General features: G+C 43.2%; 1 protein-coding gene and 1 non-coding gene across 2 annotated transcripts; one reads left to right on the top strand and one right to left on the bottom strand.

Annotated features, from left to right (window-relative positions):
• Positions 1-29,114: 29,114 nt before the first annotated feature.
• Positions 29,115-30,458, top strand: LOC133030366 (uncharacterized). The gene is made up of 2 exons (XM_061103098.1): positions 29,115-29,949; positions 30,043-30,458. The coding sequence occupies exons 1-2, from the start codon at positions 29,115-29,117 to the stop codon at positions 30,456-30,458; spliced, it is 1,251 nt and encodes a 416-aa protein (XP_060959081.1).
• Positions 29,454-29,560, bottom strand: LOC133030694 (small nucleolar RNA R71). The gene has a single exon (XR_009684243.1). It is a non-coding gene; the product is annotated as a small nucleolar RNA R71 (small nucleolar RNA).
• Positions 30,459-72,089: the final 41,631 nt, after the last annotated feature.

The following is a 72,089-nucleotide window of genomic DNA, read 5'->3' as shown; positions in this document are numbered from 1 at the left end:
GGTCCGGGTCCAAGTTCAAGTCTAGGTCTTGGTTGGAGTCTGGGTCTTTGTTCGATTACGGTTCTAAGTCTACGTCCAAGTCTGATTACGATTCAAGGTCTAGGTACAAGTCCTGGTTCCGGTCCCGTTCCCAAGTTCCGATCTACTTCTGGTTTCAATTCTAATCTCGGGTCACAAGGTGCGGGTTTGGGTCCAAGTTTGGGTCTTGGACTAAGTTCGGGTCTGGGTCTGGGTTCGGGTCCTAGTCTGGGTTTGGGTCCGGGGCTTTGACTAAGGGTTTAGTCCAAGCCCCGGGTCTAGATCCGAATCCCAATCTCAAGTCTCTGTCTGGTTCCATTTCGGGTGTCGGGTCACGAGCTGGGTCCTAGGTTTAAGTTCAAGTCTAGGGTCGGGTCTTGGGTCCCGGTCCTAGTTTTGTTGCCCAAGTTCCTATCCCGATTCAAGGTCTAGGTCCCACATCGGTCTGGTTTGGGTCTCGGTTTAGGTTCGGGTTCGGGTCCTAGTCGAGCTTTGGGTTTGGGTCTCGTTCTTGGTCCTTGTCTTGGTCCTAGTCCTAGTCTGCTTCCAGTTCCAGTTGCAATTCCAAGTTCGAGTTTGGGTTCAAGTTTTGGTCGGGGTTTGAGTTTGGGTTGCTGTTGGAGTCCTGGTCCGAGTTTGGGTTTTGGTTCAGATCCTGGTCTTGGTCCGGATCAGGCTCCAAGTGTGCGTTAGGGTCCTGGGTCTGGATCCTGGTTTAGGTCTGAGTCCAAGGTTTCGATCTCGATCTCAGTCCGTGTTTAGTTTTGGGTCGAAGTCTTGGGTTCCGATCCTGATCTGGGTTCGATTTTGGGTTTGGGTGCAGGTCAATGTTTGGGTTTGATTCTGGGTCTGGGTCTGAGTTCGGGTTCGGGTTTCGGTTTGCTCTTGGGTATGGGTTCGTGTCCAGGTTCCTATCTTGGTTTTGGTCCAGGGAAGGTTTTGGGTCAGGGTCTGGGTCCGACTTTGGATTCCCGGGTCCAGGTAAGGTCCTGGTTCGGTTTCAAGTCTTAGAGTTAGATCTAGGTATGGGTTCCGGGGCCTAGGTCCCTGGTCTAGGTCTCCATCCATGTCCGGTTCCTAGGTCCTGATCTGGGTCCAGGTTGAAGTTCGGGTCCCCAGTCTTGGTTTTACTCTAGGTCTCAAATCGGGTTCAGGTCTATGTCTCGATCCCAGTCTTGGTCCGGGTTCGTGTTCGACTCCTTGTAAGGGTTTGGATCCTTGTCTGGGTTGCGGGTCTCAGGACCCAATGAGGGTTTAGGACCAGGTCAGCTCCAGGTCCTAGTCCGGGTCCTGGTCCAGGTCTAGGTCCCAGGTCTCAGGTCCCAGACCTAGTCAATGTCTTGGACTAGGTTCTGGTCTAAGTATGGGTTATGGTTTGGGTTCGGTTCTTGTCTAAGGTCCAGGTCCTAGTCACAGTTCTAGTCCAGGTCATTAGCAAGTAAAAAAAAAAAAATCAAATTTCATAAAAAATAAAGGAAACTAAAAGAAAGACAACTTTCCAAATAAAACAAAGACAAAATAAAGGAAACAAAATGAAAAAAGGAAAGCTGCCAATTGCCTTGGAAAACGTGATAAGCTCAACTTGGGTCTAAATTGAGTCCACTTTGATGAGAAACACAAATTTTTTCTCTCCTTCAGTGTTGACTGCGGTCTCCTCTCGTTTTAAAATTTGGTTGACTAAGTTGTTGAGTTCTTCTTTGAATCTCTTGGCTTGTGCCCTGGTCACCGTGCCAACTGGAACTTTACTTGTATCTTTAGCTTTAGTGTTCTCATCACCGGGTCTCGGTCTGGGTCTAGATTAGGGTCGGGGTCCGAGTCTGATTTCGAGCCCGGGTATGGGTTTTTCAGATCTCGATCTGGGTCTAGTTCTTTGTTAAGCTCCAGTTCGGGTCCTGGGTCTGGGTCTCAGGTTCAGGTCTGTGTCTGCATCTGGGTCTTGGTCCAGGTCCCGTGTTTGGATCCCGGTCTGGGTCAGGGTCGGTATTCGAGTCTGGGTCTGGGTTCGTGTCCATGTTTAGGTTTGAATTCCAATTTAGGTCAGGGGCTTGGTCTGGGTCTGGGATCGAGTCCTGAGTTCGGGTTTGAGTCTCAGTCCTAGTCTGGGTCTAGGACCAGGTTCGGGACTAGGTCCGAGCTCGAGTTCCTAGGCTGGGTTCTGTCTAGTTTTGGGTCCCAGTCCAGGTCCTGGTCACGGCCCCGGTTCTGTTCCAGGGTCCTGGTCATGTTCTTGTTCAAGTTTCAGTGTCGGGTCCAAAGTTTAGGTCTCGGTCTTGGTCCTGGTCCGGCTTTAGGTCCTTGTCCGAGTTCCACATCAAGACATCGACTATGGGTCTTGTCCAAGCCCCGGTTCTCTGACCCGAGGACAACATCTGGATCCCAATCATGCGTCCTAGTCTAGTTTCAGTTGATGTCCAAAGTCCAAGTCTGGGTCTGGGTCTAGGTCTAGGTTCGAGACTGCGGTCTAGTTCTAGGTCTCGATCCCAGTTCTAGGTCCCGTGTAATGTTTAATGTTCAGGTTTGAGTTTAGGTCTGGGTTCGGGTTTCGATTCAGGTTTTGGACCCAATCGCAGTGTGGGTTTTTGTCCGAGTCCGGGTCCTGGTCCGGTTACAGTTTTGGGTCTGGATCCATGTCCCTGTCCTGGTCCTGATCTTGGGTCCTGATTCGCTTCTAGTTTCGCTTCCAGTTTCAAGTCACGAACTACGGGTTCAAGTCCTGATTTGGGTCCAGGGAGATGTTCAGGTTAGGGTTTCGATCTCAAGTAGGGTTCGAGGCTGGGTCTTGTTCCGAGTTCGGGTCCGGGTCAAGGTCCCAGTCCCGTTCAAAGATCTCGGTCCGGTTTCAGTTCAAGTTTCAGTGTTAGTTCCTGAGTTTGGGAGTGGGTCTTAGTATATGTCCAAGTCCTGGTTTGAGTTTGAGTTTTGGTTCGCGTTCTGGTCTAAGTCCTAGATCTAGACACCGACTATGGGTCGGGTCCAAGCATCGAGTCCCAGAGCCCAGGTCACGAGGTGGGTCCTATGACAAGGTTTGGGTTTGGGGTCCGGTCCCCGATCCTGATCCAAGTTCTGAGCCCCAAGTTCTGGTCCAAGTTCGGGGGCCCAATTCCCAGGTCTTGGTCCTGCATCTATGTTCGGGTCCTAGGTGCCGGTCTGGGTCAATGTTCGTGTTCCGATTCGGGTTCAGGTTCGGGTTCGGTCCGAGTCTAGGTCCCAGTTTGGGTTCGAGTCAAAGATTTGCTCCCAGTCCCAGTGTGGGTCTTAGTTTCGGGTCCTAGGTGCGAGTCTGGTTCTTGGGTCCTGGGTTCGGCCCCAATTTTTTGGTCTGTGTCTAGGTCTTGGTCTCGGTCTGGGTCCAGGTCCCGGTCTTAGTTTAGGTCCCAGGTCATAAGTCCTGGTCTAGTTCTAAGTCTTGGTATGGGTTCTGGTCTGAGTTTTGGTTTAGGTTTGGGTCCTGTTACAGTCCCAGTCCTACTCTAATTCTGGTTCCGGGTCCGGTATCCGGTCGAATTTGAACCTGGGACCTATCCCAAACCCAAACTCGGACCTAGACATGGATCTAGATACAAACCTGGACGTGAACCGAGACGCAGACCCATATCCACACCAGGATCAAAACTTGGAACCTAGATCTGGATTGAGAGCCAGACCCAAACCTGGACCCGTACCCAAGACTTGGACTCAGACCTGGACAAAAACCCAGACCTAGACCCAACCGTGAACTCAAACCAGGACACAGACCCCGACCCCGACCCCGACCCGTACCCGAACTCGGACACGGAGTCAAAATCGAAACTGGGACTAGCACCCGAACCCAAAAATGGACCCGAACCTTGATGGGAGACCTGGACTTGGGCCTCGAAACCCAAACCCGGATCGGAACCCAAGACTCACACTCGGACCAGGATCTGGACTCAAACCCAAAACTCGAACCCAGATCTGGACCCAGACCTGGATTGGAAACCCGAAACGAAACTCGAGGTAGGACGTGAACCCTGACATGGCCTTAGACTCGGACCGAAACCTAGGACCCAGACCTGCACTCAGGACGCGGGCTTCATAATTGGCACTGAGACCCAGGACCTGAGCCCAGACCCAGACCCTAAACTAGGACCGCGACAAGGACTTGGGACCGAAAGTGCAACTAGACTAGGACCGGATACCAGGATCTTGATCGGGACTTGGGGCTTGGACCTAACCTATAGTCAATGTTTGGATCTAGGACCAATACCGGGACTCAAACCCAAACCCAAACTCGGACCCAAACATAGACCGAAACCCAGACCCATACCCCAAACCCAAACTCGGACCCAAACATAGACCGAAACCCAGACCCATACCCCATCACCCGAAACTGGAAGCAAAACCGGAAGCGGAGCGAGACCTGCGAACAAGACCAGGGGACTGTTGAAATTTATTTTACAAGGATCTTAGATCTACTCACAAGTATGTTGTTTAACACCCTAAATATGAACTTTCTAAAACGATAAATAAACACATACAAAGTTAAGAAAACCTTACAATGATGGCAGCGAAATAATGTCTCCTTCCACTCAGATCTCTAACCCTTGTATCCTTTCTGTCGCAGAGTATTATCAAGATCTGAGCCCCAATGTCCTTCTCTTTGTGTGTGATCCTTCACAGTCTTCCAATCTATGATTGAGGTACCACTAGCTGTGTGTGGGCACTTACTCTATCACTAAGGTTCGAAATTTATGAAGAAGAAAAGAGAGAGGGTAGGTTCGGCTATAGAAGAGAGAGGGAAGGCTCAGTTTTCTGAAGAAAGAATTTTCTGACAGAAAGCTTGTTCAAACTTATGAAAACTTGTTTATTTGACTGAGCCATCACTTTCTATTTATAGGCAACTACTAGGTTTAGGTTAGGAATTATTTGACATTAAAATAATGAAAATATCAATTTGAAAAACTACTTTAAGTGGCCGGCCATGGTGTGTGTAATGGGCCCCACTTGGTTTTGCAGTTTTCACAAATTTTATTTCTATTTTCTCAAAAACGCCAATTTTCCAATTATAACCATTTAAATTCCAAAACTAATTATTTAATAACTAAAATAGATTATTAAATAATATTGTCATTTAATTTAATTATTAATTAGACATATAAAGTCTATTAATAAATAAATAAACCTAGAATCTCTTTTCTTTACAATTTCACCCCTACTTAGTGAAAATTCTACAATTAGACATAGTCTAACTTTAGAATTATAATTGATTAATCACAAATCAATTATTGAGTCTTACAAGCAGTATAGTCTCAACTAGAATGGGGACCATGGATCTATATGCTGAGCTTCCAATAAGTGAACCGAATTTACTAAGTAAATTCCTACTTATTATTCTTCGTTGAATCCACTCTTAGAATTTAGAATTGCACTCTCAGAATTATATAGAGCATATTATATATTCCACGATATAGATATGCTATCTCATTTAACCATTGTTATAATTTTATTGTGATCAAAGATCCTCTATATAGATGATTTACATCGAGATGGGATAATTTTACCGTTCTCACCCCTCAACGTATTTTGCCCCTTAAAAGACTTAGCTACCTGTAAATGATGTTTACTGATCTAATAATTGGTCACTTAAACAAGACCTCATCCATTTACTTCTATTTAGCTAAGATCGAAGGGAATCATCACTTAACTTCTATACACGAGTAGAAGCTATAGACTCCGTATTTATGTTCAGCACTCCCACTCAATCATACTATCAGCACTCATTCCTCTTTAACCTTAAGCGTGAGATGTGGGTACTAACTCATCGGAGTTCCCAAAATATACGTATCACCCTGACCCAAAAGTAGGCTTAACTAATAAATCAAAGAACATGAATAGCACTCCTGAGTTGAGCCTAAGCATATTAGGATTTAGATTCTTTTAATCTTAAGATCAACTACTAATATTGACTTGGAAAGATATAACTGTAAGTTTATAATATCTTAACTAAGTTGCAATATCGGTCCAGTCCAATGTATACTCCATACATTCAAAACTAGTATACTTTACCAATCTCCTGGAAAGAACATAACACTTACTCCAAGTGTTAGTACACATCATCGCTGATTATCACATCAGTGTAAATCTAAAACACTGATGAAACAGGGACTTAGTCTTTTGATTCATATGATCACAATCACATTCCACTGTGTTGACGATACTGTAATTGTGAATAAACATATGATCTGGACTTAACTGATTTTGTCTATAAATGTAATAAACATATTAAACCAATAACATGTAAAATTCATGCAAACATAAATCACTTAAAATTTCTTATATTGATAACTAATCAGATTGTAAAGGGTTTTATTTAGGGCGCAAAACCCAACAAGGACTAGGACCCGATCTCGGTCCAAGAACTGGAATCTGAAAATGACCCAGAAGCAGACCTGAACTGGGATGCGGACTCAAATCAAAACTCGAATCCGGACTCGGGACACGAACCCGAACCCAAACTCGGACCCAAACATGGACCGAAACCCAGACCCATACCCCAAACCCAAACTCGGACCCAAATATAGACCGAAACCCAGACCCATACCCCATCACCCAAAACTGGAAGCAAAACCGGAAGCGGACCGAGACCTGCGAACAAGACCAGGGGACTGTTGAAATTTATTTTACAAGGATCTTAGATATACTCACAAGTATGTTGTTTAACACCCTAAATATGAACTTTCTAAAACGATAAATAAACACATACAAAGTTAAGAAAATATTACAATGATGGCAGCGAAATAATGTCTCCTTCCACTCAGATCTCTAACCCTTGTATCCTTTCTGTCGCAGAGTATTATCAAGATCTGAGCCCGAATGTCCTTCTCTTTGTGTGTGATCCTTCACAGTCTTCCAATCTATGATTGAGGTACCACTAGCTGTGTGTGGGCACTTACTCTATCACTAAGGTTCGAAATTTATGAAGAAGAAAAGAGAGAGGGTAGGTTCGGCTATAGAAGAGAGAGGGAAGGCTCAGTTTTCTGAAGAAAGAATTTTCTGACAGAAAGCTTGTTCAAACTTATGAAAACTTGTTTATTTGATTGAGCCATTACTTTCTATTTATAGGCAACTACTAGGTTTAGGTTAGGAATTATTTGACATTAAAATAATGAAAATATCAATTTGAAAAACTACTTTAAGTGGCCGGCCATGGTGTGTGTAATGGGCCCCACTTGGTTTTGCAGTTTTCACAAATTTTATTTCTATTTTCTCAAAAACGCCAATTTTCCAATTATAACCATTTAAATTCCAAAACTAATTATTTAATAACTAAAATAGATTATTAAATAATATTGTCATTTAATTTAATTATTAATTAGACATATAAAGTCTATTAATAAATAAATAAACCTAGAATCTCTTTTCTTTACAATTTCGCCCCTACTTAGTGAAAATTCTACAATTAGACATAGTCTAACTTTAGAATTATAATTGATTAATCACAAATCCATTATTGAGTCTTACAAGCAGTATAGTCTCAACTAGAATGGGGACCATGGATCTATATGCTGAGCTTCCAATAAGTGAACCGAATTTACTAAGTAAATTCCTACTTATTAATTCTTCGTTGAATCCACTCTTAGAATTTAGAATTGCACTCTCAGACTTATATAGAGCATATTATATATTCCACGATATAGATATGCTATCTCATTTAACCATTGTTATAATTTTATTGTGATCAAAGATCCTCTATATAGATGATTTACATCAAGATGGGATAATTTTACCGTTCTCACCCCTCAACGTATTTTGCCCCTTAAAAGACTTAGCTACCTGTAAATGATGTGTACTGATCTAATAATTTGTCACTTAAACAAGACCTCATCCATTTACTTCTATTTAGCTAAGATCGAAGGGAATCATCACTTAACTTCTATACACCAGTAGAAGCTATAGACTCCATATTTATGTTCAGCACTGAGTTCCCAAAATATACGTATCACCCTGACCCAAAAGTAGGCTTAACTAATAAATCAAAGAACATGAATAACACTCCTGAGTTGAGCCTAAGCATATCAGGATTTAGATTCTTTTAATCTTAAGATCAACTACTGATATTGACTTGGAAAGATATAACTGTAAGTTTATAATATCTTAACTAAGTTGCAATATCGGTCCAGTCCAATGTATACTCCATACATTCGAAACTAGTATACTTTACCAATGTCCTGGAAAGAACATAACACTTACTCCAAGTGTAAGTACACATCATCGCTGATTATCACATCAGTGTAAATCTAAAAAACTAATGAAACAGGGACTTAGTCTTTTGATTCATATGATAACAATCACATTCCACTGTGTTGACGATACTGTAATTGTGAATAAACATATGATCTGGACTTAACAGATTTTGTCTATAAATGTAATAAACATATTAAACCAGTAGCATGTAAAATTCATGCAAACATAAATCACTTCAATTTTCTTATATTGATAACTAATCAGATTGTAAAGGGTTTTATTTAGGGCACAAAACCTAACAAGGACTAGGACCCGATCTCGGTCCAAGAACTGGAATCTGAAAATGACCCAGAACCAGACCTGAAGTGGGATGCGGACTCAAATCAAAACTCGAATTCGGACTCGGGACACGAACCCGAACCCAGACACAGACTTGGATCTAGACCCAGATGGAGGACCCGGATCGGGATTGGAGACTCAGACCTAGACCCAGATCCCAGACATAGATTGGGGACCCAAACCCCAAATTAGAACCAGAATCGGGGCCTAGGACTAGGAATGGGACCCAAGACCCAACCCTGGTCTCGATCCCCAACCCGGACCCGGACAAAAACACGGACCGGGACCCAGGATCCGAATCGGAACGAGACTAGGAACCAAGATTGGGATCCACATCTTCACCCATGACCCAGGGCTTGGACCCAACCCGTAGTCTGTGTTTGGATCTTGGAATCGTACCAGCACCCAAACCTGGAACCATTTCCAGACTAGGGCTCAAACCCCGACTCGAAACAGAAACCCGAAATCGAAATAAGAACCTTAATAAGGACCTTTGAACAGGAATTGGACCTAGACCAAGAACTGGATCTAGACGGGGAACCGAACACGGACCCACACCTAGACTAGGATCGATACCTGGACCCAGACCCAGACTTACGACAAGACCTGCGACAAAGAACCTGGAACGCAGCACCCATGACTCGAGACTTGGACCAAAACCAAAACCCGTACAAAAACCCGAACCTAGACCAAGACCCAGACCCAGACCAAGTCCCGAACCCAGAACCAAACCGAAACCCAAACCAAGACCTAGACCTATACCCAGACCCCGACTAAGGGCCAGACTCGTACCAGAACTCGTACTCGAACCCGAGACTCAGACTCAAACCCAGACCGAGATCAAGACTAGGACCCAGACCTGGACTAGGACTGAGCCCTAAAGCTGGACTGGGACTAGAACCCTGATTTGGACCGTTACTTGGGACCTGAGAATCGAACTGTGACCTAGATGGGGGACCTGGGCCCCAAACCCGAACCTAGACCCAGACCTGGACCAAGGATCCAAACCTAGATGGGGGACATGGTCCAAAACTGGGCTGAAACTGCGACCGAGACCCAAAACTAGACCCCAAACTCGAGACACTAGACACAACTAAGAACCCAGACCAAAACCAAAACATAGGGTGCATACTCGGACTTGTGCCCGAACTGGAACAAGGCCAGGATCCAAGACCGAGACCCGAATCTCGACCTAAGGCTTCATCCTGACCCGTAGTCACTGTTTGAATCTAGGACCCAGACCAAGATCCGTACCAAGACCTAGACTCGAACCGGGATCCAAACCCGATCTCAGACCCAAAATCAGAATCGAACACGGACTGGGATGAGACCCAGACCTTGGACTGTAACAGGACCCATACCTAAACCTAAACATAGACAAAAACCCATATCGAGACTTGGACCCGGACCGAGATCTGTGACTTGGGACCTAAATCGAGACCGAGACCTTGACCTAGACCGGGACACAACCCAGACCCAGACCTAAATACCAGGGTCAGACCAGGGACCCAAGAACCAAACTCAGACTTGGAACCCAAAACTCTGACTTAGACTGGGACTGGGACCTGAACTCGGACCCAAACCCAAACTAGGACTGGACTCGGATCGGGACCTGAGACCCGAACCCAAACCCCAACACGAACTTGGACCCAGACCAGGACCTTGGACGTGATCATAGATGGGGGACCCAGACCCAGACCCAGGAATTACACCACCAAACTGAGACCAGAACTTGGGCCTCAGAACATGAATCGGGATTCGGGACCCCACCCCAGACCCATACCTGTACCTAGAACCCACCTCCGGACTTGGGATCTGGGACTCAACCCGTACCCCGTGACTTGTAATTAGAACCGAAACTAGAAGCGGATTGGGACCCATAAACAGGACTAGGACTTGGACCCAGATCCAAAATTCAAATCGGAACAGGACCCAGACTCGGACATAGACCCACACTCGGATTTTGTGTCGGGGTTCGAGTTCAGGTTTGGGTCTGGCTCGGGGTCTGAGTCCTGGTCCGAGTCTATGTCTGGGTGCAGGTCTGGATCCCGATCTTGGTCTATGTTTGGGTCCAGGTCCGAGTTAGGGTCACTGGTGCGGGTCTAGGTTTTAGTGTAGGTCAGGATCTCAGTCCAGATCTACATCTCAGGTTTCCATCCCAGTCTGGGTCTGGGTCTGAGTCAGAGTTCGTATCCAGATCCCAATCTCGCTCCGAGTTTGCATTAGATTGGGTCCTAGATTTAGGTATGGTCTGGGCCGGAGTTCTGGTCTCAATTTGGGTTTGGGGCTAGGTTCGAGTTCGATTCTAGGTCTGGGTTCGGGTCCTTGTCACGGTCCTAGTCTTGTTCTAAGGTCCTAGTCCAACGGTTCTTGTTCAGGTTCTAGTTTCAAGTCCTAGGTCTAGGTCTGGGTCCGGGTTTGAGTCTTGGTCTGACTTTGGATCCTAGTCTGAGTCCCAAATCTAGACACGGACTACGGGTCTGTTCCAAGCTCCGTTTCACGGATCTCGAGTCAAGAACTAGATCCTTATCACGGGTCCCGGTCTAGTTCATGTTCAGGTGCAGGGTCCCAGGTCTGAGTTTAGATTCGAGATCGAGACAGTGGTACGGTTCTAGGTCCCAGCCCCGGGTCAGTGTCCTGAGTATGGTTCCATGTTTGGGTCTGAGTTCGGGTTTGAGTTCGGGTTCTGAGTCCAAGTCTCGGTGGGGATTCAGGTCTGGGTCCGGGTCCCGATTCGAGTCAAGGTCTGAGTTGGTGTCCAGGTCCTAGTCTAGTTACGGTTCTGGGTCAATGTCCAGGTACAGTTACGGTTCCAAGTCTAAGTCCTTGTTCTGGTCCCGTTCTTGGGTTCAGGTCTACTTCCAGTTTCTGTTCTAATTTTAGGTCATAGGGTACGGGTTCAGGTCTAGGTTTGGGTCTGGGACTGGGTTCAGGTCCTTGTCTTTGTTTGGGTCTGAGGCTGGGCCCCAGATCCAGATATTGACTACAGGTTCGGTCTAAGCGCCGAGTCAAGATCTAGATCCCAATCTCGAGTCATGGTTTGGTTCCATTTTGGGTGTTGGGTCACGAGCTAGGTCTTACGTTCAAGTCTAGGTCTTGCGTCGGATACTAGGTCCCAATCCTAGTTCTGTTGCCCAGGTCCCTATCTCGATTCTAGGTCTAGGTCCTGATTGTGGTCTATGTTTGGGTCACGGTCTAGGTTCAGGTTTGAGTCCTAGTTTTAGTTCAGATTTGGGTCTCGGTCTGGATTTTTATCTAGGTTCAGTTTTGAGTTTTGGTCGTTGTCCTTGTCATAGTCCTAGTCTGGTTCAAGTTCCAGTTGCGATTCTGAGTTTGAGTTAGGTTTTGAGTTCAGGTAGTGATTCGAGTCCTTGTTTAAGTTTGGGTTCTGCTCTAGATTTCAGTCTAGTTTTGGATCATGCTCCGATTGTGGGTTCGGGTCCTGGGTCTGGTCTAGGTCAAGGCCCGAGTCCCAAGTTCCGATCTCGATATGAGTCTAGGTTTAGATCCGGTTCTAAGTCCTGGGTTTCGATCCGAGTTTAGGTTCGATTTTGGGTTTTATTATAGGTTTGGTTCTGTGTCTGGGTCCGAGTCCAGGTCTTGTGTTTTGATCCCGGTCTGGGTCTAGGTCGGTATTCAGTTTTGGGTCTGGGTTCGTGTCCATGTCCAAGTGCGAATCCCTGTCTCAGTCAGGGGCTTGGTTTGGGCCTGAAATCGAGTCCCGAGTTCGGGTTTGGGTTTGGGTTCGAGTCTTAGTCCTAGTCTGGGTCCGGGACCAGGTCCAGGTCTTTGACACTGTCTCGATCCTTTTCTAGGGTCTTGGTCACGTTCTGGTTCAAGTTTCAGTTTTCGAGTCCCATGTCTTGGTCTGGGTCCAGGTCCTGGTCAAAATTTGTGTCCTTGTCCGAGTTCTCGATCAAGACACGCACTATGGGTCTTTTCCAAGCCCAAGTTCCCAGATCCCGGGACAAGATCTGGATCTCAATCACGGGTCCTAGTCTAGTTTCGGTTCATGTCCCAAGTCCCGCTCTGGCTCTTGGTCTAGGTCTGAGACCGAGACTACGGTGCAGTTCGGGGTCTCGAGTCCTGTTCCATGTTTCGGTCTGAGTTCAGGTGTGGGTTTTGGTCCCGAGTCTCGATTTGGGTTTGGATTCAAGTTTGGGACACAATCCCAGGGTAGGTCTGTGTGCGAGTCGGAGTCCTTGTCCGGTTACAGTTTTGGGTCTGGGTCGAGGTCCTTGTCTTGGTCCTGTTTGTGGGTCCCAATTTACTTTTAGTTATGGTTTCAGTTTCAAGTCACGGGGTACGGGTTCGGGTAAACTTTGGGTTCAGGTCTTGATTTGGGTCCGAGGAAAGGTTTAGGTCCAGGTCCAGGTCCTAGTCCCGTTCAAGATTCCAGCTCGGTTCAAGTTCAAGTTTTGGTTTTGTTTCCTGAGTGTGGGTTTGGTCTGGGTATGTGTCCACGTCTTGGTTTGAGTTTGAGTTTGAGTTTGGGTTCGGGTTCTGGTCTAAGTCCTAGATTAAGACACAGACTATGGGTCGGGTCCAAGCATCGATTCTCGGATCCGAGGTCGCGTTGTGGGTCCTAGGTCCAAGTTTGGGTTTGGTGTCATGTCCCGGATCCCGATCCAAGTTGTGAGGCCCAAATTCTGGTCCTAATTTGGGGGCCCGAATCCCGTGTCTAGGTTCCCAATCTATATTTAGGTCCTAGGTCCTAGTTCGGGTCCAAATTCGTGTTCTGGTTCGGTTTCAAGTCTCGAGTCCTGGTGTGAGTCCAAGTCTCGATTTCGGTTCGGGTCCGAGTTTGGGTCCCAGTACCAATGTGGGTCTGAGTTTCGGGTCTCAGGTTTGAGTCTGGTTCTTAGGTCCTGGGTCTGGCCCCTGTTTTTGCCTGTGAGTTTAGGTCTGGGTCCGAGTCCCGGTCTGGGTCAAGGTCCTGATCTTGGTTTAGATCCCAAGTCACAGGTCCCAGTCTGGGTCCAAGTCCTGGTATGGGTTCTCGTGTTAGTTTGGGCTTAGGTTTTGATCCTGTTACTATCCTTGGTTGAGGTTCTAGTCCCACTCTTTGTCTGATCCCGATTTTGGGTCCGTGATCAGATGTGGATCCCAGTCTGGGTCTAGGTCTAGGTCTGGGTACGAATTTGGGTCCAGAGGTCTTGGATTCAAACACTAACTACGGGTCAGGTCAAAGCCTCAGGTCAAAATTCAGATCTCGGTCTTGTTTCCAGTTCCGATCCCGAGTCTTGTGTCGTGTCCTAAGATTGGGTTTGGGTTCGGGTTCGGGGTTGTGCCCCGCTAGTAAGGTCCTTGGTTCTAGGTCCAGGGTCAGGTCTCGTGTCTCGAGTCTGGAGTTGAATTTTGGGTCTCGGTCCCAGTTTCGGGTCCAAGTCCCCCATCCAGGTATGCATCCTTGGTCCAGGTCTGGGTCTCGATTTGGGTTTGGGGCCCGAATCCATCATCTAGGTCCGGATCCTAGATCCCAGTCTAGGTGCAAGTTTGGCTTCGGGTTCGGATCCCGAGTTTGGGTCCAAGTCTAGGTCCCAGTACGAGTTTAGGTTTGTGTCTGGGTCCGGGTCCTAGTCTGATTCCAAGTCCCTGTTCGGGTCTGGGTCGGGGTCACGATCCGAGTCCCAGCAAAGGTCTAGGTGTTGGACGAGGTTCTGGTCTGGGTTTCGGTCCATGTTCAGGTCCTGAGTCTGGGTCCAGGTTTGGGTCTAGATCCAGGTCCAGGTCTTTGTCCTAGGTTCTGATCTCGGTATGAGTATGGGTTCTGGCCCGTGTCAAGGTTAAGGTTTTGGGGTTTATAGTTTTGATTTTAGTATTTCGGGATTCAGGGTTTAGGGTTTAGGGCTTAGGGTTTAGGGGTAAGTGTAAAGAGTTTAGGATTTAGGGTTTAAGGGTCCGCTTCCAGTTTTGGTTCCAATTTTGGGTCACAGGGTACGATTTAAGGTTCGGGTGTGGGTCTGGGTCCAAGTCCTGGTCTAGGTATAGGTCCTTGTTTGGGTTCAAGTCTGATTCAGATCTTGGGTCCCGGTCCATGTTCGTGTCCGTGTCTGGGTTCATGTCAAGGACCGAGACCATGGTCGAGTCTTGAGTCCCAGTCCTAGTCTTGGGTCCTGATTCTAGTTCAAATTTTGGGTTTGGGTCCCCAATCGAGGTCAGGGACCTAGGTCTAGGTCTGAGTCTCCAATCTCGATCTTGGTCCTGCATTTGGGTCTGGGTCCAAGTTTGTGTCTGGGTTTGGGTTCGTGTCTTGAGTCCCGATCCGAGTTTTTATTCGGGTCCGCATCCCGGTCTGGGTGTGGGTCTGGTTCCAAGTCAGATTCAAGTTCTGGGACCGAGATCGGATACTAGTCCCTTGGTCTTGTTACTGGGTCCTGGTTCGCTTCATGTTCTGCTTCCACTTTCGGGTCACATAGTACAGGTTTGGGCCTGGGTCCGGGTTTGGGTCCGAGTCCGGGTCTGGGTTTGACTCCGGGTATGGGTCCCAGATCCAAACATCGATTATGGGTCGAGTCCAAACCCGGGGTCCAGATTAGGGTCCTAGTCTCGCGTCCCACTCTAGTTCCACTTTGGGTCCCAAGTCCTAGTCTGGGTCCTTGTTTAGGGCCCGTGTTCGAGGTCAGGTCCTAGGTCTCGGTGCCTGTTCTGAAGCCTGGGTCTCGGGTCCAGGTTCTCCATCCAGGTCTGGGTCCTAGGTCCTTGTCTGGGTCTAGGCCCCAGTCGGGGTTCAAGTCGTAGTCCGAGTTTGGGTTCGAGTTTTCGATCTCGGTCTGGGTCTTGATTTGGGTTCGAGTCTAGAGTTCGAGTCCTGATCCAGGTCCTAGGTCCGGAGGCCCGAGTCCATGTCCCCCATCTAGGTCCGGGTCCATGTTTGGGTCGGGTCATAGTCGCAGTTCCAATATCGAATTCGTGTCCGGGTTTTTTTTCACGTTTGGGTCTGCTTCGTTGTCTGAATCTTGGTCCGAGTCCAAAGTTGGGTCTGGGTCCAATTATGGAACCGGTCTGGGTCTTGGTTTGGGTCCGAGTACGGGTGTAGGTTTGGGTCTGGGTCTCGGTCCGGATCCGGGTCCCAAGTTTCGATCTTGGTCTGGGTATCGATCCAGGTTTGGGTTCGAGTCCAGGTTCGTATCCAGATCCATGTCTAGGTTTAAGTCTAGGTTTGAGATCGTGTCCAAGGTTCAGGGCCAACCCGATCCAAGACCCGAAACCGGAATCGAACAAGGACTGGGACTAGAACCTAGACATTGGACTATAACAGGACCCAAACCTAAACCCAAACTCAAACCAAAACCCATACCGGGACTTGGACCCAGACCGGTGACCTGTGACTGGGACCTAAACCAAGACTGGGCCTGGACCCAGACCCAGACCCAAAAACTGAGGCCAAACCCAGGACCCAAGAACTAGACTACGACCTTTGACATAAACTGGGACTAGGACCCCAACTCGTACCCGACCCCTAACTAGGACCTGGACTAGGACTGGACCCGAACCTAAACTGGAACACGAACTTTGACCCAGACCGGGACCTAAGACCCGAACATAGATGGGGGACCCAGACCTAGGAATTGGGCCCCGAACTAGGACCAAAAATTGGGCCTCAATACTAGGATCGGGATCTGGGACCCGACCCCAGACCCAAACCTGGACCTAGGACCCACCTCGGGACCGGGGATCTGGGACTCGATGCTTGGACCCGACCTGTAGTCGGTGTCTGGATCTAGGACTTAAACCTGAACCCGAATCCAAACTCAAACTCAAACTAAGACCCACACACATACCATGACCCAGACCCGCACTCGGGAACCAAAACCGAAACTTGAACTGGAATCGGACCGAGATCTCGGAACAGGAACAGGACTGGGACCTTGACTTGAACCTCGCTCTAGACCCAAATCAGGACCAAACCCAGACTCGGACCCAAACTCGAATCGAACCTGTACCCTGTGACTTGAAACTAAAACCGAAACTAGAATATAATCGGGACCCAAATACAGGACCAGAACCAAGACCTAGACCCAGACCCAAAATTGGAACAGAACTAGGATCCAAACTCGGACATAGACCCACTATGGGATTGGGTCCAGCACCTGAATCCAAACACGAACCGGGATTGAAGACCCGAATCTATACCGGAACTCTGACACGAACATTGAACGAGACTCGGGACCCAAAACTTGGATCGAGACCAAGAACTGGAACCTAGTCTCGGTCTAGAACCTTGACCCAAACCCAGATCGGGACATGGGACATGAACCGAAACCAGACAGGGACCCGTGATTGGGATCCAGATCTTGTCTCGCGATAAGAGAACCGGGGCTTGGACAAGACCAATACTCGATGTCTTGATTTGGAACTTAGACAAGGAGCTGAAGCTAGACCAGGACCTGGACCTAGACCTAGACCTGGGACCTGAAACCGAAACTTGAACGAGAACGTGACCAAGACCCTAGAATAGGACTGGGACTGTGAGCAGGACCTAGACCTGCACTGGGACCGAGAACTAGACCAGAATCCAGCCCTAGAACTCGGGACTCGATCTCGGACTAAAACGACGATCCTGACCTAAACTGGGATTCAGACCTTGATATGGACACGAACTGAGACCCAGACCAGAATACCGACCCAGACCCAAACACAAATCGGGATCGAAACATGGGACCTTGACCCAGACCCAGACATAGAACAAAACCCGAATCTGGGACCCAGACCAAGGACCCGAACCTGGACCCCAACTCAGACCTTAACCCAAACCGAGATCCGAAAAACCCGTACCCGGACTCAGACTAAGAGTCGGACCCCGACCCCAACTTGGATCCAGATCCAGACCCAAAACTGAACCTGGACTCGGAATCAGAACTAGAACTTTGACAAGGACCAAGACTTGAGACCAGTATCGAACCCAAACGACAACACAAACTTGGCCAGAACCTGGACCGAGACCTTGATAAGGATTGGGACTTGAGACTTGGGATCCAAACTTGGACCACGACCTAGACTGGGACTTTGACCTAACCTGGTCCTGAACCCTAGTTGGGACCTGAGACTCGCGACCCAGACCAGGATCCAGACCCTGACAAAGACCCGAACCTGAACCCAGACTGGGATCTGGACTAAAACCATGACTTTGGACCCGAACCCCAACCAGGACCCAGACAAGCACCTAGGAACCAGTCTGTGATGGAGGACCAAGACAACTGACCTAGGCCCAACACTCAGACCCAGATCTAAATCCGAGACTCGAACCCAAACCATGACCTGCCTGGACCCAGGAAACTGAAGTCGGACCTAGACCCAGACCCGAAACCTCCCCCGGACCCAAACAAGGATAGGAACCTAGACACGAACCCATAGCAGGACAAAACCCGAACCCGGACCCTAATCCAAAATTAGACCCAAACCTGGGACTCAAACTCAGAGCCAGACCTAGAATCTGACCCAAACCTAGACCTGCACCTAGACTCGAACTCGAACCCAGACCGGGATCAGAACCTAGGACATAGACCCAGAACTAAACCCCGACACAGACAAAGATCAAAACCTAGGACTCGGAGCTGAAGTTGGACCCAAACCCAAGACCCTATCCCACACCTAAAGCCTGATCCGGACCTTGACCGAAATCTGGACCAGAATCCAAACTCAGACTAATACTCGAACCCCAAACCGAACTCAAACCCAAACTCGATCTCAGAATCGCAACTGGAACTAGAATCAACCTAGGACTAGGACCAGGACCAGGACCCTGACCCGAACCTAAACAAATATAAAAATCCAAATCGAGACCTGAACCTGAACCGCGACTAGGATCCAAACCTGAACCTATACTGGGACCAAAACCCATACCAGAACCTAGACCTTGACCCAGAATTAGGATAAGAACCTGGGCAACAGAATTGGAACTAGACCTAGTACACGAATTGAAACCAAACCGCGATCCTAGTTCGGGATCCGCATCTGGACTCGAGGATTGGACAAAACCCATACTCGGTGTCTCCATTTGATACCCAGCCCAGACCCTAACCCAGATTAGGACCTGAATCAGAGCCAAACCCGAACCCAGTCCCAGACCCAAACCTTGACCCAAACCCGTACCCTGTGCCACAAAATTTGAACAAAAACTAGAAGTAGACCGAGACCCAGAAACAGGACCGGAATTAAGGTTTGGACCTGGACCTTGAATCGTAATCGGACCTGGACCTAGACATGGAACTGTAATTGGGCCAAGAACTAGACTCAAACCCAGACCTAGACCTAAATTGGGACTTGGACCGAGATCCCAACCCAGACCTCGATTCGGTTCTGAACCTGGACCCAAACTCAAACGTAAACATGGAACCAGACGACACAAAACTGGGGTCAAGACCTAGAACCGCTCCCAACTCTCGGTCCCGAACCGAAACTCTAACCTAAGACCCAGGACCTTAACCAGAACCAGACCGAGACACGTGATAGGGATCCAGATTAGGGACTCTGACTAGGACCCGAACCAAGACCAGGACCCAAACTCGAAACCTGAGCTAGACTTGGGACCCAACACTGGAACCCGAATAAAAATCGCCAGACTAGGACCCTTGAACAAGACTAGGACCGTGACCAGGACCTGGACCCAGACCCAGACCTAGAATTGAACTCGAACCTAGCCACTGACGCAAATCAAGACTTTAACATGGGCCCAGACACAGTAGTGTACCCAGACTGGGATCGAGACCCGGAGCAAAAATCAAACCGAGACCTAGATTGGGACTCGATACAAGACCCAAACTCAGACCTAGATTGGGACCCGATACCAGACCTAGACTCAGACCTAGATAGGGATCCAGATACGAACCTGGACTCGAAGCCAGACCCAGACCCGAATCGGGATCAAAACTCAGGACCTGGATCCGGACTGAGACCCTGGCCATGACCCAGACCTTGACCCGCACCCGGGACGCGAACCCAAACGCAGGACCCGGACCTGGACCCAGACTCGGACCAAGACTCAGACCCCGACCGAGACTTAGACCCAAACCCAAACCTAGACATTGAATCGAAATAAAAGCTAGGACAAGGACCTAAACCCGAACATGGACAAGGGGTAGGACCTAGGACCCGGACCTGGATTGGATACTTAGACTCGGGCCTCAAAATCCAAACCCAGATCAGAACTCTGGACTCGGACCCAAACCATGACCTAGACTCAAACCAAGATCTAGAACCAGACCAAGATCAGAACCCAAACCAAGACTCGGGCCAACACTTGAACCCCGAACGGGTCCTGGACTCGGACTGAGACCTAGGACTCGAACCTGTATGGGGGACCTGGACCCGAGACACGGGCATGAGAACTGGGACCGAGAACCAAGACCTGACCCCAAACCTAGACCGGGACCTAGGACCCAAAGTGGAACTAGATTGGGACCCGAGACCGTGATCCACATTTGGACCCATGGCTTGGACCTTACCTGTAGTTAGTGTTTGGATGTGGGACCCATTCCCGGACTCAAACCCAGACCCAGACCCTAACTTTGACCCTGTAGTTACTTGGGTCCTAGTTCGAGTTTGGGTTTGAGTCTGGGAACTAGAATCTGACGAGGACCCAGACCCAGACCCGGACTGGGACGCGGACCCCAATTAAAACTCAACTCGGGACTCGGGACACGAACTCGAACCCGAACCCAGACACGAACTTGGACCCAGAGCTGGATCGGGATTGGAGACTTGGACCTGGACCCAGGACCCAAACCTACATTGGGGACCCAAACTCAAAATTAGAGCAAGAATCGGGACCCAGGACTTGGACTGGGACCCAAACCCCGAGCCCAATCTCAGTCCCAAACCCGAACCCAGACATGGACACAGCCCGTGACTCAAGATCCGAATCGAAACGAGACTGGGACCCAAGATTGGGATCTTGATCTTCACCCACGACCCAAACCTAGAGTTAGACCCGAGACCCAAAATCAGAACAAGAACCAGAATCAGGACCCTAGAACAGGAATTGGACCTGGACCCAAAACCGGATCTAGACATGGAACCGAACACGGACCCGGACCTAGACCGGGATCGATACCCAGACCTAGACCCAAACACGGATCAAGACTTGCGCCAGGACCTAGGACCCAGAACTTGATGGGGAACCTGCACCTAGGCCTCAGAACCCAGACGTAAATCGGAACTTGGCACTCGAATCCGAACCTAGACCTAGACTCGTACCTAGATCTGGACCGAGACTGAGATCAAAACCTGAACCCAGACTCGGACCAAGACTTAAACTTTGATCGGGTTCGGGACTCAGACTGAGACTTAGGAATCAGACCTGGATGGGGGACCTGGACCCAAACCCTGACCTAGAACCTGACCCCAAACCCAAACCATTTCCTAGGACCCAGACCATGACTTGGGACCCAAAGTTGAACTAGACTGGGACACAAGACCGTGATCCAGATCTGGACCTGGGGCTTGGACCTGACTCGTAAACAGTGTTTGGATTTGGGACCCATACCCGGACTCAAACCCAGACCTAGACTTGGACCCAGACCTGGACTCAGACCCAGACCCTGACCAAGACCTAGACCCGTACCCTAGACCTGGGTTCGAGTCTGAGTCTAAGTTTGAGTCCCTGAACTAGAATCTGACTAGGACCCAAACCTAGATCTAAATCAAAACTCAAATCAGGATGCAAGACACAAACTGGAACCCAGACACAGACTTAGACCAAGACCCAAACACAGGACCCAGACTGAGATTGGAGACTCAGACCTTGACCCAGGACCTAGAACTAGATTAGGGACCCAAACTCAAAATTAGAACCAGAATTGGGACCTAGGATTGGGACTGGGACCCAAGACCTGACCCCAGTCTCGGTCCCAGACCCAGACCCAGACACAAACACGAACCAGGACCCAACATCCGAATGCAAACGAGACTCTGACCCAAGATTGGGATCTAGATCTTGACCCACGACCCGAGGCTTGTGTTGGAATTATTTTACCAGGATATAGATTTACTAACAAGTATATTAGTAACATCCTAAATATGAATTTCTAAAATGATATGAAATAAACACATATAAAGTATCAAGAACTTTACAGTGGTTGCAGCAGAATATAATGTCTCCTTCCACTCAGGTCACTAACCCTTGTATCCTTTCTGTAGCAGAGTATCACCAAGATCTGAGTCCGAATCTCCTTCTCTTGAAACTGGATTCTTCACATCCTTACACACTATGATTGAGTACCACTTGAATTGTGTGGGCCCTCACTCTTTCACTATAGGCTACGGTTTATAAGAGAGGAAGAGAGAGAGAGGAGTTTTGGTTAGGGTATAGGAGAAGAGGCTAAATTTTTTTTGAAGGAATGAGATGCATCATCTTTTCCATTAAGCCATCACTACCTATTTATAAGAAAACCCTTATGGTTAGGTTAGATTTAATCAGCATTTAAATAATAAAAAAATAAAGTGGCAAAATCAATCCCTAGTGGCCGGCCATCGATGGTATTGGGCCCCCACTTTGTAATTTTGCCATTTTCTCATTTTTCCAACTTATTTTCTCAAAAATGCCAATTTTCCAATTTGACCACTTAAATGCCAATTCTAATTATTTAATAACTAAAAATTAATTATTAAAAAATATTATCATATAATATATTTATTAATTAGACTTAACAAGGTCTCTTAATTAACAAATAAACCCTAGTAACTCGTTCTTCACAAATAAGCCCTTACTTAGTGAAAATTCATAAACTAGACATAGTCTAATTTTAGAATTATAATTAATTAATCAAAATAAATTAACTAAGTCTTACAAGTAGTATTTTCTCAACTAGTATGGGGACCATGGGCCTATATATCTGAGCTTCCAATAAGCAGCTATAGAATTTACCAAGTATATTCACTGACTTATTAATTCCTTGTTGCATCCACCATAGAACTTGGAATTGACTCTCAGTTATATAGAATGCTCTATATGTTCCAAGATATAGATACGCTATTAGTTATCTATTGTTATAATCCCAATAATCAATGATCCTCTATAGATAATTTGCGTTGTAAAGGGATTAATTTACTGTTACACCATTCAATGTGTTTTATCCTTAAAACACTTAGCCACCTATAAATCATATTTCAGTGAACTAAACATAATCACTGAAATGAGTACTCAACCATTTATCTCTGTTTAGCCAAGCTCGATGGAAATCATCATTTCACTTCTATGTCCTGATAGAAGCTATATAGATTCCATATCTATGTTTACCACTCCCACTCAATTGCACTACCATGTTCACAAAATGTACATATCACCCTGACCAAAAAGTAGGCTTAACTAACAAATCAAAGAACATGTATAATACTCTTGAGATTGAACCTAACCATGTCAGGATTAAGATCATTTGACCTAGGATCAACTAGGTGATATTGAATTGAATAGATATCACGGTAAATTTAACATATCTATTCCAAGTTCAATATCGGTCCCTTCAAATGCATACTCCATGCATCCAACCCAAGCTTTATTCTAACCAATGCCCTAGAAAGGACATAACACTTATCCAAGGCGCAAGTAAACTATGTTGTAGATTATCATATCAGTTAAACCAAGTGTACTGATAAATCTAGGAATATATATTTAATCACGCAATCTTGATTACTTTCCCCTATGCTGACGACACAATAAATAAGAATATTAATGTGGTAAGGGTTTGGATGAATTTATAAATCAAATAAACATATAAATGATAACATGAACCAAATGACACATTAAATAAGTGATGAAAATACTTCTATCTCTTTATTGATATTTAAATGATAGAGATTACATTGAAATAGAGTTTTATTTAGGGCATAAAGCCCAACAAACTCCCAGTTGCACTAATATAAAACAATCAGCACATTTCAATTAATCCTAGATTCTGATGGTGCTTTTCAAATGCAGTTCCTGCCAAGACTTTGGTGAATGGATCAGCTAGGTTGTCCTCTGTGTCCACTTTCTCCACCAGTATATCCCCTCTTGCCACATACTCTCTGATGATATGGTATTTCCTTTCTATATGTTTGCTTCTCTTGTGGCTTCGAGGCTCTTTACTGTTGGTTATGTCTCCAGTGTTATCACAAGGAAAACCAGTGGTTTTTCCATTCCAAGAACAACACCCAGTCCTGAGAAGAACTTTCTTAGCCGGACATGTTCTTTTACAGCCTCTGCAGTAGCTATTTATTCAGCCTCCATGGTAGAGTCTGAAATTACGGTTTGTTTAGCACTTCTCCAAACCACTGCTCCACCCCCAAGAGTAAACACCATCCCAGACATAGATTTCCTGTCATCAAGACATGCCTGGAAATCTGAATCGGTAGCCTACGAGATTCAAAGCACCACCCTTGTAGACTAACACGAATTGCCTTGTACTTTTCAAGTACTTCAAGATATGCTTAATAGCATTCCATTGTTCCTATCCTGGATTCATCTGATACCTGCTCACAATTCCCACTACATAACAGATGTCAGGTCTAGTGAATAACATTACATACATTAGACTCCCAACTACTGAAGCATAAGGAACCCTTCTCATGTCCTCTATCTATTGAGGATCAGTGGGACACTGTTCCTTAGATAGACGGACACCAAATCTCGAAGGAATTTGTGCCCCTTTGGTGTTTGTCATTGAGAATCTCTCTAAAACTTTATCTATGTAAGTTGTTTGAGAGAGAGCAAGGGATTTTTTCTTCCAGTTTCTGATAATCTGAATACTGAGAACATAGGCAGCTTCTCCAAAATCTTTTATTTTGAATTGAGTGTCAAGCCATTCCTTGATGTCAGTCATTTTCTTAATATTGTTGCCAATTATCAAAATGTCATCAACATAAAGGACCATGAAGACTACCACTTGGTTCTCCTTGAGTTGGTAAACACAAGGTTCATCTTCATTCTGAAGGAAGCTGTAGGTCTTGATGATTTTATCAAACCTTTTGTTCTAGGAGCGAGAAGCTTGCTTAAGTCCATAAATGGACCTATTGAGTTTGCAAACTTTCTTTTTTGCCCTCGAAGAACATAGCCTTCTGCTTGCTCCATATAGATGGTTTCTTCAAGAATTCAATTAAGGAAAGCTGTCCTGACATCCATTTGTCAAATTTCATAATCGAAAGCGGCTGCTATGGAGAGAAGAATTCAGATGGATTTGAGCATGGCAATCGGACTAAAAGTTTCCTCATAGTCCACGCCTTCTCTTTGGGTATAACCCTTGGCGACCAATCTAACTTTAAAAGTTTTGACTTTGCCTCTAGCGCCTCTTTTCTTCTTGTAGACCCACTTACATCCGATTGGATGATAGTCATTGGGTGCATCTACATATTCCCAAACTTTGTTCTTTTTCATGGAAACCATTTCTGAATCCATGCCGGCTCACCATTGTTTCTAGTCGGGACATTCCATTGCATGTTTGTAGGTTAATGGGTCGTCATCAATACCATCACCAACGACCCGATTGATTTCACCATCCAAGCCATAACGAGATGGTTTTGTAGAAACCCTCCCACTACGACGAGGAGCGGTGACCGTCTGAACAAGACCTTTAGTGGTAGTTCTCTCAGTTGCAACATCAGGTGTTGTTTCAACTGAGTGAGTGGGATTATCCTCCACTTGAGTAGAAGAGGAATGAACATCAGAAGGTGTTATGCCTGAAAGCATTTCTTCTAAAACAACTTTACTTTTCGGCTTGAACTCTTTAATACATTCATCTTCAGGGAAGTAGCATTTGTAGAGACAAACACTTTGTTATCCTTGTGACTATAAAATAATCCACCCCTAGTCTAATTAGAATTTCTGCAAAACATGCAAACTTCAGTTTGCGATTCCAGTTTGCCTTCTTTCTTTCTTAAGACATGAGCAGGGCACCCCCAAATTCTATAATGGCGTAAAGTAGGTGTACGACCATTCCATAGGTCGACGGGTGTCTAAGGAACTGCTTTAGATGGAACAACATTTAGAATGTCATTTTCCATCTGTAAAGCATATCCCTAGAAGGACGTAGATAGAGTTGAATAACTCAGCATAGACCTAACAATTTCTAAAAGAGTGCAATTTCTTCTCTCTACAACTCCATTTTGCTGTGGAGTGCTAGGGGCAGTATATTGAGATTCAATTCCAAGTTCAATTAAATGATCTTTGAGCTGCATATCCATATACTCTCCACCCCTATCAGTTTGCAAGATCATTAATGTTTTACCTAATTGGGTTTGAGCCAAAGCATGAAACTCCTGAACTTTTAAAACGTTTTAGATTTCTTTTGCATTAGGTAAATGAAACTACATCTAGAATAATCGTCAATGAAAGTGACGAAATACTTATAACCACCTCGAGCTTTGACATTCAGTGGTCCACAGACATCTGAATGTACTAACCCTAGGGGTTGTTTGGCACGCTCACCCTTTTCAGAGAAAGAACATTTGGTCATTTTTCCTTCTAGGCAAGACTCGCATACTGGCAATTGACCTAAGACGATATTTTTCAATGGACTGTCTTTGGTTAGCCTTTTGAGTTTATCAAAGCCTATATGACCTAAACGTAAATGCCATAGATAAGTTTGATCATCATTATCAAGCTCTTTTCTTTTAAGGTTACTAGGTCTAAAATTATTGAAAAGTTCATTGTTAAGTGCAATTTGTATATCCGGTTTAAAACATAAAGCCCTTGTTCCATGTGAGAAACACATAATTGAAATCCATTACGAGAAATTGTGCAAATTAGAACTCGAAAAATTCAATTTATATAATTGTGTCTATAAACATGAAACACTAATCAAGTTTCTACTAAAATTAGGAATAAACAAAACATTGTCTAAAACTAAAAATTTCTTCTGAAACTTGAGGCGGGCTCTTCCTTTAGCTTGGACCGATACTAACTTGCCATTTCCAACTTTGAGCTTTAACTCCTCTAGGTTAAGATAATCCCAAGTTTCAAGCAGCTGCAATGAAGAACAAACATGGTTAGTAGATCTGGAATCAACAATCCAGAAGGATTTGTCATTCTCTAAAACACATGATTCAAAGACAAAAGCATTACCTTCGTTCAAATTGTTTAGAAGTCTGGGACATTGTTCTTCCTGATGTCCCTTCTCATTATAATTTGAACATTGAAGAGTATGACTATCAATTGTACTTGAAGAAGCACCATTGTTAGAAGCTTCATTCTTCATTCTTTTCCTTTGACAAAAGTTTGCAAAACTGGGGGGCGGCATTGCAATCAAATTCCATTCATGAGCTTGCAATTCTGCTTCTAGCTTATCCATGTCGGAAGAGTTAAAATTGTTGATCATATAAGATACAACAAATACATTATACTATGTGTTATAGTGAGATTTCTTTAACCTAGAAACTCGAGACCAGACTCCTCTTTAGAGGACACATGTACTCAATTTTCCCGAGAAAAGTTGAGATGTCCATGAGAGACTCCTCAAGTTTAAACCTTGCCTGAGCTAGAATCAGCGAGATGATGCGAATATGACCAAGTCTAATCGCATTCGTATGATTCGCATTATGTAGGACCAAGGAACAAATTTAACTCGTATGTACCAGGATATGTGTGAGTATCCTCTCAATCCTCTTGTGAAAACTTAGAGATCGAATCTCTATGATGCGAGCTGGTCTCGATGACCCAACAACCTCGATAAACCAATATAGACTCGCAAGTCTAGGTTCTATAAGAATATGAACAGCCAACTCGATAAACCAATATATCCTAAGCCTGCGAGCTTGCACCAGAATATGAACAACGAACTCGAACATTAGAAGTCGCATATGTTGTTGTATTTAGTGAACAGAAAATGTTGTTCATTTATTGACGTTACCGTTTTTAGTTTAATTACTGTAAATCAATGTATAAACGGATTGACAATGAATGCAATCCTTGTGTAACTAACTGGACACTTGCTTTGTCTATAAAGGAGTGATCCACCATGAAATGAGACCTACGAAACTCTTGCAACAGTGGACTAAGCAGACGGTGATCTGACTGAACCACTATACTCCTTTGTCTTCTTGATATTTGATAACTCTATGGTATAGAGATATTTTTTATGCTTTTAAACTAAAGTATTGTGAGAAGAGTAGTGAAAATGTGTTTATTTGATTAATTTTAATTAGTTTTAGTGTTATTTTCTATTTAGTAATCTAACTTTTAAGTCTTGTAAATATTGATATTGTTGGGTGTGTTTTTCCAATTAATTGTGCTTATTTTGTTGAAAAAGGAAGAATTAAATTGATAGGAAAAAGAAAAGGAAGCAAGGAAGAAAAGGAACACAAGCTGAAATTGGGCAGATTGCTGAAGCAATGCTGAAGCAAATTCAGCATCCTCGCAGTGACGTGGAAACAAGAGTTTCACTTATCCACCTCAGCAACTTCGGTCCAATCACTCAAATTACGCCAGCCAGCTGACGTGGAAGAAAGGGGACTAACCCTAGTCGGCAAAAGTGGAAAAGTTTGGGCTTCTATTTTGGGGTATGAAGTTAGTACCCTAAAAACCCAACATCTAAAAGAAGAGGAAAACCAAGTACAACATCATCATCATGTATGTACAGTACGGGGCAACTCCCATTTTTCATGGGAGGAGCTTTAATTTACAGCAGGAAGTACAACAAAGAAGAAAGAAGAGGGGACCAAGCCTTAGTGTTTGTCTTTTCTTGTACCCTTTCTCATTAGTTTTCTTCCTTTACTCTCGTTTATTGTTGTTTGTACTTAGTATCAAAAACTTTGTGAGATTGTAAATTTGGGCAGCAGCCATGGATGAATTGTTTTTAGCTTGGATTTAATCTTCTTACTTGAATATGAGCTAAACTTTTGAGGCTTGAATGGCTATGAACTTGTAAGTTGGGTATGATTATTTTTTAAGCTTACTTTAGCATTTGTTTTGCCTTTGTTCATTCAAGTGAGTTTCATTTTAATTGATTGTTCTTTCTTGGCCATGAATAACAATTTGCTAAGCTAGATCTTGTACCGGAATGGCTAGATCTAGTAGTTCAACTAGCATGAAGCAAGTGAAAACCTAGATTTAGGCTTTTCTTTGTAAGTGGGATATGAATATTTCATTTACCTTGCATAACATACCAAATTAATGTTTGAATTGCTGGTTTGATATAGCAATATATTGAGCTAAATGGTAGAATTAAAGTTGTGAGTGTTAGAAAATTCTCACAAGCCTACAGGAATTTTTTTGTTATCTTTGTGAAGAATGCTAGAGTAATGCTGAACCGATGCTGTAATGCATGGGAAAAAACCTGACTAGAAGGAATTAGTTATTCAAGCCATTTTGACATATTACATTTTTTATCTTGTAAACAATTTTTCTAGCAGCATTAGTTTTAATTTTAGCAAGTTTAATTCTTGTCATTTTTAATTTTGAATCATTACTCAACCATTTGCATATTATTTGCTCTTACTTTAAGTTGTAATTAATTGATTTACATCAAACTTTGTTTGCAATCCCTGTGGAGAGGATCTTACTTATACTTGCGTATATAATTTTCACAACAAGTTTTTGGCGCCGTTGCCGAGGATTGAAACTAAAAATTGTGTATGCAGCCCCTATGTTCAATGAGCTAAATCCGGGTATTGTGAGAACCGAAATCGAAGCACCTCACTTTGAGCTCAAGCTCGTCATGTTTCAAATGCTCCAAATGGTTGGTCAATTTGGTGGGTCGCCAACGGAAGATCCTCACCTCCATTTTCGCTCATTTTTGGAGGTGAGTGACTCTTTCAAGCTACAAGGAGTAAGTGAAGAGGCTTTAAGATTGAATTTGTTCCCATTTTCCTTGAGGGATCGGGCTAGAGCATGGCTTAGCACTCTTCCTCCCAATTCGGTGACTAATTGGAATGACTTGGGTGAAAAATTCTTGAGAAAGTACTTTCCTCCAACAAGAAATGTAAAGTTTCGAAGCGAGATCATGTCCTTTCAACAATTGGAAGATGAGACTACTAGTGATGCATGGGAAAGATTCAAGGAGTTGTTGAGGAAGTGCCCACACCATGGTATTCCTCATTGTATCCAACTTGAGACATTTTACAATTGTCTCAATGCGGCATCTAGGATGGTGTTGGACGCTTCGGCTAATGGAGCCATTCTTTCCAAGTCTTACAATGAAGCTTTTGAGATTTTGGAAAGGATAGCTAGCAACAACTATCAATGGTCAACTAATAGAGCTCCTACAAGTCGAAAAGTAGCGGGTGTTCTTGAAGTAGATGCTTTGACCTCTCTCACCGCTCAAATGGCCTCAATGATCAACATTTTGAAGAATATGAATATGGGAGGAAGTGTACAACCAGTCGCTGCCATTCAAAGGGCAGAAATCTCTTGTGTGTATTGTGGTGATGGGCATACTTTTAAAAATTGCCCTTCAAATCCAGCTTCAGTTTGCTATGTGGGTAATAAAAACTTCAACCGCAACAACAATCCATACTCAAACTCCTACAATCCGGCATGGAAGCATCATCCAAACTTTTCATGGGGAGGTTAAGGCGCAAGTTCAAGTGGAGCACAAGCACAAGGAAAGCAATCATTTCCACCGGGTTTTTCTCAACAACCTCATCAACCTCAAGGCTCTCAAACTAGTTCTTTGGAGAGCTTAATGAGAGATTATATGGCCAATAATGACGCTGTAATTCAAAGCCTGGCAGCTTCTCTTCGGAATCTTGAAGTTCAATTGGGGCAATTGGCCAATGATTTGAAGAATAGACAACAAGGCACTTTGCCTAGTGACACCAAAAACCCAAGAAGAGATGGCAAAGAGCATTGCAAAGCGGTAACCTTGAGAAGTGGAAAAATTCTTGAGTCAAATGTGGCTACAACAGGCAGTAAGGAGCCCTCTTCAATGCAAAAAGAGGGGGAAATGAACAAAAACCAACAATTTCAGCTGTTGAAATTCCCCCAGTAGTTACAGCATCCAGTCAGCATTCTGCTGTAGAAATGTCTTTGCAAAAGCCACCGCCGCCATTTCCTCAACGGTTTAAGAAGCAACAAGACGATGGTCAATTCTGGAGATTCCTTGATGTTCTAAAGCAGCTCCACATCAATATATAATTAGTGGAAGCTTTGGAGCAAATCCCAACCTATGTGAAGTTTTTGAAGGATATTTTGACAAAGAAAAGGAGGCTTGGCGAGTTTGAAACTGTCGCTTTCTCGGAGGGATGTAGTGCTATGTTGAAAAGTAAAATTCCACCCAAATTGAAAGATCCAGGCAGCTTTACAATTCCAATTTCTATAGGGGGTCGAGATGTTGGAAGAGCTCTTTGTTACTTGGGAGCTAGTATTAATCTCATGCCTATGTCTATTTTTAGGAAGTTGGGAATTGGAGAAGAAAGGCCAACCACCATCACTTTGCAATTAGCGGATCGTTCCATGGCTCATCAGGAAGGGAAAATTGAAGATGTGTTGGTACAAGTGGATAAGTTCATTTTTCCTGCCGATTTCATTATTCTTGACGATGAGGAAGATAGGGAAGTTCCAATCATTTTAGGTAGGCCATTTCATGCCACGGGAAGAACTTTTATAGATGTTGAAAAGGGAGAGCTTACCATGAGAGCTCAAGATGAGCAAGCCATGTTCAAGGTTTTCCATCCCATACGTGCTCCGGATGCAATAGGAGAATGCTTAGCAATTGGAGATATGGATCTTAACATGGTTGAGGAGTCCAAATTCAAAAATAGTAAGAAGGTGAGAAATAAGATTCCCCTTAAAGAAATTGCAAAGGATCACGAGCCGCGAGAAAGCAAAGACAAAACATCATTTGAACCTAAAACACCACCCACAAAGAAGAGAAAAAAGAAGTTTAGTAGAAAAATTTGGTCTCAAATGTTTAAAGTTGGGCAGCAAGTGATTTTTGCTAACTCTTTAACGAAGGCTACTCATGGACGACTAGATTCATGGTGTGATGGATCGTTCTTGGTGGTGAGAGTGTACCCCGATGGGGTGGTAGAACTACGTGGTGCACTTTCAAGATGAAAATTTTTGGTGAAAGGCCAAGGAGTGAAGTTTAGGGGTGGTGAGGTTGATCGAGCAAAGACCTCCATCACATTGGAAGAGGCTTGAGGAAGAAGGGTCTCGGGTTGTCATGGCTTTAGTAAATCACATTTGGGCAACCCAAGAGCGGAGGAACAAGATTATATTTAGTTATATATATGCTATGTAATAAGTTTGGGGTGTGCCACCCCTTGAAAAAAACATATATGTATTTACAATTAAGTTTGGGGTTTTCCACCCCTTGTTAAAAAAGAAGACGAAAAAAAATAAAAAAAAAAGAGAAAAAGAAAAGAAAAAAAATATATACATATATACATACTTATATAATTTAAATCTCTTTAGTTACTAATGAATTTGTAATGATGTGGTGATTGTTATTGCAGGTGCAAAGAATGGAATGACAGAAAAAAGGGGTTGCTGCAATATGGTGTGAGCAAATTTGTATGTTGAAGCAGTAGGTCCCAGTACAGCATTGGATCAGCATCGCTTCAACATTTTGAAGCACAGACTCTAGTGGGGAAGAGTTCAAATCTTGAGGGAGTTTTTTTTTTCCATAGTTAAATTGTTAATGTTGGTTGTGTTTGATTGTTTACTTAGTTTACTTTTATTGTTGTCTTTAGTTGTGTGAGTAATTAATATTATGTGGATTAGATTTGTATTAATCATGTTATTTTGTCATGTTTGTGATGTTATGTTTTAGCTTGCAAATGAGAAAAATACTGCATGTATTTTCATCTTTGTTTAGGGTAGCGCTCGATGATGAAAAATATCCATTTTCCTCCATTTGTGGAGTGCCTTGGTTTGTGTGTTGAATATGCTAATTTTAAGTGTTATTCTTGTCTAAATGCTAGCTTATGAGGAATGCTTTCAACAAGTATGTGCTTGTGTTATCCCACCATACTTTGAGTTTTTAGAATAGCTAACACTTTGAGAGAGTCTAAGCATCTAGAATTAGTTAGTGTAATCCTTGAGGCGAAATCCTAGCGAGCTTTATAACTTGGAAATGATTTAGGCCATTTTTGGACGATTGAGCCTTTCAAGCCAACCCGAGAATATTTAATTGTCAATAGTCACCCCTAATTGAGCCAAAAGTCTAGTTTTTCTTAACACCCGTCAAGTTACTATATCCACACATTCACACAAAATGTTATCCGTCACAAACCGAACCCAATCGCTAAAATTTATCAAGGACAAACTAAACATTATTTGGGATAGGCAAGTGAGGATAGATCTTTGCAAGATGTGGAAAAAAACAAGTTCATACTAGAGAAATGATGGGATGTGAGTCGGGGTGGTGAGAGTTGTAATTCACATAACACTAGATTCCTTCTCTTGCTATAGATAGATATATTTTAAAAAAAAAACAGAAAAGAAAAGAAAAAATATATATACATATATGTACAATCATAGTATTAAATAAAATAAGAGAGAGAAAAAAAAGGGACAAGTTTAAGGCTAAGTTTGGGGTGTACCATCCCTAATCAAAGAAAAAAGTTGCTTTTTTCTCTCTTTATCTAGTTGAGTTGAAAAAAAAAATGAAAAAAAAATATACATATATATAGCACATACATATAGCAAGAGAATGGGAACTAGATGGAGTGAACATTTTGGGTTGAAAATGAATTTTTGGGTGAGCGCTTGAGAGAAAAAGAAAAAGTCCTTGATAAATTGAGGTAGTTAGGTCATGAGCCTAAAAATGTCATCCTTTACCAAACCCGAGCCTAAACCTCACATTTCAAGCCTATTTAAGTCCTTTTGATCTAAGTTGTAAAGCTAAGCTACATTGGTGGAGAGGATTGCACTAGCTCAGCTTAAGGAAGCAAACTTTTTAAACTTGAGGATCGAGGGTAGTTGTTATAGAAATTCAAGGTGTTGGTGGGATGTATTTGCACACTTATTTGATCGAATTACTCTTGGTAAGTTTTAAGGACATAAATAGCATGCAAAATTCTGTTGAAACACACAAGTTCAAGGCATATTCACTACTGCCAATGTAACGTTCCATACCTACACAGTCTCAGAATCATCCCACTTGACTTTCCCCAAGCAGTGTGGGATTGCACAGCTTACCCGATGTTTCCCCTTACGGATCACGGGACTACTGACTGTCACAATCACCCCCCTTACGGGGTCTGACGTCCTCGTCGACCACACTTCCGGCTGGGTCAAGGCTCTGATACAATTTGAAACGTCCCTTACCTACACAGTCTCAGAATCATCCCACTTGACTTTCCCCAGGCGGTGTGGGATTGCACAGATTACCTGGTGTTTCTTCTTACGGATCACGGGACTACTGACTGTCACAATCGTAAGGGGACGTTACAAATGGTATCAGAGCATTGTGACAGTCAGTAGTCCCGTGATCCGTAAGGGGAAACACCGGGTAAGCTGTGCAATCCCACACCGCCTGGGAAGGTCAAGTGGGATGATTCTGAGAATGTGTAGGTATGGGACTACACAGTTTAAGAGGGCTTAAATGGATTGATGTGTACCACCTATATCAACAACGTGCATCTTGTTTTTCGGTAGCCCGTCTCGAAAGAACTCCATAGTTAAGCGTGCTTGGCTTGGAGCAATTTCAAGGATGGGTGACCTCCTGGGAAGTTTTCCCAGGATGCGTGTGAGTGAGGACAAAGCACGCTGGAAACACTTGTGGTTGTCTGTAGGGTCAGTCATCAATCCAGGAAGCAGCCAGAGTGGCGTACTCGTGTATAAGAGCCATTAGTCCGTGGGTGTAAGGGCCCAATAGAGGCTTGAAGCGGGGACGTTTCAAATGGTATCAGAGCCTTGACCCAGCCGGAAGTGTGGTCGACGAGGACGTCGGACCCTGTAAGGGGGGGTGATTGTGACAGTCAGTAGTCCCGTGATCTGTAAGGGGAAACACCGGGTAAGCTGTGCAATCCCACACCGTCTGGGAAGGTCAAGTGGGATGATTCTGAGACTGTGTAGGTATGGGACTACATAGTTGAAGAGAGCTTAAATGGATTGATTGGTACTACCTATGTCAACAAGGTGCATCTTGTTTTTCGGTAGCCCATCTCGAAAGAACTCCACAGTTAAGCGTGCTTGGCCTGGAGCAATTTCAAGGATGGGTGACCTCGTGGGAAGTTTTCCCAGGAAGCGTGCAAGTGAGGACAAAGCACGCTGGAAACACTCGTGTTGGTCTGTAGGGCCAGTCATCAACCCAGGAAGCAGCTAGAGTGGCGTACTCGTGTATAAGAGCCATTCATTCCGTGGGTGTAAGGACCCAATGGAGGCTTGAAACGGGGACGTTACAGCCAATTACACTTCCATTTCATCTAATTCTGAGAGAAAATTTCGTCCCTAGACCAAGTGTGAAAGAGCAAGATTTTCTCTGCTGCAAGCATGTTAGTGTCGCTCTCATTTTTTGTTTATTGTTTAGTTCTTTTTTGTTTTCATTACTCGAGGACGAGCAATACTCTAAGTTTTGGGTGTGATAACTCAATGGTATAGAGTTATTTTTTTATGCTTTTAACCTAAAGTCTTGTGAGAAGAGTAGTGAAAATGTGTTTATTTGCTTAATTTTAATTAGTTTTAGTGTTATTTTCTATTTATTAATCTAACTTTTAAGTCTTGTAAATATTGATATTGTTGGGTGTGTTTTTTCAATTAATTGTGCTTATTTTGTTGAAAAAGGAAGAATTAAATTGATAGGAAAAAGAAAAGGAAGCAAGGAAGAAAAGGAACACAAGCTGAAATTGGGCAGATTGCTGAAGCGAATTTAGCTTCCTGGCACTGACGTGGAAACACGAGTTTCACTTATCCACCTCAGCAACTTCGGTCCAGTCACTCAAATTACACCAGCCAGCTGACGTGGAAGAAAAGGGACTAACCCTAGTGGGCCAAAGTTGAAAAGTTTGGGCTTCTATTTTGGGGTATGAAGTTGGTACCCTAAAAACCAAACATCTTAAAGAAGAGGAAAACCAAGTACACCATCATCATCATCATGTATGTACAGTACGGGGAAGCTGCCATTTTTTTAGGGAGGAGCTTTAATTTACAGCAGGAAGTACAACAAAGAAGAAAGAAGAGGGGACCAAGCCTTAGTTGTTGACTTTTCTTTTACCCTTTCTCATTAGTTTTCTTTCTTTACTCTCTTTTATTGTTGTTTGTACTTAGTATCAAAAACTTTGTGAGATTGTAAATTTGGGCAGCAGCCATGGATTAATTATTTTTAGCTTGGATTTATCTTCTTACTTGAATATGAGCTAAACCTTTGAGGCTTGAATGGCTATGAACTCCTAAGGTGGGTATGATTAAATTTTAAGCTTACTTTATCATTTGTTTTGCCTTTGTTCATTCAAGTGAGTTTCATTTTAATTGATTGTTGTTTCTTGGCCATGAATAACACTTTGCTAAGCTAGATTTTGTACCGGAAGGGCTAGATCTAGTAGTTCAACTTGAATGGAGCAAGTGAAAACCTAGATTTAGGCTTTTCTTTGTAAGTGGGATAGGAATATTTCATTTACCTTGCATAACTTACCAAATTAATGTTTGAATAGTGTTCTGCTTGTTGGTTTGATATAGGAATATATTGAGCTAAATGGTAGAATTAAAGTTGTGAGTGTTGGAAAATTCTCACAAGCCTAGAGGAATTTTTTGTTATCTCTGTGCAGAATGCTAGAGTAATACTGAACCGATGCTGTAATGCCTGGGAAACAACCTGACTAGAAGGAATTAGTTATTCAAGCCATTTTTGCCATATTACATTTTTTTATCTTGCAAACAATTTTTCTAGCAGTAGTAGTTTTAATTTCAGCAAGTTTAATTCTTGTCATTTTTAATTTTGAATCACTACTTAACCATTTACATATTATTTGCTCTTACTTTAAGTTGTAATTAGTTGATTTTACATCAAACTTTGTTTGCAATCCCTGTGGAGACGATCTTACTTATCACTTTATTACTTGTTTGACTACGTATACTTGCGTACATAATTTTCACAACAATATTTCCAGTTTTTTTACTAAGTGCTTACGTTCCCAGTTCGAGTACTCGTCGTTTTAGGTCGAATACTCGCAATCGTTCCTCATATAATTTCTTCTTATTATTATTATTATTCATTTTTGGTGTTGCGAAATTTGCTCGACAACATTTGGCGCCGTCTGTGGGAAGAAAGAAGTACACTCTTACTATATACAAGAAAGAAAATCATCATGGCTGGAAACCAAGCAAATGGAGGTGTTAACAACGAATCCATCAACATTGGAATGATGAACGTTCTGTTGTCTGGGGGTAGAACACCACTTGTGGATGTCATCAATCGCGGAGTAGGTCAAGGTAATGTCAGACCTCTCAACCTATTCCTTAAAATTGCTGGCCCACAGGTCGGAGAAACATCTACACCAGCAGCCACAACGAGGCACTTTCCACCTTTCACTCCGACGGTGGTGTCGGAGGGTATCGTCCAACTAACCACCGATTAGTATACTACAATCCAGGACCAGCTGTGCGCCCTGCATGACGAGGTGGATGGACAGAACAGAGCCTAACGTCCTCCTCGAGCACCCACTGCTCGCACAGAAAACCCTCATGTAACCCACTCTAGATGTCGTAATAACTGTATTCGCAGGGAACGAAGGACCAATCTCAAAGGAATCGACCTGAATCAACCAACCTCGAGAGACCAATCTGCGAGGCATCCCAACCAGGAGACACAGATCGAGGAAGACCCCGAACGATGCAATCCTCGCAGCAGACCTTCGCGAGACAATGACGTAGAATCTGCCTCCTCGTCTTCACATGGTCGCACACCCAGAAGGTACACGAGGTCCGGTTCTATGGAGACATCGTAGGGAGGGCAATATCAAGTTCATAGGGGTGATCTGCGTGATCACCTTAACGTTGTTTTCAAAGCACGCTCCCACGCCCCTCGTGACGAGGAAGAGCCCCGTGATCCCCAAGTGGGCGATCAGGGTATAAATACTTGCACCAACCTGCCTAATGCACCGGTTGGGACTACTGGGGTTAATATCCCAGCAAACCTCACTGCAATAGCAACAGCCCCTGCAGCCACACCAGTCACTGCTCCCTTAACCGGGGGTATTGACCAAAGCATGCTTCTGCAGGCTTTGAAAATGCTCGAGTAGCAGAGAAAGCCCATATACAAGTTGCATGGGACCTCTCCTTTCACCACGAAAGTTCGACAAGCTCGACTCCCTAAAGGATTCCGGTTATCCGAATCCCTAAAATACAAAGGTACCTATAATCCCATTGATTATTTAGAGAAATTCAATACTATTTTGGAAGTGGATCAGGTACCTCAGCTTGTAAAATGTCGCATTCTTGCGGCAACATTGGAGGAAAACACCCACGATTGGTTCGGCCAATTACCTGAGGCTTCTATCTCAACATGGGAGACCTTTGTCGACCTGTTCATCACGTACTTCCAAGCCACGATGACCTATAGGCTGCCCTATACCACTTTGGCTAACATCAAACAAGAGCCTGGTGAGTCTTTACAGGAATATTTTAAGCGTTTTAATGCTGAAGTAACAAAAGTTGAGAAGGCTCCCGAGTCTTCGCTAGTTTGTATGTTAATAACAGGTGTCCTGTCGAGAACCGATTTTTGGAAGGAGCTGCAGGCTCGAAGACCAAAATCGCTCGTCGTCTTCTTCGCCATGGCAGAACCGCATAAGAGGATTGAGAATTCCTTGGCAGAGTTGGAGAAGGGAAAAGATAAGTGTAAGTCACCAGTGCCACGATCACAATCCCGCAATCCCCGAGGGAAGAAATCCAGAGGACAAAGTCCAAGAAGACGCAGTCCACGGAGACAGCGAAGTCTGAAACTGGCCAAGTGCCCCCCCAAGAAGGAATCCTCACCGGAAAGGAAGGGTGGACTGCGTTTCGTGAACTATACCGAGCTCGCAGTACCGCGAGACCATATCTACGACATCAAAAAGAAGAATGGGGTCTTCAAGAAGCCTCCCCCGATCAGGGGAAACCGCGGCAAGAGAGACCCCAAAAAATTCGGTAAGTACCATAAAGATATTGGTCACACTACTTTGGAGTGTTTTGTTTTGCAGGACGAAATCGAAGAGCTAATCAGGAGAGGAAAGTTTAGTAAATACAAAAAGAATGAGGAAAGTCATCCCCGAGAGGATGAAAAAGAAGAAAACCAGGATGCGAGTGGTTCAAGAACTCCTCGCAATATCTTGACCATCATAGGCGGACCACATATTGCAGGTGACTCCAAAAAGTCGCAGGAGCGATATGCAAAAGAGAGAAGCCACTCACCAACGTGAACAACCTAAGCGAGCGACCGGAGAAGCTGTTCAAAAGAGAATGCGACGACATCACGTTCTTGGAAAGTGATGCGAGATGGGTTCACCACCCACATTCTGACGCATTAGTTATCATTTCCAATATTGGCGGAGATAACTTCGACCGTATACTAATGGACAATGGAAGTTCTATGAATCTCTTGAACTTCGAAGCCTTCAAACAGATGGGGTTGCATGAGAAGGATCTGCAACCTGTAATGTCGAGTATATAAGGTTTTATCGGCAATGTCATTGCATTGAAAGGGATGATCAATCTCCCGGATACTTTAGGAACCGACCCTGTAGCAGCCAAGTCGATGGCTGACTTCGCAGTAATCGACCAATACTCAGCATACAATGCCGTGATTGGTCGGCCAATTCTGAAAGAGATTAAGATCGTGACGTCAATCTATCATCTCACAATGAAGTTCCATACTCCCGCTGGAGTAGGTTCTGTGCGAGGAATCCAATCAGACTCGTAAGAATGCTACAACACAGCAGTTAAGCTTGCAAAAAAGAAGTCAGTCAATGTCATCTATCTGCTAGAGGCACCACCTCCTCGTCAGGAGGTCTTCACGATAGAAGAAGTGTCGCATGAAGATGGACCGGATTCGGATCCTAGGATCCTCAATTATGCCGGAAATGCCCAAGCTGTGGAAGACACTATTGAGGTACCTATCGATCCTGTAGATAATAATAAAGTTTTGAAAATTAGTTCTAAACTAACTTTTCAGCAACGAGAAAAACTAACGACATTTCTCAAACAAAACCTTGATATTTTCACTTGGAAACATTCAGATATGGTCGGAATATCTCCGCAGGTCATGTGTCATCGATTGAACATTGACCCCGAAGTGCGAGGGGTCTGACAAAAGCACCATAAAATGGACCCCACGAGGTACCAAGCACTAAAGGAAGAAGTCGACCGCCTCTTGGCATGCGGCTTCATACGGGAGTCGTTCTACCCCAATTGGTTAGCAAATCCCGTATTCGTGCCCAAGCCTAACGGCTCATGGCGCACATGCGTTGATTTCACTGATTTAAATAAAGCATGTCCCAAAGACAGCTTCCCACTTCCTAGCATTGACCAACTTGTTGATGCCCCTGCAGGTCATGAACTTCTCAGCTTCATGGACGCATACTCGGGATATAATCAAATCCCGATGTATGAACCAGATCTGGAACATACCTCGTTCATTACAGATCGAGGTCTGTATTGTTATGAAGTAATGCCCTTCGATTTGATAAACACAGGTGCGACATATCAGAGGCTGGTAAATATGATGTTCGCAGATTTGATTGGGGACACCATGGAAGTGTATGTTGACGATATGTTCGTAAAATCTCAACATGCAACTTACCATGTCAACCATTTACAAGCGATGTTCGAAATACTGCGATGATATAAAATGCAGCTAAATCCTTTAAAGTACGTCTTTGGAGTCGGTTTATGGAAATTCCTCGGGTTCATGGTCAATCAGCGAGGAATAGAGGCAAATCTCGCGAAGATCAAAGCATTACTGGAAATGCAATCACCGACCAAGCCAAAAGAAGTCCAAAGTCTCATAGGTTAAGTCGGCGCTCTAAATCGTTTTATATCACAATCCTCTAATAAATGCAAGGAGTTTTTTAAGATTTTCAAAGGCAACAAGAAGTTCCAATGGACCGAGAAATGCGAAGAAGCTTTTCAACCATTGAAAACGGATTTGGGGCAGCCCCCAATCCTGTCAAAACCCATATCCGGCAATGTCTTATCCATTTACCTAGCGGTGTCAGAATAAGCGATTAGTTCGGTACTAATCTGCGAAGATCAAGGACGACAATACCCGGTGTACTATGTCAGTAAACGATTGTTAGATGTTGAGACTCGCTATCCTCAAATGGAAAAATTAGCATTCGCCCTGGTAATATCGTCAAGAAAGCTGCGACCTTATTTTTCAGGCCCATAGCATTGAAGTTTTAACAAACTACCCTTCGAGGCAAGTCTTAGCCAAACCAGAGGCATCGGGGAGATTGTTAAAATGGTCGGTAGAGTTAAGCCAGTTTGACCTCAGATACAAACCGAGAACTGCGATTAAGGGGCAGGCCTTGGCTGATTTCATTCTCGAGTTCCAAAGTATTGAAGTGGCACTCATAAATGACAAGATTGACACTACTGTATCGAATGGAGAAAGATGGAAGTTGTACGTCGATGGGGCTTCTAATAGCGAAGGTTCCGGGGGTGGAATCATAATTATAAGTCCTAACAATTTTAAGGTACATGCAGCTTTACGTTTTGAATTTTCTGCATCTAACAATGAAGCCAGGTATGAGGGTTTGATCGCAGGATTGAAGCTCGCTCTCGAAATGAAAATAGAATATTTACAGGCTTTTAAAGACTCCCAAATCGACGTATGCTAGGTAAACGGAGAATATTTGGCTAGAGGCGGGCGTCTGGCTAAGTACCTCACCATAGTATGCGAGTTGTTGCAGAAATTCAAGAAAGTAGTCGTTGCCCAAGTACCGCGCGCTCACAACTCACACGCAGACACATGGGCCCGCTTGGCCTCAACTAGAGAAGCTGAATTACTCGATGTAATTCCTGTTGACGTATTGGCTCACCCGACAGTGAGTCGAGAAGAAGTGATGGAAATAGACGCTGCCAAAGAAGTCACTTGGATGACTCTAATAATAACTTACCTAGAAAAAGGTATGTTGCCCGATGGCAAGATAGAAGCGAGAAAACTGCGACAGCGTGCTGCCCGGTATGACATCTATGATGGAAGACTATATCGCAGAAGCTTCAGTCAACCGCTACTTAAATGCATTGACGGAGAGGAATGCGACTATGTACTCCGCGAGATACATGGGGGTATCTGCGGGAATCACGCTGGTGGTAATTCTCTTGCCTTAAAAATCATGCGGCAAGGGTATTACTGGCCTACCCTGCGGCAAGACGCTTTCAACTTCGCAAAGATGAGATAAGTGTCAGCGAATAGCCACGTATGTCCATCAACCTCCGAGTCACTTACATTCGATTACAAGCCCTTGGCCCTTTGCAGTCTCGGGCATCGACTTGATAGGTGAATTACCAAAGGGAAAAGGCAAAGTCAAGAACATTGTAGTCACGGTCGACTATTTTACAAAATGGGTCGAAGCCAAGGCACTAGCCACCATCACAGCAGCTAAACTACGCGAGTTTGTCTACAACTCCATAATTTGTCGATTTGGCATCCCTTACAAACTCATTTCAGATAACGGAAAGAAATTTGAATGTAAGGAAATGCAACAGCTGTGCGATGACTTAGGGATTAAAAGGCGTTCTCAGCAGTCGCCTATCCGCAGAGTAACTGGGAAACTGAAGTAGTCAACAAGATAATAAGACACGCCATCAAAGGAAAACTCGATGAGCGTAAGGGGGTATGGCCAGATAAGCTTTCGCAAGTTTTATGGTCATACAACACGGCCCCCAGATCCACGACTGGCGAAACACCTTTCTCGCTCTCTTATGGATGGGAGGCTATGATACCAGTCGAGATTGGGGCAGGCTCCCTACGAAAAGATGTTTTCAACATTGAACAGAACGAAGAAAAGCAGTCTCTTTGCCTCGACCTTCTAGAAGAAAATTGCGATCAGGCTCACCTGAAAAATGCGGCTTATCGGCGGCGAACCGCAAGATATTTCAACTCTAAGGTCAAAGAAAGAGTTCTGCGAGTAGGAGATTTGGTTCTTCAAAAAGTAATGCCAAATACGAAAAACCCAGCACATGGGGTCTTCAGAGACAATGGGGAAGGGCTATATCTAATCGCAGAAAAGATTGGTAACGCAACATACCGACTCGCAGAACTCGATGGTACTGCAATTCAAAGAGCCTGGAATGGCGAGAGCTTAAAATTTCATTATCAATAGTACTCGCACTGTATCGTTTGTACTCGCTATGTATTTATACTTAGTCATTTTATTTACATAAATATTCTAAGTATAGGGGTTATATAAGCGACACACTATGTACTATTGATCAATAAAGAGTTATGAAATTTTTCGAGATTTTGAAATTTTTTGAGTTAACACTTATTACACCAAGTTGTAATTAAGCCGCAATTGAAATATTATAAATAGAAAAAATGCAAGTACCCGTGTACTGCAAAAATGTTATAATATAAATAAATACCCCCGAAGGGATGTAAATTTGTTCAAAAGGAAAATAAGCATAAATTTGTCTAAGTACAAGTTGCGAGTACCCTTATACCGCATAAAAAAGTCTAGCAAAAGTAAATATTAAAGTAAAAATTAAGCATCAGGAGCGGCAGGGGCAGTTGGGGTAGTAGATCCATCTACGACTTTGCTGGCAGACTCGTCCACAACTTCCTCGGTGTCCTAAGCATCAGCATCCTCCGGCGAAAGATTTCCTCCACTCCCTTGAGTTTGCATGGGCGACATGGCTAAAAATGCCTCAGCCATCTCAGCCGCTTCTGCCCCAAGGATTGAGAAGTCAAAGTCCAGAATCTTGGAAAGAGTTGTATAAATATAGTCAGACACCGCCTGGTCGTACTGCTTCTTTCCATTTCCCCTCTCGACCTCCAAGTCGCGAGACATCTCCTCGATCTTCATCTGAGAGTTCTTGGCTTCGAGCTCGACTTGCTCCTTAGCCTTGCAAAGTTCTTCGAGCTCTTTGTCCTTGGTAGTCGCATCTTGCTTGAGCTTCTTGATGTCCTCCTAAAGCTGAACATTCTATCTTTTCACAAGTTTGACTTCCTTGGATCCAGTGACAAATGCCCTCGAAAACATACCAATGAACTGCGAAGCCATTTCTGCAGAACAAGGCAGGGGCTCTTCAGCAAGGGTCCTGTCGACCTTTGATATAAACTCATCACCCACGAACTTCTCTTAAAAAGTTAAGATGTTGTGAGCTAAAATGGTCGGATCGATCACGAACTTCGTCCCCTTGTCTTGCGTAGCCTTAGCTAGCTTCTTGGAGGAATCCACGGCAGGAGTAGCCATAACATCGCTTTTCCTCTTCTGAGGAATGACAGGTGATGTCGTTCCTGTTCCAATCTTTGGCTTGCGGTTAAGGACTAGTGCGGACTTCAGGAAAGTCATCTCAGCGAGGTCAAGAAAAGATAAGTACAGATAATAATAAATTTTAATATAGTAGTTTATAAATTCGATATGTTAGCTGATGTTGGCCGAGAAGTCTGCTTGGAAAGGCGTTTGTCTATCCGTTCTTTTTGCTTCTCAAACGGTTCCTTGTACACTGGCTCCCTTTGAAGGCTCACGTTCTTCGGAATCACCTTATGTTCGCGCAGCTTTAAGGTCGTGCAAGTAGTCGCCAGTCACGATCTTGAACAGGGAGGATCCCGAGAATTTCAGCAGTTTGTCTACGGGTTGCGTCTAGTGCAGGTCGAGCCGGTCTATCTGCGAGAATAAAGAAAATCGGGTTAGTTCAAAATTACAAGGTGACATGAAAATTAACTAAGTAAAGAAATATGCAACATACTGGGTCGACGATTAAAATCAGTCCTAATCCCTGGTACTTTAAACACGTAAAACCATTTAGATTTCCAATCCCCTATATTGGAAACCATGCCTTCCACCCCATTGATCTCAGAGGTGGCACTTGCTGAAACAGTAGAAGCCATTGTGGACACCCACGTTTTTTATGTCACAAAAATAACTAAACTATGCACATACTCCATATACATCGCATAAAAACCTAAAGCTATGCGATAGCTATTTGGGGTTAGTTGGAAAGGGGACACGTCATACCGCTTAAGAATAGCGGAGATGAATGGATGGAAAGGGACTGAAACTCCACAACGAAGTATGGGTATCGAAACAACCACATCCTCTGTGGGTATGATCGCAGGGTTAGTAAAGGAAAGGTGTGCTATCTGGGTAGGACGAGGACGCATGGAGGAAAGTCGCAGCAAATTTAATCTTGAAAAAGTGGGGAGATCAGATTTGGTGACTCGCGAAACCAAGTCATCGCATGAAAAGGGCTCATCCAATTGAGTATTATCCACCGAATCAGTCCCACTTCCCTCAGCGCCCTCTTCCTCATCTGACTCGCGGTCTAGAGCCATCCAGTCTTCCTCCATCTCCTCGACTTCGACGTCAGGAGCGCACCTGGAGTGAATAAGGTATTCACGGGCTTACACCGTAGACTCGCTGTCTCGAATCTCAATATTTCATGGTTCAGCGAGCTCTTGCACCATCGTCTCGATGTCTGCAGAGGACAGCGGGCCCAGCTCCGTGTCTCCAGCAGTGGGGATCTCCTCTTCTGAGATCGAAGTTGGGATAAAGATATCCTCCTGATGGTCTTGATCGCCATCGAATGCATCACCTCCAGAGCCAAGCATTTGGCTGTCCGACAGATCGCTCATCTGAAAGATAGAAGATCTTTTCAGCGTGGTGAATGTGCGAAAATAATATAGGTGACCTCACCCGCATGCCAAATTTAAAATCTACTTAGAAATCTGATTTGGACCCTCGCAAAGATCCAATCAGCCCACTAGAAAATCGCAGGTGTGCAAATAGAAGAATCTCACAAAAAATGGCTGGGTGTATCCCAGTAACCCAAGGGGCATGCGTTTTTGAACATGACCCTGAAGTGACTGGGAAACACCCACCGTTTTGAGGAATTTAACCAACCACAACTTGCGAGTTTGGCACGCATATCCGACTTGCGATGTACCTCAAAAAACAGCTGGGTGTATCCCAGCGCCACAAGAGGCATGCGTTTTCGAGCATGACCCTGAAGTTACTGGGAAACACCCACCGTTTCGAGCAAAACCACTAGTTTAAGAATACGGTTATATGGGAAAAGGGAACACTTGCATATGTCGAAAATGGCTGAGGGTATCGCAGTACCTCAAGGAACATACGATCGCACGTATGAGCATTGGAATACGGCAACACGCCCACCATTTGAAGGACTTAACCAATGTTCCCATAACAAAATACACAAAGAATATAAAACCCTATGTTCTGAAAACAGCGACTAGGAATGACAAAGTCTCTGTAAAACCTAAAGGAAGCAGATATGCGAGTATTCAAAGTGTTCATCCGAATAGCCACGAGTATTCATGAAATGGGCAGGTAAAAAGATACGAATATTCAAAGTGTTCTTCCTAAAGTTCACCCTTATACAAATTTCAGCCCTACTTTTCTAAGATTACCCAGTTCTACATAGAAAAATATAGCCCTATGTGTATTCCCTACGAACATACATATCCGAACCTTTCAACATGCCAGAAAACCCAGAAAAATAGTTTCCATCTTTTCAAAAAAAAAAAATCAAGTAACACGAGTGGATTAGAAACTGAGCTTTAGCTTTTCTGATTGCTCCCTGCAAATGGTCCCGATCTCTCCTAAAGTTTTAGAAAGTTGGAAAGAAAAGTGTGAATCTGAGGGAAGGATGGATCTCTAAAAAAAAAAAACACTCAAAGAGAAAAAGGGGAAGAGGAAGTTAAGGATGAGAGGGAAAATGAAAAAGTTATTTCGTATCAGAGGGCTTAAATACTCATATACCTCATAAATTGGGATTATGACACTTGGCAGCAAGAATGCCTAAGGTTAGCTTATCCAACGGCCAGCCATGGGCACGCCAACACGAAAACCGAAGATTTTCGTGACGTGGAACCATAAATTGAATAAAATGACATAATTACAGCCGTCATTTTTCGAAACCCTCGATGGGACAACCAAAGGTCACCTCCTCGTGACAACCTATCCCCTGTCTCTCGCAAATAGTTTCCCTCATGACCGCATCTGTAAAGTCGCGAAACTAAGGGCATGTTTTATGGTGAGATTTCTCTCACCTAGAAACTCGAGACCAGACTCCTGTTTGGAGGACACGTGTACTCAATTTTCCCAAGAAAAGTTGAGATGTCCATGAGAGACTCCTCCAGTTTAAACCTCGTCTGAGCTAGAATCAGCGAGATGATGCGAATATGACCAAGTCTAATCGCATTCGTATGCTTCGCATTATGTAGGACCAAGGAACAGATTTAACTCGTATGTACCAGTATATGTGCGAGTATCCTCTCGATCCTCCTGCATAAACTTAGAGCTTGAGTCTCTATGACGCGAGCTGGTCTCGATGACGCAACAGCCTCGATAAACCAACGCAGACTCGAAAGTCTAGGTTCTATCATTTTGGTATGCGATGTCCGTAAGTGCGACTATACAAGAACGCATACTGTTGGATATTATTTTACCAGGATCTTAGATCTACTCACAAGTATGTTGATTAACACCCTAAATATGAACTTTCTAAAACGATGAAATAAACACATATAAAGTTTAGGAAACATTACATTGGGTGCTGCAAAATATAATGACTCCTTCCGTTAAGATATCTAGCCCTTGATTCCTTTCTGTAGGAGAGCATTATCAATATCTGAACCTTGATCTCTTTCTCTGAATCTTTGATGCTGAAACTCCTTTTTGCTGAAAGTCTTTCTTCACGATCTTCCTCACTATGATTGAGGTATCACTTGCTGTGTGTGGGCACTATTCTCACACTAAGAATTTCAAAATTGAAGAGGGAAGGAAGAGAAGAAGTGGCGGCTAAAGATAGGGAGAGAGAAAGGCTAAGTTTTTTCTGAATCAGAAGTGTAATTTTCCTGAAGCCTTCACTATCTATTTATAGCATTCCACTAGGGTTAGGTTTGAATTATTTGGCATTAAAATAATGAAAATATCAGTTTAAATTTCCTACAATAGTGGTCGGCCATGCATAGTGGATTTGGGCCTCACTTTTTGCAATTTTGCAGTTTTATCTTTTCTGCATCTGATTTTCTCAAAAATGCCAATTTTCAAATTCAACCATTTACATGTCAATTCTAACTATTTAATAACTATAAATAATTATTAAACAATCTTGTCATTTAACATATTTTTTAATTAACAAATATGCCCCTAAAACTCTTTCTTTACAATTTCGCCCTTACTTAGTGAAAAATTCACAAATAGACATAGTCTAAATTGAGAATTATAATTGATTAATCAAAACCAATTACATGAGTCTTACAAGAAATATTATCTCAACTAGTGCGGGGACCATGGGTCTATATAACCGAGCTTCCAATAAGTAGATTAAGAATTTATTACTAAAATTCACTAACTTATTAATTCTTCGTTGAATCCACGCATAGAACATAGAATTGCACTCTCAGTATATAGAATGCTCTATATGTTCCACCATATAGACACATCATTAGTTATCCATTGTTATAATCCTAATTTGATCAATGATCCTCTATATGAATGATCTACACTGTAAAGGGATTAGATTACCGTTACACCCTACAATGTATTTAATCCTTAAAACACTTAACACCGTATAAATGATATTTCAGCTTATGTGAAATGAGATCTCCACCATTTATTTTCGTTTGGTCAAGCTCAAAGGAGATCATCCTTTACTTACTATTTGCCAGATAGAAGCTATAGATTCCATGTTTATGTAGCGCTCCAACTCAATTACACTACCGTGTTCCCAAAATGTACGTATCACCCTGACCTAAAAGTAGGCTTAACTAACAAATCAAAGAACACGAATAGCCTCTTGAGATTGAGCCTAATCGTAACAGGATTAAGATCATTTGATCTAGGATCAACTAGGCGATATTGACTTGAATAGATATTACGGTAAGTTTAATAAATCTAAGTCAAAGTTCAATATCGGTCCCTTCCGATGCATACTCCATGCATCCAACCTGAGCTTTACTTTAACCAATGCTCTGGAAAGAACATAGCATTTCTCCAAATGCAAGTAAACTCTGTTGTAGATTATCATATCAGTAAAACCCTATGTCTGATAAATCTAGGAAACTTTATTCACGTAGTCATGTTTACTTTCCAATGTGTTGACAACACAATAAACAGGATCAAGTATGTGAAAAGGGTTTCAGATGAATTTATACATCATGTACATATAATCATGAAATAAATCATGTGAACCATGCAACATTAAATGTTATTTCTGATGTATATTAATAAGAAAATCTGATTATATTGAAATGAGTTTTATTTAGGGCACAAAACCCAACACATACATGCTAGACTTAACTAAATGTTGCGTATATCCTAAGCCTAGGAGCTTACACTAGAATATGAACAGCCAACTTGAACATTAGAAGTCGCATACGTTGCTGTATTTAGTGAACAGAAACTATTATTCATTTATTGACGTTACCGTTTTTAGTTTAATTACTGTAAATCAATGTATAAATTGATTGACAATGAATGCAATCCTTGTGTAACTAATTGGACACTTGCTTTGTATATAAAGGAGTGATCCACCATGAAATGAGACCTACGAAACTCTTGCAACAGTGGACTAAGCAGACCGTGATCTGACTAAACCACTATACTCCTTTATCTTCTTGATATTTCCAGTTTTTTTACTAAGTGCTTACGTTCACAGTTCGAGTACTCGCTGTTTTAGGTCGAATACTCGCAATCGTTCCTCATATAATTTTTTATTATTATTATTATTATTATTATTATTATTCATTTTTGGTGTTGCGAAATTTGCTCGACAACACTATGGAGGAAGACTATTAAGTATGAACTGAACCCATTGTTCTTTTGATAATTAAATTCCAAGTAGGTTTGCTTTTTGGAACTTCAGATTCATTATCAACAGGTGGGAGTTAATGCAACTACCAGGGTGCATTTTCACACTATAGAGTTCATTTGCAAAGGCATTGACTAGGAGTGGGTCAGGGTGTGCGTTATTCATTTTGGCACTACAAATGTCAATAAACAGAAGTAAATCATTTTGTTCAATAAATTCGTACACAAATTCAAAAAATAACAAGTATAACAAATATGTTTATAGAAAATACCAAAAATTGAAACATATTTTTATTTTCCTAGGTTTTCAACAAACTGATACAGTGTCCGATTTAGGCGAGAGTCAAAGCATCATCCATTGAACAGAGTAGTCAACTCATCTAAAATGTTAAACATTCTAGCAACCTTTTATTCGATCGAAAAGTGAATTCGATGTTGTCCCGTTTAGGCGAGAGTCAATGTCATTTCTATTTCAATAGCCTCCACCATTGTTTCTATTGACCTCGCTTTTAGCCAACGACAACAATTTTATTTTAACAAGCGATAAGTGATTTATAGCAATAGATATATAATAAAGCAATATAAAGACACACAAATTTTCTAGAGGTTCAGCCCCGAGCAGTTCGGTAATAGCCTAATCCTCGTTATTTGTGTTGACTTAAGATCAAGGAGAAAGAATCCTTTTCTTATAGCTCTTACAACAGTATCTCTGAATTGAAACATATTTTTATTTTCCAAGGTTTTCAACAAACTGATACAGTGTCCCATTTAGGCGAGAGTCAAAGCATCATCCATTGAACAGAGTAGTCAACTCATCTAAAATGTTAAACATTCTAGCAACCTTTTATTCGATCGAAAAGTGAATTCGATGTTGTCTCGTTTAGGCGAGAGTCAAGGTCATTTCTATTTCAATAGCCTCCACCATTGTTTCTATTGACCTCGCTTTTAGCCAACGACAACAATTTTATTTTAACAAGCGATAAGTGATTTATAACAATAGATATATAATAAAGCAATATAAAGACACACAAATGTTTTAGAGGTTCAGCCCCGAGGAGTTCGGTAATAGCCTAATCCTCGTTATTTGTATTGACTTAAGATCAAGGAGAAAGAATCCTTTTCTTATAGCTCTTACAACAGTATATCTGAATGTATAATTCTTAGATAATATATTTAGGGTATAGTCTTAGCTCAGCTGTTTTTTGACCTCTTGCCTAGTGAACATGTATCACTATTTATAGGGCTAGTAAGCTTGGAGAGGAAGAGTTTCCCCTCTCGTTACAATACTTATAAACAGAAAGATCTTGGGATCAATACTAAATACAAGGATCGTGGGATTGAGGATGAATACATTGATAGGGGGATCGTGTGTGTGCCATATCCACGTAATTTGATCCAAGAGTTATAGGGATTGCGCTGATGACTCACGATGCAAAAGATGAATTTGCTAAGTGTTGGTTGTTGTGCACGGATTGCTGAATACTTTGCTCTGAGCATGCCAACGAGGAATCCTACTCGGACTATGCTTCTCGAGCAGACGTTCCAAGTGGATTCCACGTGTCACAATTCATGTGATGCCACGTCAGAGTGCAAAAATTGGGATAACATTTGCCCCCAAGTCTGTAGGGAACTTCTGAAGTTGCGTGTACACTTCATCCGAGCTGCTTCTGCCTTTAGATGGGGACACGTGTCGAGTGCGACCGTTCGAGATTTGATGTGAGGCTGACTGGGCATCCCTTCGGTTTTCAGCTAATAAATGCTTTGACAATTAATATTTCGAAATGCAATTTTCTCTCTCCAGGGCTGGCGACGACACTTGATTATTTTTTATTTCCCATATTCGCTTTTAAGGAGGGAAACTGAGGCGTCTGAGGTTCCTTTGATATGATTACCTCATTTCGTGACTTGCCTATAAATATCAAACAGTATTAGCACATCAACTCATTTTCATCACCCTTCTTTGCTATGTAAGCTTCACAGCAAAACGAGAGATTCTTGGTTTCAAAGTTGTCGAAGTCCCTTCAAAAAATTGCTTGCTGGATTGATGTTGGTCGAACCCAGAGATCTGACTCTCGAGTAAGTTTCTAATTTCCTTTATGCTTATCTTTGCATGTTTACATTTCGAATGCACCTTCGACTCTGTTGTAGAAAATGTCTAGGAAACCCTAGGTCCAGAAACTTCTGCGATTCTTCTTTATCATGTCTTCATGCGATTTTATAGTCATAATGCTTGTTTCTGAACTGCGTAATGTATGTCTTTCATCTTGCTTATTCGAATCTTCATGAACTTTTTTGCCCTAACTCGAGAAAAATTTTGACTTCTTGAGTTCTGACTTTTCTTTGAACATTTTCGTTCTTTAATCTGTTGAGTACTCGTGGTCGGCATATTTGCTTATTTATCGTTTGATATTCTGAGCAAACACTCATCTTGTGTGTTGTCTTTTGTAGATGAACTCAGGTGAGTCTTGGGAGAACGGACATCAGATCGATCCGGACCTGCTTCAACTTCTGCACGAGGATCATCCTCGTCTTCGTTCTAGCCCACCATCCTCTAGTGAGGACTTTCTCCAAATCCTGTACCCAGCCAAAGAATGATGGCATGTACAAAGAAAACAACTCGTCTGGCTGACGCATCTGACCCTCAAGTGGCTCGGCACGCCACTTTCCCTAGTGCCGAACAGGATCCAGCCGTCCAGATGGAGGGGGATCATGAAGGGGACGCTAAGGTCTAGTAGATCGAGGAGCAGGATGATGTACGTCCTGGCAATTACTCTGAGGTAGTGGAAGAGTCGGAGGTTGAACCCCCAAACTACAGAGAGTACAACGAGGCTGGGGAGCCCGTCGATGCTGATAGAAATGACTTGGTTGAGGGCGTGGACTACGTCAGTCAGGAACTTTTTGCTGTGATTCCTCATAGGAGGCAAGGTGCCTTTGGCGCCAGGTTGGTAAGCCCTCCGTCCAAGGTTACTGAGGCATACCTTCAGACTCTCGACCAGGACGAATACCTGGGCCACCTGGATTGCTACATTCCCGCCCACAGCAATTGTGCCACCAACCCTGAAAAGGCGATGTGCGCCTGGTCGGGTGGTCATGGTTAGCAAGGGGCATTGATGCCTTTGCATCAATACTTCAAGAATGTGGCAGACTTCTTCGGCCTCTGCTCGGCCCAGTTCATTCCTAAGGGCATCAAGTACTTGTCTGCCCTCTTCGTCCTCTACGCCTCCCAGAAATGGGGTATGCCCTCTCCTCACGAAGTTTCCTGATTCTCTGATTTGAAGTCCACCCCCAAGCAAGGCAGGTCGGGGTATTTCTATTTCTCTCAACCGGACTTTAAGTGGTTGACGGGCACGGACGACATGGCCATCAGTAAGATTGGGCGTTTTGCTGATGAGTACTTCATGGTGGATGGCACGGGCATCACTCGCACTCGATTCTAGCAGATTCTGACATATCACCGTCCTCCCCTCACTCTTCCTCTTAGGGATAGAGCTCAAAAACTTGCACGACTATTGGTGGAAGACCGGAATATTATCCAGTTGACCTCCAACGATAACTTTTTGAAGTACGGGCTCTATCCCAAGGACTATATTCCTAAGTTCGTGACGAGGAAGCAGAGGATGTCTGGTGCTGGATGGCCCGAACGAGCTCATTCAGAGAATGAGTTTATTCAACTGAAGCACGAGGCTAAGTTGAAGGGAGGTGCAAGGGCCAAGTAGTATGCTCAGGAGCCCTTGAATCCTGAAGATGAGACTGAGGAAGAGCAGGTGACGTCACTGAAGAGGAAGAAGAAACTTTCGGCCCCGCCCAGGCCTATTGACCATGCCATTCGTATAAGGGAGCCCATTTCACCTGCTCGACCGTCCCCTCCCATGTTCGGTAAAGGGAAAGCTGTTATGTCTGAAATAAGATCGATGTCAGGTGATGATGAACTTTCGAACCTTGTTTGGGCACTCACCTTGCATACTACTTTGTCTTGTTTTTGAGCTTCTTGACTTTTATGCCTTATGTTTCAGATGTCTATTTTTTTATAACCATGTTGTGTTTTTCGTTCTGTACAGACATGTCTCGGCAGATGTTTGAGGCTCTAAAGAAGAGAATGGGGAAAAGCTCTATCGCCTCTCCTCCAGCCAAGAAGTCTAAAGGCGGTCAGGGGTCCTCTTCTAAGGAAAAGAGGAGGTCATTGATCTTTTTGAGGAGCTAACTGCTGCAAACCCCTCTACCCCAAAAGATGCTAAGTCCAAGGAGTCTCGGGGAGGAAGCTTGGACAGGTCTGGACCACCAAAGGTTGGGTCTGAGCGGGTCAGGAGTGAACCTGAACGGGTGCAGGCACCTACTCCACCTTTGATGGTGCTTCCAGAGGCCAATAAAGGCAAGGAGATGCTGGCCCATTACATGGACCGACTGGTTCCTGAGGTCAGTGAGCAACTGGCTGGTGCTGACACTAACTCTTCTTTGGAATTGGTGGTGGGCAGAGTTTTGAAGGGGTTCACCAGTGTAAGTCTTTCTTGATACTTCCCGTTAATCTTCCGTACTTAGCTCAAATGCTAAAAATTTTCCTTTCTGCAGGCCGGTCTGAAGTTGGCCTACACTCACTCCCGGGCTGAGTCTGCCGCTTCTAGGAACACGGCTTTGTCCGACACCATGAGGGCAGAGGCGGACTTGGCCAGGAAGGATGCTGAAGATGCCAGGGCGGAACTCGGAGCTGTTCGGTTGGAATTGGGTGAAGCCAACAAGAAGCTGTTTCTCGCCCAGAAGAAGATAACTGAGCTGACTAAGGATCTCGAGGTAGCTGACCATTTTGAGGAGACTATCGAGACCTTATCTGCCGAAGTTAACAATCTTCAGGATTAGAGGACTTCTCTTCGAGCAGTTCTTCATCGGCTGAAGGACAAGAAGGAAGCCAAGGAGAAGGAGCTTTCATCCGAGGTGCCAAGGTTGAAAGAGAAGGTCAATGCCTTGGAGACAGCCAGTCTTGAGCTCTTCTTTGACTTTTGGAAGCCTAATCCTCAGGCCAACTTTGACTACTTGGGTGATGCTTAGGACATGTACCTTGAGTTCTGCGCGTCCCAAGTGGCCTATGGCGAAATTGATGCAGCTGTTTCAACCTCCGGTCAGGCTGCTGATGTACCTCCTGTTCAAACAACAGATCCTCCATCTCCAATTGGCCAAGAAGAACCGAACCAAGAGCCTTGGACTCCAGCTGTTCAAACACTTCTCCTTTTATCTCTTCATTTTTATCTATCTTATTCGGGCTCTGGGCCTTTTCTAAGACATCATGACCGGCCAAGTGGTCTTTAAACTTGGAATTATTTTTCATTTTTCAGACAACAGGCTGACCGGGTAGCTTTTAAGCCCGGTAATATGTGCTTTTGTTATCCTTAATGAATTTCATTCTCTATTTATAATTCTCGTGCAATTGTGATTGTTTTATTTTTACCAAGTGCTTTGTACAGGTATAGGTGCCCCCAAGTGACCGAGCAGACGTGTGACTCTTGGTCACTTGTCTTTTACAAGTATATTGTTATCTGTTCGGTGTTTTGGGTTTGACCAAACCTTTTGTACGCGCTATAGGGTAAATTAGAAACATGCTGATAATTTTGATTCAATATGAATTTTGAAATAACTATCTTTATTCATTTATTGATTGAAAAGTGTATTTGTTACCGTAGTAACTTACATCAGAGCTAGTTAAACTAATGTGAACTTTTAGCTTAACATGATATAAGACAAATTGCAGACTTAAGAAACTGTACTTTAGAGTGGTCACCCGACCTAAGTACTTTGTTTCTTTTATCGAAACCTTTGGGCGTAGTCCGCCCAGCAGGCCATTCACTTAAAATAAAATGTTCATTTAGTACTTAAAGTGGTCATCCGACCTGGTACTTTATTGGTAGTATTTTCCTAAATGTTCCCCATTCCAATACCGTGGTACTAAAATGAGTAACATTTTTTCGTCATTCTTACCTAAATTGTATGCTCCGGAGTCGAGAACTTCAACCACTTTATATGGTCCTTCCCAATTAGGTCCAAGTACACCTGCCGTACTATCTTTGGTGTTTAGGAATACCCTTCTCAGGACCATATCTCCCACGAAGAATTTCCGAGCCTTCACTTGTTTGTTGAAATACTTAGCTACTTTTTGTTGATGGGCCATCAACTTTAAGTTTGTAGTGGCTCGTCTTTCTTCGATTTCATCAAGTGATTCTGCTAGGAGTATGTGATTGGTACCTTGATCGTACGTCAATCTTCTGTGGGAAGGTGGCTCGTGTTCGAAGGGCAGCATAGCTTCATAACGGTACGCCATTGCGAATGGTGTCTGTTAGGTTGCCGCTTTTTCAGTTGTACGGTATGACCATAGAACTTTAGGAAGCTCTTCGGCTTCAATCCACTAAGTAAAGTAATCCACCGCTACCACTGCATACTGCACTCTGCCTTTACCTTTGGGTAATTATCCGATCAAGTCAATCCCCCAAATGGCTAAGGGCCACGGACTTTGCATCTGTGTTAACTCGTTGGGTGGAGCTCTTGGTATCTTTGAAAATCTTGGCATTTGTCACACTTCTTAACATAGGCTTTTGAATCTTCAATCATTGTTGGCCAGAAGTAACCTTGCCTTAGAATTTTCTTGGATAAGCTCTGTCTGGCAGCATGATTTCCCCAGAATCTGTCCTGAACTTCAGATGGGAGTCGTGCAACTTCTTCTTGAGTGACACATCTGAGAAATGGCATCGAGAATCCTCTTCTCTACATAACTCCCTCTACTATGATGTCCTGTGCAGCTTTCCTTCTCATTTTCCAAGATTCATTTTGGTTATCTGGGAGTTTCCCAGAGTCAAGGTAGGCTACTATTGGTGTCATCTAGTTTGGGGATGTATCAATCATTTCGATTTCTTCCGTGTTAGTGATGCTAGGCTCTTCGAGGAACTGGATAGGAACCAAGTTTTCCTTGTCACTTACATTATTGCTTGCAAATCGAGCTAACGCGTCTGCATTTGTATTTTCTTCTCTTGGAATTTTTCTGAGACCGTAGCTTTTGAATTGTGTGAGCAGATCATGTATTTTGCTCAGATATGCTATCATCTTTTCTCCCCGAGCCTCGTATTCTCTGAACACATGACTTACCACCAACTGTGAATCACTGCAGATTTCGATGTGCTTGGCTTTCGACTCTTGGGCTAATCTTCGCTCAGAAATTAGAGCTTCATACTCGGCTTTAGTTTTAGATGCTTTGAATCCGAACTTGACTGCAGCGTGCTGGTGTTGTCCCCCAGGCGTGACAAGGGCAATTCCTGCACTAGATAGTTGATCTGTAGCCGACCCATCTACATGTAGTTTCCAGGTCGGTTTCTCTTCATTGTGACTTGGCTAAGGTGTTTGTACCGGATCGCGGTTGCTTTCTGGTATGCTTTCTTTTTTGCCTATGCATTCTACCACAAAGTCTGCCAATGCTTGTACTTTGATTGCTGTTCGGGGTTGGAAAGTGATTTTGTACTGGCCCAACTCTACTACCCACTTGAGTAGCCGTCCGGAAGCATCTGGTTTTTGCATTATTTTGCATACTTGTTGGTCGGTGTATACCTGAACAGGATAAGCTTGAAAATAAGGCCTCAACTTCCTTGTTGCTAGAATGAGGCAGTAAGCGAGTTTTTCTATTAATGGGTATCAGCCCTCAGCCTTAATGAGTCTTTTACTGATGCAATAGACTGGGTGTTGTACGTTATCCACTTCTCTGATTAGTACCACACTCACGGCATGTTCCGTGACAACTAAGTATATTCCCAGTTCCTCGCCGTCCAGAGGTTTTGAGAGTACGGGAGGTTTTGCAAGTTGTGCCTTTAGCTCTTAGAAAGCTTTTTCACACTCCTTTGTCCACTCGAACTGCTTGTTTCCTCGTAGGATGTTGAAGAATGGGACACACTTGTCTGTTGATTTTAAAACGAATCTGCTGAGCGCGGCGATCTGACCAGTTAAGCCTTGCACTTCTTTGGGTTTTGGTTGGCGAGTTCATAACCAAGAGTGCTTGAATCCTCTCTGGATTAGCTTCAATTCCTCGGGCATTGATGATGAAGCCTAGAAACTTTGTTGAGCTGACTCCAAAGGAACACTTTATGGGATTTAGTTTCATGTTGTATTTTTTGAGGACTTCGAAGCATTCGTCCAGGTCGTCTATGTGTCCCCCAGCCTTTCTGGATTTGAAGAGCATATCATCCACGTACACTTCCATATTTCGCACGATCCGGTCTTTAAAAATTTTGTTGACCAATCTTTGGTATGTAGCTCCAGCGTTTTTTAGACCAAACGACATAACTTTGTAGCAATATAGACCCATATCTGTTTGAAAACTTGTATGTTCTTGGTCTAGTGGATGCATTTTAATTTGGTGGTAGCCTGAGTAAGCGTCCATTAAGCTTAATATTTCGTGCCCTGTTGTTGCATCTACGAGCTGATCGATTCATGGAAGTGAAAAACAATCTTAAGGGCATGCCTTGTTGAGGTCTGTAAAATCAATACACACCCGCCATTTCTTGTTCGGCTTGGGCACTAGTACGGGATTTGCGACCCAAGCCGGGTAGAAGGCTTCGATTATGAAGTTGTTGTTGCGCAACTTTTCAACTTCTTCCTTTAGGGCTACTACTCGTTCTTTGTCCAAAAGCCTTCATTTTTGTTGAACTGGCCGGAAGTTCGGATCGATATTCAGAACATGTGAAATAATAGAAGGATCGATTCCAACGATATCCGCATGTGACAAGGAAAAAACATCTAGGTTTGCTCTCAGAAATTTTATCAATTTTGATTTTACTTCGAGCAACAAACCTTTTTCGATTTTTAGCTTTCTGGTCGGGATATCTAGATCGATCTCGATCTCTTCTAATTCTTCTACGGGTCCAACATTGCTGCTTGGGTCCCCAAGTGAAGGATCCACATCTTCATCCACGCCTTGGGAAGTTCCCTACTTGGGAATGTTTTTTCCCTTGTCTATGCTCTGGCTGGGGGATACTTCCTTCTTAGCCTTGGCCACTGCCAGGTTATAACATTCCTGAGCAGACTATTGGTTTCCTCTTAGATACCCTACCCCATTCTTTGTTGGGAACTTGAAGCACGAGTGAAATATTGACGTGACAGCCTTTAAGTCATACAAGGCCGGCCGGCCAAGCATTACGTTAAAAGCTGAAGGAACATGCAATTACAGTCATGCTCGTCAGAGCTTGTCCAACAGTGAGGGGTAGATGAATTTATCCTAGAGGTGCGACTCCTTGACTGGAGAAACCATAGACAGGCTGGAGGCATGGGGTTAGAGCCTTTTGTTGGAGTCCCATTTTTTCATAAGCAGTTTGAACAAGATATTGGATGAGGCTCCATTATCGATCATGGTGCAAGCCACCATTTTATTGGCTATCTGGACTTCCACGACTAGCGGGTCATTGCGCGGAAATCTAATTTTGACAGTGTCTTCATCGTTGAAGGCTATGGTCGGCTCTCCTGCTCGTGGAACTTTGGGCTTCCTTTCTTCCACGACCAGGATAACTTCTTCTTGCTCGTGATGCACTATTCGGGCATACCTCTCCCGAGCATTGCCTGAATCTTTAGAAATGTGTGGGCCTCCAACAATGACTTGCAGATGTCCATCCACTGGTGCAGGTAGCAAATCTTGGTTGTTGTCGTTCCTCAGACCTTGATCGGTCTTAACATACTTTTGCAAGTGTGGATTGTTTTTCCTTATTAGGAATTCGATTTCTCGCTTCAAGTTGTAACATTCATTAGTGTCGTGGTCGTAGTCTCCGTGGAACCGACAAAACTTTGTCATGTCCCTTTTGTTGGCATCTTTCTTCATGGGCCCGAGCTTTTTATACGGGGCCAGCGACTGAGTTGCAATGTACACACTTTCTATATCTCCAGTCAGAATAGTAAGGGCAGTGTATTTGTCATGGTTCTCCCGTGGAGCTTGTTCGGATTTGCCAGTGAACTTTCCTTTCTTCCCATTCCCTTGCTTGTGGTTGTTGCTGGAACGCTTACCACTTGAGCTCGAATTACTTGGGTGGTGGGGAAGTTAGGCAGATGTTCCAATAGGAGGAGCCTTCGACTTGCCAGGCTTTTGCTCACCTTCCGCTCGTTGAATGGCTTCTTTGAGCTTGATGAAGCCTTTGGCACGGTCAAGAAAATCACTAATTCAATCTACCGGCCTCGAGGACTTTGATGCCCTCCAGTATCGCGGATAAGTTTCCATCCTTAGTTAACCGTGAAACTTTGGTCGCTTCTGTCATGAATCTACTGATGTATGCCTGGAGGGGAGAATTGTGCATGGAATTCTGAAAAGAAGGTTTTCCATGAACTAAACTTTTCAGGAGCAAACTTTCCGACAGAGTGGTGGGGAAGATTCTGCAGCATACATCTCCTTGTACCCCTTTCAAATCCATTTTCATTTCGATGCACTTGAGATGAGAAAGGGGATTGTAAAGACCGCTTAGTTTAATTTGGAAATTAGCAGTTAATCATGTTTAATTATGGAAAATTATTTACAGCTATTTAAATAATTATTATGTTGTTATTATTGAATTCTGAAATGCATTATATGTCATTTAGTTATTTTCATAATTTTGCATTTCCGGTGCCCGGTAACATGGAACTCGGTGTTTGGCTCAGTAAAATCACAACTTAGTATGTTAGTATTGTCGGACGGTTTATTAGATATTGGGAATTTCGGGATTGCCCGGGAATTTAGAATTTCCCAAAATACCCCTTTAGTGCTCTTTATGTTATTTTAGTGTGAAGGGGCAAAATGGTCATTTTGCCCCATTGTTAGTTTGTCCTTTAGTGGTCTTTATTTTGTTAAATTATATGGTTTTAATTGAAATGTGTTAGCTGAATATAAGGTTGGATTTGCATGATTTTTCCTTTATTTCAAAATTAAAAAACTTAGAAAATTTAAAAGAAAAACAAAACCTCTCTTTCTCTCTTTCCTTCTCTCTTTCGGTTTTGAGCAGCTGGGTTTGGGGGGAATTCTTCTTGGATTTCAAGCTCTTTTATCAAGAATTTATGATCTCTTGTTGTTGGTATGTTCCTCTAGCTTTATTTTAAGTTTTCTTGAATTTTTGATGAAAAAGATGATGTTTTTCATGCTTAGTTGAGTTGATATTGCTGCTGTGTTTTTGATGTTGTTTCTGAAGTTTAAAGCATGATTATTTGTGTTGAATTGAGCTACTCGTAGTGCATGATTAGTGGTGTTGTTTAAAGTTATGGATTTTCTATTCAAAAGCTTAAGTTTCAAAGAGAAATTTTTGAAATTAGTGGCTGTAGTTGTTGCATGAGTTAGAGATTGTTTTCTGCAGCTTTGTTATGCATGAATATGTAACTTTAATCAAGGTTTGATGCTTGTAGGTGAGATTTAGCCAAGTTTGAGTTTGAAACTCAAAACTTGGAGCTCACATGGCATTTTTAATATCTGTGTGTTCTGGGCTGTTTTAGTGCTTTGGATTTGTTCTTTAGGGTATTTAGAACAGGTCTGGAAGTTTTGGTATGGTTTGGAATAGATTTGAGCAAAGTGTGGATTTTTGAATGTTTCCTGCGAGGAACCGGAATTGCGGTTGTGCATCTGGAATTCCGGATGGTGTTCTGAAATTCCCACAACCAGAATTCCGGTTGGGCAACCGGTCTGCCAGTTGGGTGATTTTTAGGAACCCTAGATTTTCTCGTTTTTATGTTATTTGGGGTATTGCCATGCTTTTTATCGATAGGGAATCTTTTAGTTCCTAGTTTAAGTCCCCGAGAAGTGATTTAGCGTATTACTTATAGTGTTATGATTTTTATGGTTTAGGAGCCTGTAAACCGCCGCGCAGTTCGTTCCAGTCAGGTTGATCGGGACACCTGAATTCGGAATTGAGGTAAGATTAGTATAACAGTATGCATATTATTACATGTTTAGCGTGCATGTAGGAAGCCTGTTAAATTGCATTAGATATGTATGTTGGCTTCGAACCATCCGACTGTGTCACATCGGTACAGGCTAGAGTATGACTAAGCAGTACAGGTGGGACCGGTACCGTGTATAGGCTGACACTGTATCACATCTGTACAGGCTAGAGTAGGACTAGCAACTGGAGTATGACCAGTGTACCGAGTATAGGATGATACTAGGGCTGGTGGTTCTGTACTATTTGACGTATCACATCGGCACAAGCTAGAGTATGACAAGCAGCTGGAGTATGACCAGTGTGCCGAGTATAGGTTGATACTGTAACACATCGGTACAGGCTAGAGTATGACTAGCCGCTGGAGTATGACCAGTGTACCGAGTATAGGCTTTTACTTGTCATTAGTACCGTCTTATGAACGTTCAGGACTCAGTATCGTGTGGGACACGGCAGTTAGTGTTATGATCAGGGGTATGGGCGTCTGATCATAACTCAGAATTTATGTATGATATTTGATTATGCTTTTCTTACTGAGTCTGTCGACTCACAGTGCTATGTTTATGTGTAGGTAAGGGCAAGGCTAAGGCTGAAGGACCGTGAGAGCGAGCCGGTGAAGATTGTACACGTCGGGGCGGTAAGGCCTGGAGCGTGCGATCCTCAGGACAGCAAGGCTATTTTTGTAATTAGTCGCTAGGCGACAAGTATTTTGTATAGTCAGTGAACTTTTGTAAAATGTTTTGTAATCGGGATCCCGAGTATTTTTGTATAAATATTTAATAAGTTTGATTAAAAAGAAAAAATTTTAATTAATCACGATTTCCATAAACCTCGTTGATTAGCGACGAGCTGCACAGTATGTTTAAAAATCAAGTAATACGCCTATGCTAGTTAGGGTGTTACAATTTGGTATCAGAGCCGCTAGGTTGTCTTCTGAAGATCGTCATGACATGTACAATCATCATACGCAGTTAGCTCGTTCTACAGCTCAGTAAGCTTTTATTGCTTTAGTAGTTTATTTATTTATTATGAAATAAGAAAAGCCTGATAGGAAGCATGTTAGTAGCCTGATAGTAGAATAGGCGCATGTTTTGTTTTAATTTCCAAATTAAGCAGCATTAGTAAGCTCTCTTTGATCATGACCTGATGTGCCAACTCTTGGTTTCGCAGGCGGTTCAGATTAGATGGACGCCAGGCGGAACACCAGGAGCCAGGGCAACTCAGTAGGGTCAAATCAGGGTCAGGGAGCCCAGTTTCCCCCGCATGCTAGGGGTTGTGGTAGAGGTCCCAGGGGCAGGGCTCGTGGTCGGGGTGATGATAACCTGCCACAGGCTTCCCAGGCTGCCCAAGCCGAGCAAGAAGCCCAGAATTGGGAGACTAGGTTTGCTGAAATGCAAGCCAGGATAGAGGAAAAAGATCTTGAGATACAGAGATTGAGGCAGCAGGGTGCTCCTGCAGTGCCTGTGCCAGAAGTTCCTGTGGCACCCGCCCCTGTTGCTCAGGCCGAAATAGTAGTAGCGGCAAATAGAATGGAACCCTTGTATGAAAGGTTCCGGAAGCAAGCACCTCCGGTTTTTCTGGGAGGTCCAGATGTTATGAAAGCCGAACAGTGGCTAACGGTGATTACCAAGATTCTAAACTTTATGGGTGTCACCGGAAATGATAGAGTGGTGTGTGCCACCTTCCAGTTCCAAGAAGACGCTTTAGTCTGGTGGGACATGGTGTCTCAGATTCATGATGTCACCACCATGACCTGGGAAAGGTTCCAGGAACTCTTCAACGCCAAGTATTATAACGAGGCAGTTAAAAGTGCCAAGAGGAAAGAGTTCACCCACCTGACCCAGGGGGAAAACATGAGCATGACAGAGTATACCACCCAGTTCGATCGGTTGGCGAGGTTGGCCTCGGGAATAGTGTTGGAATATATTTTACCAGGATCTTAGATCTACTCACAAGTATGTTGTTTAAACACCCTAAATATGAACTTTCTAAAACGATAAATTAAACACATATAAAGTTAACAAAACCTTACATTGATGCAGCGGAATTAATGTCTCCTTCCACTCAGATCTCTAACCCTTGTATCCTTTCTGTAGCAGAGTATAATCAAGAGCTCATCCATTTACTTCTATTTGCTAAGCTCGAAGGGAATCATCACTTGACTTCTATACTCCAGTAGAAGCTATAGATTCCATATTTATGTTCAGCACTCCCACTCAATCATACTATCATGTTCCCAAAATATACGTATCACCCTGACCCAAAAGTAGGCTTAACTAATAAATCAAAGAACATGAATAGCACTCCTGAGTTGAGCCTAAGCATATCAGGATTTAGATTCTTTTAATCTTAAGATCAACTACTCATATTGACTTGGAAAGATATGTATAACGGTAAGTTTGTAATATCTTATCTTAGTTGCAATATCGGTCCAGTCCAATGTATACTCCATACATTCGAAACCAGTATACTTTACTAATGTCCTGGAAAGAACATAACACTTACTCCAAGTGTAAGTAGACATCATCGCTAATTATCACATTAGTGTAAATCCAATAACACTGATGAAACAGGGACCAAGTCTTTTGATTCATATGATCACAATCACATTCCACTGTGTTGACGATACTGTAATTGTGAATAAACATATGATCTGGATTTAACTGATTTTGTGTGTATGAATGTAATAAACATATTAAACCATTAGCATGTAAAATTCATGCAAACATCAATCACTTCAAATTTCTTATATTGATAACTAATCAGATTGTAAAGAGTTTTATTTAGGGCATAAAACCCAACAAATAGTGCCAACCGATTTCAGGAAGAAGGAAAAGTATCTGGATGGACTTAATGCGAAGATTCGACATGACCTTATGATCACCACCGACGATAAGACCACCTATGCTGAGATGGTGGAGAAGGCACTGCGAGCTGAGGGCGCAGTTGGATGTATGTCGGAGTCGGCTAGTACTCTAGGGAGTGGCGGGGCTCCTACCCCTCCTGCATCAGGATTTAGCAGGGGAAGTAGTGGTTCGGCCATGGACCAGAAGAAGAGAACATCCACTGCATCCGGTTGCTCGGGGCAGAACCAGAGGTTCCGAGGAACCAGAGTAGAGGCAGCCGTCAGGGTGGTGCTGAGACCCGGTTTTCTTATCCTAAGTGCCCTAGTTGCAAAAGGCACCATCAGGGTGAGTGCAGAGGCTAGGGATGCTTTTAGTGTGGCATGCCCGGACACTACAAGAGGGATTGTCCCCAGCTCCGATCAGAGGCACCTAGGGCTACGGTGAGACCCACTCTAGCTAGGGTGTTCGCCATCACTCAGGCTGATGCAGAAGCCAGCCCCTCAGTTGGAACAGGTCAGCTTTCGGTGAATAACTCATATTACTCAGTGCTGTTTGATTCTGGGGCCACACATTCTTATGTGGCAGCCAGCATCTTTAGTAAGTTGGGTAGACCGTTTGATAGTTATGAATCAGGGTTTGGAACCCTGTTACCTGGCGCAGAGTTAGTTATCTCCAAAAGGTGGATTAGGTGTATGCCGATCGGAATAGATGGTAGAGAGTTAAGCGCTAACTTGATAGAGATGAGCCTAGTAGATTTCGATATTATTTTAGGAATGGATTTCCTATCGAAATACTCAGCCAGTATTGATTGCAAGAGGAAGAAGGTGATCTTCCAACCAGAAAGTGAAGAACCATTTGTGTTTGTTGGTTTGGTTCAGGGATCTCGGAACCCGGTGATTTCGGCCTTGTCAGCCAAGGAGTTATTACATGGCGGTTGTTTAGGGATTCTGGTCGTGGTGATGGACACCACTCGGCCAGATACCATTCGGCCAGAGGACATCAAGGTGGTTCGGGAATTTCTAGATGTTTTACCCGAAGAACTTCCAGGGTTACCACCTGAGCGGGAGAATGATTTCATTATAGATTTGGCACTAGGAGTGGAACCAGTTTCCAAGGCTCCGTATAGAATGGCTCCAGCTGAACTTAAGGAATTAAAGATTCAGCTTCAGGGGTTGCTTGACATCAGGTTTGTTCGGCCTAGTATGTCACCCTGGGGAGCCCTGGTTTTGTTCGTTAAGAAGAAAGATGGAACAATGAGGATGTGTATCGATTTTCGAGAATTAAACAAGCTAACAATGAATAATAAGTATCCAGTACCTAGGATCGATGATCTGTTCGATCAACTTCAAGGGAAGATGGTCTTTTCCAAGATTGATCTCCGATCGGGTTATCATCAGTTTAAAATCCGAGAGGAGGACATTCCGAAGATGGCTTTCCGTACTAGGTATGGACATTATGAATTCCTGGTTATGTCGTTTGGACTAACCAATGCTCCTGCAGCGTTTATGGATTTGATGAATAGAGTATTCAAGGATTTCCTCGACATCTGTGTGATTGTGTTTATCGACGACATCCTTGTGTACTCTCAATCAGAGGAGGAGCATGAGTTACATCTTCAGATTGTTTTGCAACGGCTTTGGGAACACAAGCTTTACGCCAAATTCAAGAAATGTGAATTCTGGCTATCTCAGGTGTCCTTCTTAGGGCACATTTTTAGCAAAGATGGGATCAAGGTGGATCCCGGGAACATAGAATCCGTCAGGGATTGGCCGAGACCGAAGAGAGTGACAGAAATTAGAAGCTTCTTGGGTTTAGCCGGGTATTATCGTAGGTTCGTGGAAGGGTTTTCTAAGATGTCAACGCCCTTAACTGAACTTACAAAGAAGAATCAGCGGTTTGTCTGGTCAGACAAGTGCGAAGCTAGTTTTTAGGAGCTGAAAAAGAGATTGATTATCGCTCCAGTGCTAGCTTTGCCTTCAGACAACGAGAAATTTATGGTTTATTGCGATGCGTCCAGACAGGGTGTGGGGTGTGTGCTGATGCAAGCCGATCGGGTTATCGCTTATGCCTCTCGTCAGTTAAAAGATTATGAACAACGATACCCGACTCATGATCTAGAGTTGGCCGCGGTGGTTTTTGCATTGAAGATCTAGCGGCATTACCTTTTATGGAGAAAGGTGTGAAATCTATATTGACCATAAAAGTCCCAAGTATTTCTTTACTCAGAAAGATTTGAATATGAGACAGAGGCGTTGGTTGGAGTTGGTGAAAGATTACGATTGTGAGATTCTCTATCACCCTAGGAAGGCCAATGTAGTGCCGATGCCTTGAGCAAGAAGGGTCCCGGGCAGGTAGCTAGCATGATTCATATCTCACCTCAGTTAGCTGCAGACATGGTTAGATCCAGCATTGAGTTTGTGGTAGGTCAGCCTCACAACTTGACGCTGCAATCTGAGCTGTTGGAAAGAATTAAAGCCGCTTAGATGACTGATCCAGAGTTAGTGAAAATCAGAGATGAGGTTTTGGCTGGTCAAGCCAGGGATTTCTCAGTGTCAGACAACGGGATGCTTCTGTATAAAGCTAGGGTTTGTGTTCCGAGTAGTGTGGAACTCAGGAATGAGATCTTTGAGGAGGCTCATTCTACCCCTTATTCTCTGTATCCCGGCACCACTAAGATGTACCAGGATCTTAAACCGTACTTCTGGTGGAGCGGTATGAAGAAGAATTTGGTAGAATTCATATCGAGATGCCTCACTTGTCAGCAGATTAAGGCTGAACATCAGAGACCAGCAGGGTTGTTGCAGCCTTTAACCCTACCTGAATGGAAGTGGGAAGATATCGCGATGGATTTCGTGGATGGGTTACCTAGAACCACGGGCTTATTTGATTCCATCTGGGTAGTGGTGGATCAATTCACAAAATTTGCTCATTTTCTGCCTGTTAGAACAACCTTTACAGTGGATCAGTTGGCAGAATTGTATGTTAGAGAGATTGTAAGACTTCACGGGGTACCGAAGTCTATAGTTTCGGATAGAGATCCGAAGTTCACCTCCAAGTTTTGGCAGAGTTTGCAACGAGCAATGGGTACAAAACTGAAATTCAGTACAGCATTCCATCCTCAGACAGATGGTCAGTCCGAAAGGACAATTCAGATATTGGAGGACATGTTACCAGCCTGTATTATGGATTTTGAAGGCTCTTGAAATAAATATCTACCGTTGATAGAATTTTCTTACAACAACAGTTATCAGAGTACAATAGGGATGGCTCCCTATGAACTATTGTACTGTAGAAAGTGTAGATCTCCCATCCACAGGGATGAGACAGGGGAGAGAAAATACCTAGGTTCGGAGTCAGTGCAGCGGACCAATGAGGCAATAGAGAAAATAAAAGCTAGAATGCTTGCCTCACAGAGTAGACAGAAAAGTTACGCAGATCCGAAGCGCAGAGATGTTGAGTTCCAAGTAGGGGACCATGTGTTTTTACGAGTGTCTCCAATGAAGGGGATCAAACGTTTCGGGAAAAGAGCCAAGCTATGCCCTAGATTTACAGGACCTTTCGAGATTCTCGAGAAGATAGGTCAGGTGGCATACCGGTTAGCATTGCCTCTAGCTTTATCAGCAGTTCACAACGTATTTCATGTCTCTATGTTGAGAAAATACATTCAGATCCCTCTCATATACTCAGTTATGAGAGCCTTGAACTGCAGCCAGATATGTCTTACAAAGAACAGCTAGTGCAGATCCTGGATAGAAAGGATAAAGTCCTTCGGAATAAGACCATAGCATTGGTCAAAGTACTCTGGAGAAACAGCAAGGTGCAGGAAGCCACCTGGGAGCTAGAGTCAGATATGAGAGCTCAATATCCAAAGTTATTCAGGTTAGATTTCAAGGACGAATTCCTTTTAAGGGGGGGATAGTTGTAAAGACCGCTTAGTTTAATTTGCAAATTAGCAGTTAATCATGTTTAATTATGGAAAATTATTTACAGCTATTTAAATAATTATTATGCTGTTATTATTGAATTCTGAAATGCATTATATGTCATTTAGTGATTTTTATAATTTTGCATTTCTGGTGCCCGGTAACATGGAACTCGGTGTTTGGCTCAGTAAAATCAGAACTTAGTATGCTAGTATTGTGGGACGGTTTATTAGACATCGGGAATGTCGGGATTGGCTGAGAATTTAGAATTTCCCAAAATACCCCTTTAGTGCTTTTTATGTTATTTTAGTGTGAAGGGGCAAAATGGTCATTTTTCCCCATTGTTAGTTTGTCATTTAGTGGACTTTATTTGGTTAATTATATGGTATTAATTGAAATGTGTTAGCTGAATATAAGGTTTGATTTGCATGATTTTTCCTTTATTTCAAAATTAGAAAAGCTAGAAACTTTAAAAGAAAAACAAAACCTCTCTTTCTCTCTTTCCTTCTCTCTCTTTCGGTTTTGAGCAGCTGGGTTTTGGGGGAATTCTTCTTGGATTTCAAGCTCTTTTAGCAAGAATTTGTGATCTCTTGTTGTTGGTATGTTCCTCTAGCTTTATTTTAAGTTTTCTTGAATTTTTGATGAAAAAGATGATGTTTTGCATGCTTAGTTGAGTTGACATTGCTGCTGTGTTTTTGATGTTGTTTCTAAAGTTTAAAGCATGATTATTTGAGTTGAATTGAGCTGCTGGTAGTGCATGATTAGTGGTGTTGTTTAAAGTTATGGATTTTCTATTCAAAAGCTTAAGTTTCAAAGAGAAATTTTCGAAATTGGTGGCTGTAGTTGTTGCATGAGTTAGAGATTGTTTTTTGCAGCTTTGTTATGCATGAATATGTAATTTTAATCAAGGTTTGATGCTTGTAGGTGAGCTTTAACAAAGTTTGAGTTTGAAACTCAAAACTTGGAGTTCACATGGGATTTTTAATATCTGTGTGTTCTGGGCTGTTTTAGTGCTTTGGATTTGTTCTTTAGGGTATTTGGAATAGGTCTGGAATTTTTGGTATGGTTTGGAATTGATTTGAGCAAAGTGTGAATTGTTGAATGTTTCCTGCGAGGAACCGGAATTCTTGTTGTGCATTGAGAATTCCGGGTGGGGTTCTGAAATTCCCACAACCGGAATTCTGATTGGGCAACCGGTCTGCCGGTTGGGTGATTTTCAGGAACCCTAGATTTTCTCGTTTTTATGTTATTTGGGGTATTGCCATGCTTTTTATCGATAGGGAAACTTTAGTTCCTAGTTTAAGTCCTCGGGAAGTTATTTAGCGTATCACTTATAGTATTGTGATTGTTATGGTTTAGGAGCCTGTAAACTGCCGCACAGTTTGTTGCAGTCAGGTTGACCGGCACACCTGAATTCGGAATTGAGGTAAGATTAGTATAACAGTATGAATATGTATTACATGTTCAGCGTGCTTGTAGGAAGCCTGTTAGATTGCATTAGATATGTATGTTGGCTTTGAACCATCCGACTATGTCACATCGGTACAGGCTAGAGTATGACTAGCAGCTGGAGTAGGACCAGTGTACCGAGTATAGGCTGACACTGTATGACATCGGTACAGGCTAGAGTAGGACTAGCAACTGGAGTATGACTAGTGTACCGAGTATTGGCTGATACTAGGGCTGGTGGTTCTGTACTATTTGACGTATCACATCGGCACAGGCTAGAGTATGACTAGCAGCTGGAGTATGACCAGTGTGCCGAGTGTAGGCTTATACTGTAACACATCTGTACAGGCTAGAGTATGACTAGCAGCTAGAGTATGACCAGTGTACCGAGTATAGGCTGTTACTTGTCATTAGTACCGTCTTATGAACGTTCAGGACTCAGTATCGTGTGGGACACGGCAGTTAGGGTTATGGTCTGGGATATGGGCGTCTGATCATAACTCGGAATTTATGTATGATATTTGATTATCCTTTTCTTACTGAGTCTGTCGACTCACAGTGCTATGTTTATGTGTAGGTAAGGGCAAGGCTAAGGCTGAAGGACCGTGAGAGTGAGCCGGTGAAGATTGTACATGTCGGGGCGGTTAGGCCTGGAGCGTACGATCCTCGGGACAGCAAGGCTATTTTTGTAATTAGTCGCTAGGCGACAAGTATTTTGTATAGTTAGTGAATTTTTGTAAAATGTTTTGTAATCGGGATCCCGAGTATTTTTGTATAAATATTTTATAAGTTTAATTAAAAATCAAAATTTTTAATTAATCACTATTTCCATAAACCTCTTTGATTAGCGACGAGCTGCACAGTATGTTTAAAAATCACGTAATACGCCTATGCTAGTTAGGGTGTTATAGGGATCTTCTCTCCAAGTGTACATCTACCTAGTCGGCATTGGGTGCAGCAGAATATTTTACCAGGATCTCAGGCGAGAAGGGAGTTCCTGTTGGAAATATTTTACCAGGATCTAGATTTACTACCAAGTATGTTTCATTAACATCCTAATATGAATTCTAAAACAATGAAATAAACACATATAAAGTTCAAGAAACCTTACATTGGGTGCAGCAGAATATAAGGACTCCTTCCATTCAGATCTCTAGCCCTTGATTCCTTTCTGTAGTAGAGCATTATCAAGATCTGAATCTGGATCTCTTTCTCTCCTTCCTTTGATGCTGATTCTCCTTCTTGTTGTTTGGATTCTCCTACAGTCTTACACACTATGATTGAGATACCACTTGATGTGTGTGGCACTACTCTATCACTCAAGGAATTTCGAAACTGAAGAGAGGAAAAGAGAGAGAGGGTGGCGCAGGGCTTTTTCTGAAAGGAACAATATGCAAAGTCATGAGTTTCCTAAAGCCAATACTTTCTATTCATAGAATTCCATCTAGGTTTAGGTTAGAATTGTATGGCATTAAAATAATGGAAAAATAAATGGTAAAGGGCTTGCATAGTGGGCGGCCATATAAGGAAATTGGGCCTTGTTGTCGAGTGAATTTCGCAACACCAAATTATATGATATTATTAGTGAGAAGAAGCAATTTACGTGAAAAGACAAGTGCGAGTACTCAACTCGGAATGAGAAATAATTAAGAAAAGCTGGAAAATAACAATGAGACAGAGAATTATAGTGGTTCAGTAGGATTATGGTCTGCTTAGTCCACTGTCGCAAGAGATTCGTAGGTGCCATTTCACGGTGGACCACCCCTCTATATACAAAGCTGGTGTCCGATGAGTTATACAAGGATTGCATCCGTTTTTACACATTGAATTACAATAATTAAACTAAGCAACGTTAACATTAATAAATGAATGACAGTTACTACGTTCATCAACGTGTGCGTCTTCCGAATCTGCGAGTTGACTGTTCATATTCCGATGTACAACTCGCAGGGTTATCATTATGTTTAGGATGTTTGTGTCCTTAGGTAGTCGCTTCTTGTAGACATCGTGTGTCGAGCTGATAGAACCTAGACATGCGAGTCTATATTGCATTATAAAGGCTGTAGGGTTCTTAAGACCAACTCGTATTTACAGAGAATCGTTCTCCTGGTGTATACAAGGACAAGAGGAGGATGATCGCATATATTCGATATATGCGATCGACTCTCTTGTCTCGGATGCGATTAGACTTCGGTCATGCTCGGCGCCTCTCGCTGGTTATACCTTAAGCGAGGTTTAAAACTTCGAGGAATCCCTCAGGGACATCTCAGCTTTCTGTGGAAAATCTGAGTATACGTGTCCTTTTAGTAGGGGTCTGGTCTCGAGTTTCTAGGTGAGAGAAATCTCACTATAACACACGTCCCTAGTTTCGCGATGTGACAAGTGCAGTCACAAGGGAAACTATATTCGAGAGACAGGTGAAAGGTTGTCACGAGGAGGTGACCTTTGGTTGTCCCTTCGAGGGTTTCGAAAAATGACGGCTATAATCATTACTTTTATTACATTTATGGTGCCACGTCACAAAACTCTTTGGTTTCTGTGTAGGCGTGGCCATCTCTGGCCGTTGGATTGGGCGA

The sequence above is a fragment of the Cannabis sativa genome, chromosome 8 (genome assembly GCF_029168945.1).
Source record: "Cannabis sativa cultivar Pink pepper isolate KNU-18-1 chromosome 8, ASM2916894v1, whole genome shotgun sequence".
Taxonomy (NCBI): domain Eukaryota; kingdom Viridiplantae; phylum Streptophyta; class Magnoliopsida; order Rosales; family Cannabaceae; genus Cannabis; species Cannabis sativa.
This window is presented reverse-complemented; position numbering and strand designations above follow the sequence as displayed.

Coding starts and splice junctions, on each gene's coding strand:
- LOC133030366 (XM_061103098.1), top strand. CDS start 29,115: ATGTTCAATGAGCTAAATCCGGGTATTGTGAGAACCGAAATCGAAGCA. Junction 29,950..30,042: donor AGCTTCAGTTTGCTATGTGG/GTAATAAAAACT, acceptor GGGGAGGTTAAG/GCGCAAGTTCAAGTGGAGCA.